The sequence below is a fragment of the Pieris napi genome, chromosome 12, assembly GCF_905475465.1.
Source record: "Pieris napi chromosome 12, ilPieNapi1.2, whole genome shotgun sequence".
Taxonomy (NCBI): Eukaryota; Metazoa; Arthropoda; class Insecta; order Lepidoptera; family Pieridae; genus Pieris; species Pieris napi.
In genome coordinates this window covers 5918860-5990948 of record NC_062245.1, presented here as the reverse complement: position 1 = coordinate 5990948, position 72089 = coordinate 5918860, and the positions used below count along the sequence as shown (strand labels likewise).

General features: G+C 35.0%; 3 protein-coding genes and 1 long non-coding RNA gene across 4 annotated transcripts; 2 read left to right on the top strand and 2 right to left on the bottom strand.

Moving 5' to 3' along the window:
* Positions 1-17100: 17100 nt before the first annotated feature.
* Positions 17101-22194, bottom strand: LOC125054375 (protein C12orf4 homolog). Its single transcript, XM_047656226.1, has 8 exons — positions 21944-22194; positions 21269-21596; positions 20872-21093; positions 20263-20436; positions 19734-19920; positions 18989-19154; positions 18261-18379; positions 17101-17600 (listed from the first exon to the last, which is right to left on the bottom strand). Exons 1-8 carry the CDS (start codon positions 22125-22127, stop codon positions 17382-17384), a joined length of 1599 nt encoding a protein of 532 aa, XP_047512182.1. The 5' UTR covers positions 22128-22194; the 3' UTR covers positions 17101-17381.
* Positions 22195-23073: 879 nt separating this feature from the next.
* LOC125054376 (myosin regulatory light chain 2) lies at positions 23074-24955 on the bottom strand. Its single transcript, XM_047656228.1, has 3 exons — positions 24820-24955; positions 23989-24159; positions 23074-23771 (listed from the first exon to the last, which is right to left on the bottom strand). Exons 1-3 carry the CDS (start codon positions 24820-24822, stop codon positions 23352-23354), a joined length of 594 nt encoding a protein of 197 aa, XP_047512184.1. The 5' UTR covers positions 24823-24955; the 3' UTR covers positions 23074-23351.
* Positions 24956-27520: 2565 nt separating this feature from the next.
* LOC125054437 lies at positions 27521-54606 on the top strand. Its single transcript, XM_047656330.1, has 24 exons — positions 27521-27653; positions 28218-29103; positions 29747-29896; positions 30511-30626; positions 32270-32456; positions 33684-33861; positions 34761-34978; positions 36065-36238; positions 37043-37217; positions 37588-37693; positions 38424-38575; positions 39266-39478; positions 40163-40297; positions 40867-40951; positions 41637-41826; positions 42355-42516; positions 42808-42928; positions 44643-44909; positions 45598-45703; positions 46553-46708; positions 47368-47540; positions 53329-53538; positions 53790-53866; positions 54248-54606. The coding sequence occupies exons 1-24, from the start codon at positions 27596-27598 to the stop codon at positions 54378-54380; spliced, it is 4428 nt and encodes a 1475-aa protein (XP_047512286.1). The 5' UTR covers positions 27521-27595; the 3' UTR covers positions 54381-54606.
* A 12781-nt stretch (positions 54607-67387) lies between these two features.
* Positions 67388-68352, top strand: LOC125054566. The gene is made up of 3 exons (XR_007117726.1): positions 67388-67500; positions 67751-67827; positions 68201-68352. It is a non-coding gene; the product is annotated as an uncharacterized LOC125054566 (long non-coding RNA).
* The last annotated feature ends 3737 nt before the right edge of the window (positions 68353-72089 follow it).

Genomic DNA, 72089 nt, shown 5'->3' with positions numbered 1-72089 from the left:
GAAACTGCAAGCGGCGGTGTTTAGCTCCTCCAACGTAAACGGTGGATCGTGGGTTTCATTATGTTCCACTTTGTTTACCCTACTTGCTGTTTCTCTGACTCGCCTGTGTTCTTCAGTATCATTTTCCTGATCATCGTCCGGAAAGAAGGTTTTGACAAGTAATTCCGCGGATTCTTTGGGACTCTTGTATTCACCGTCCTTGAGTAATAGTTGATCTTCGTATCTTTTGGATGTTCTAGTGATGACTCTGTATATTCCTTGCCACATATTTTCTTTGTCTTGTTTGCTACAGAAGTTTTTCCAACTGTTTGTTTGCGCCTCCCTAGCTTGGGTTTCGTATTTTTCTTTCGCGTCTAGATAGTCTCGTATTACTTTTTCTTTTCGAACAGCAGCTGCACAACGAATGCGACGTCTTTTTGTTGCGACTGCTTTTTTGAGCGTGTCCAAATCTTTATTCCACCATGGCACTTTTGTTTCATTTTTTGTTTTTATTTTGGGTAATATACAGTGACTGGCTTCTATTATTATAGCTGTATATTTTTCCACGACTTGTTCAATATCTTTAGTATCTATGCTTTCCGTTACATTTTCTCTATTTATTTTGTGTTCTGTTAGTAAGTGTGTGATTTTCTCTTTAAATAACGACCAATTCGCTTTTTTAGTGTTGTATATCCTAGTTGTTCTCTTGAATGGTGCGCCTTCAGATTTTGTTAATTTTATCCTGAAGGTTATTGCGTTGTGATCAGAGGATATTAGATCTGGTTCGACTTTCCAGTCATCTATTCTGCCAAGGATGTCTTCTGTACATGCAGTTACATCGATGAAGCTCGTGAACCTTTTTCCGTTTCTTATGGTGTCGAAGGTAGGGACTTCACCATCGTTTAAGACATGCATTCCAAGTTGATTCAGTTTGGTTTCTACCTCCTCACCTCTTGGATCGGTTTTTTGGCTGCACCACCAGATATTTTTAGCGTTCGCGTCTCCTGCTATGATAATATTTTGCTGTAAGGTCTCATGTATTCGCATCAGATGACTCATGTACGGAGTTAGGTTATGGGTAACGGGTTCGTAGTAATACGACACCAGAACGATTTCCAAGTCACGTGTTCGAAGCCCTACCACCACGACATTGGGGGTCGTCAATTCAGGAAATTGAGTTATATCGATGCCGCTATCAAAGACAACCACCGCCGCCTTAGTTGTCTCTCCCTCATTACGTAAACATTGGAAAATCCTTGCCCCCTTGTAACCCTCTACTTTTTTATCCGGTCCCACGTACGGCTCCTGGATCAATGCTACAGCGATCCTTTTCCGTTTTGCCTCCATTAATAATTCACTCGTCGCCAACCTCTTCCTTTGTAGGTTAATCTGACACACTAGACACCTATCATCTACTTTCAATATCGCTTCAGCCTGTGCGGGAACCTTAACAATACGCAACCGATAATCGAGCCAACGCATCCCACTTATCTCTGGTTGGGCACTGAGCATCGAACGCATTGTGGTTAGTTTTTTCTGCATTTGCTTTTTTGCAGTTAATGCATATTGGTGCGCTACCCTCTATGTGTTTTGTGCGTTCATTTTTCTTATGGTCTCCACCACAGTGTGAGCAAACGTCTTTTTCAATTTCGCAGAATCTTTTCCCATGTCCAAAGGCAAGACATCTAGAGCACTGTATGAGTGGGGACTGGTCCTGGGCTACAACCCTTTGCAACTCAATATGAAGCTTCCCAGCCTCCGTAATAACTTTCCAAACTTGTGGTGAAACCTGGAGCACTATATTATTTAAAAGTGGATTCCGAGCTTTCCTTCTAAATTTTAATTCAATTCTCTTTTCCGATTCGTCTATTTTATCGAGAAGATGGCCGTTTTGGGCTTTGATGTAATGCATTATGTCTTCATCTGAGTGCGCCTGTAGGACTCCTCGTAAGATTATTAGCGGATCCTTATCCTTTGTCGGTTTTACTGTAAGGGTATTGTCCCTTTTTATTCGTTCTGTTACCTCGTTTAGACGTTGTTTTGTGTCACAACTGATAACAACTTTTTGGTCTTTTGCTTTCCTTAATTTATCGATTCTTAGACCAGTGTTCTTTGGGTCTACAGTGACTTTAATTCGTTCGAAAGATGTGTTGAAAGAACACAAATCAGGCGCAGTCCCTGACACAGCCTTAGTGCTGGAGCTCTTTTGAGAGTGTTACGGGTGCTGACCTAAAAGAACACAAATCAGGCGCAGTCCCTGACACAGCCATAGTGCTGGAGCTCTTTTGAGAGTGTTACGGGTGCTGACCTGAAAGAACACAAATCAGGTGCAGGCCCTGACACAGCCTTAGTGCTGGAGCTCTTTTAAGAGTGTTATGGATGCTGACCTGAAAGAACACAAATCAGGCGCAGTCCCTGACACAGCCTTAGTGCTGCAGCTCTTTTGAGAGTGTTACGGGTGCTGACCTGAAAGAACACATAACAGGCATAGTTCTGACAGCCTTAGTGCTGGTGCTCTTTTATGAGTACAACGGGCGCTGTCCCGAAAGATGTGTTTTTTTAACACATATCAGGCATATTCCTGACAGCCTTAGTGCTGGTGCTCTTTTATGAGTACAATGGACGCTGTCCCGAAAGATGTGTTTTTTAACACATATCAGGCATAGTCCTGACAGCCTTAGTGCTGGTGCTCTTTTATGAGTACAATGGGCGCTGTCCCGAAAGATGTGTTTTTTAACACATATCAGGCATAGTCCTGACAGCCTTAGTGCTGGAGCTCTTTTGAGAGTGTTATGGGTGCTGACCTGAAAGAACACAAATCAGGTGCAGTCCCTGACACAGCCTTAGTGCTGCAGCTCTTTTGAGAGTGTTACGGGTGCTGACCTAAAACAACACAAATCAGGCGCAGTCCCTGACACAGCCATAGTGCTGGAGCTCTTTTGAGAGTGTTATGGGTGCAAACCTGAAAGATGTGTTGAAAGAACACAAATCAGGCGCAGTCCCTAACACAGCCTAAGTGCTGGAGCTCTTTTGAGAGTGTTACGGGTGCTGACCTGAAAGAACACAAATCAGGTGCAGTCCCTGACACAGCCTTAGTGCTGGAGCTTTTTTGAGAGTGTTACGGGTGCTGACCTAAAAGAACACAAATCAGGCGCAGTCCCTGACACAGCCATAGTGCTGGAGCTCTTTTGAGAGTGTTACGGGTGCTGACCTGAAAGAACACAAATCAGGTGCAGTCCCTGACACAGCCTTAGTGCTGGAGCTCTTTTGAGAGTGTTACGGGTGCTGACCTGAAAGAACACAAATCAGGTGCAGTCCCTGACACAGCCTTAGTGCTGCAGCTCTTTTGAGAGTGTTACGGGTGCTGACCTGAAAGAACACATAACAGGCATAGTTCTGACAGCCTTAGTGCTGGTGCTCTTTTATGAGTACAACGGGCGCTGTCCCGAAAGATGTGTTTTTTTAACACATATCAGGCATAGTCCTGACAGCCTTAGTGCTGGTGCTCTTTTATGAGTACAACGGGCGCTGTCCCGAAAGATGTGTTTTTTTAACACATATCAGGCATAGTCCTGACAGCCTTAGTGCTGGTGCTCTTTTATGAGTACAACGGGCGCTGTCCCGAAAGATGTGTTTTTTTTAACACATATCAGGCATAGTTCTGACAGCCTTAGTGCTGGTGCTCTTTTATGAGTATTAAGGTGTCTGCTCACTATCCCGTAGCATACCATGACCGTACTAGGACCTTTGCAGACAAAAAACTATTCTTTGTATTGAGAAGTATGAGACTATGCCCACTAGACATAGTTACACTTATTTATTAATGACATATCTAAATGTTTTTTACACTGCAATTACTTGCTGTATGCAGACGATTTAAAGTTATATAGAACGGTAGTTACACTTTCCGACGTGGAACTTATTCAGGAAGATCTCGATAGGCTAGATGATTACTGCAAGATAAACAAATTATTCTTAAAATATAGTAAATGTCAGTGTGCACGATGAAATTGTAGTTTTGTTTAGTTTGTTAATAAATAGTGTGATGCAACTGCGGGGGGCGGGGGCCGGGCGAGCGTGTGGTGTGCTATCGTCTCGTTCATTCGCCTGAGGTCACTGACCACACTACACGCCGCTCGACACTGCTTCCGCAGCTGCACACTTTTTTCGAAAATAGTCTTTTAATTCTTCGCCTCGTCACCAACATTTTGGTCTTCGGCCGGATCTTTGAACATTTATAGACAATTAGTGAAGTGTGTAATCGTATAAAAGTGATTTGAATCGTGAAGTTTTGTGTGCAAGTGAATATTATAGTGAATCACGCGCACGCCCTTTGTTTCCTTTGTTCTCGGTTCTTATACGTTAGGTAATTTTATTGCGGAGTGCACAGTGATTTATTTTATAGGTAAATTACGTATTTCGTGAAAACTAAAAAACTATTTAAAATTATTGTTCGTTTCGTTTTATTATTTAAATAGTTAATTAGTTATTTGTTTCGTTTCATCGAAGTACGTAATAAATATACCTGTTTAAGTGTTAGTGAGGTGAAAATAGTTGCTATTATGGAATAAATAGCTATTAAATTATTGTTCGTTCGATTCGTTTTTAGTATTTAAATAAAATACTTGTTGAAATAGTTATTTGTTTCATACTGGTATTCATTATTTTTTTGTGATAGTGAACCTACCTACGTTTAAAGTGAATGTTAGTAAGTAATTAATAGTTGTTCGGTTCGTTATATATTTTGTGAAACTATATTTATATAATATTAAAGTGTGTGTTTATGAAATATCAGTGTGAATAATTTCGTGATTTAATTTTTACGTTGCGTATTGAAATAAAATAAAATAATAGTGCTCGAGTGCGGTATTACAATTATAAATAATAGTATTTTGCTGTTGTGTTCGTACGTAATACGTAAATTATTTTCGTGTTCGTTTCGTAGAAACGAGTTCTTTTCAATAACTTTTTATGTGTAGTGAATAAAGTTATATTTTTTTGTGCGTTTGGGCGTGGCGTGTGTGTTGAGTGTTGAGATTTCTTTTAAATTTATTAATTACTTTTTTTCTCCCAAACATGCCAATTACTAGGTCGCTCAGACGTCAGGCCGTAAAATGTGAATCGGCCCCAGTACATCCTACACATGAAGACGATAACTTAGAAAATCCGCAAGCGCCAGCTCCTGCATCAATGGCAGCCGTTCATCATCAATCAGAGAAGTCATTACACGAATACCCTAAGGCTCCTTCGGAGAAGCGATCGGTGGTTAGCAAGAAGAGTGTGCAGCGGGCAGAAGCTTTAAAAAGATTAGCAGCTGCAAGAATAGAAGAGGCTTGCGCTAAGGCCGCTTTCGCTGAAGCTGAATTAGCGGCTATTGAAGCGCAGGGTAGTGAGCTGGATAGCTTGGCGGAAAATAAAGGCTTCAGAGAGAGAGATAGTTTAGTTAGAGATTGGTTGGATTCAAACGATCATGATGCTCAAACAACTTCGAATCAGCAGCTCGATATTAAGACACTCGTATCTGCGCTTACTGAAGCCGCACGAGCGATGCATAGCCCAAAAACGCTATTCGAATTACCTATTTTTAGCGGGGCAAGTAGTGAGTGGTTAGCGTTTAGAGCAGCATATAATGAAACTAGCAGTAATTTCTCTAAATTGGAAAATTTGGTTCGACTAAGAAGAAGCCTGAAAGGGGCAGCCAAGGAAGCTGCCATTTCTTTGTTTATAGCAGATGTGGAGCCTGGAGAGATTTTGTCACTCTTGGAAGCAAGATTTGGACGACCTGATGCATTAGTTATTATGGAGATGGACAAGATTAAGCACCTTTCGAAACTTTCTGATAATCCTCGTGATATTTGTATTTTTTCAAGCAAGATAGTCAACATTGTAACAGTCATAAAGGCTTTAAAAAAGGAGTGCTACTTATTTAACCCGGAATCTGTTAGAGCTGTTGTGGAGAAGATGACACCGACTTTGAGGTACCGTTGGTATGACTACGCTGCGGGTCGACCTGAGGAAGAGGCGGACTTAGTTAAATTATCTTCATTCTTTTCCCGCGAGGCGGACCTTTGCAGTCGGTATGCTCAAGTTGAAAATGTTAATCACTCGTCATCACAAAGAAGACCGTTTGTAACAAATGTGGCATCTACTACTGTAACATCTAGAACGTCCATAACGCCAAAGAAACAGAGCTATGAATGTACTGTCTGTCATCATTTACATCACATAAAAGACTGTAAACAGTTCATGGATTTGGAGAGTAAATGTAGATGGGAGAAGGCTAAAGATTTGAACCTGTGTTTTAGATGTTTAGGACGTCGCAATCATCGTCATAGGTGTTCCTATAAGCCATGTGGGATCGAAGGCTGCAAGGCGTCTCATCATTCACTTCTGCATTTTTCAGCGTCTCCCTCAGAGATGCCAGTAGAACCAGCAGGAAAGTCAGCTGTTGTAGCTGCGACTCGACAGAAAGTTGCCAGAGCTTTGTTGAAGATTGTGCCAGTAAGATTGAGAGGTCCCAAGGGGACCATGACTACATTTGCATTGCTTGATGAGGGGTCATCGGTCACTCTTATAGAGAAAGAAGTTGCTTCTGAGATTGGACTTACAGGTCCAGAAGAGTCTTTTATAATTGAAGGGGTAGCAGGAGCACGTACGGAGGCTTCCAGTTCAAGGAGAGTGAGTCTCTATATTAATGGTGTTCACACGGATAAGGAGCATAAAATAGAAGCACGAACAATAGATAGTTTGAATCTTCATCACCAATCGGTGGATGCAGATATGATAGAAGGTTGTGATCACCTTCTGGAAATAACCGAGGATCTTACATATGATCGAGGTACACCTACTCTTCTTATTGGCCAGGACAACTGGCATTTGATTATTTCGAGGAAGATAAGAAGTGGTGGGTGCAGAGATCCAGTTGCATCATTAACAGAATTAGGTTGGGTATTGCATGGGCCTACTAAGGGTCCTGGAAAAGTTAGTGTATTAAAGCTGGTAAATCATAATGAAGAAGAAGATGAAAGGAATGAAAATAAATTAGAAGATTTGTTCAAACAGTTTTTAAGTATAGATTCACTAGGAATCGAACCAAAACGTCAAAAAAATGATCCTGAGGAACGCGCGTTGTCATTATTAAAGAGCTACAGCCACCGTCTTCCTGATGGACGTTTTGAATCGGGGTTGTTGTGGCGCAAAGAAGAACTGGAGTTACCAGAAAATAGAGAGAATGCTTTAAAAAGATTGATAGCGATTGAGAAGAAATTAGATAAAAACCCTAAGCAGAAGATGGAGTATAATGCTCAAATTGAGTATCTTTTAGAATGTGGCTATGCTGAGGAGGCCCTACCTTCGTCTCGTTCTGGCCGCACTTGGTACCTACCACATTTTGCTGTGATTAATCCATCAAAACCGAAACCGCGAATTGTTCTGGACGCTGCTGCTAAAACGAATGGGATATCTTTGAATGACATGTTACTTACTGGACCAGATCTATTACAATCACTACCTGGAGTTTTGATGCGCTTTCGACAAAGACCAGTTGCTGTGTCAGGAGATATTCGTGAAATGTTTCTTCAAATCAAAATTAGGACTGAGGACAGGGATGCATTGCGCTTTTTATGGCGCGGTGATAGACGAGAGAATGAACCTCAGGAGTATCGTATGACAAGAGTGATTTTTGGTGCGGCGTCTTCACCTTGTACTGCCATTTATATTAAAAATTTAAATGCTGAAGAATATCGACGGGAGTATCCTGAAGCTGCGGATGCAATTTGTCGCAATCACTACATGGATGATTATCTCCAAAGTTTTGATTCTGTGGAAGAAGCTAAGCGTATAGCAAAAGAAGTCAGTTTTGTGCACCGTCAAGGAAAATTTCATTTACAAAAATGGGCGAGTAACAAACCTGAAGTTATAGCCGAGATGGAGCCGCAACTCCAGAATAGAAGTAAGGAAGTCGAGCTTCAAGATAGCCCATTAGCTCCGTTGGAAAAGACTTTGGGTCTGGTTTGGAGAACCACTGATGATCACCTTACTTTTAATCTGGATATTAAAAGGGCTAGTCTGGGAGTACTTGAAGGGACCAAGCGACCCACTAAACGAGAATTCCTAAAAGTTATTATGTCTCTTTTTGACCCCTTGGGTCTTATTACACCGATAACTTTGCCCGCAAGAGGTATATTACAAGAATCGTGGCGTCTCGGTCTTCTATGGGACAGCCTCCTTTCAGATGATTTGAATGAAAAATGGCTCGATTGGCTAGGTCATATGAAACAGTTAAAGAACCTTTACGTTCCTCGTTGTTATCCAGGTTGTTCGGTGGCCAATGATCTAGAGATGCACATTTTCGTGGATGCAAGCCAGACGGCGTATGTGGCTGCTGTATACTGGCGTGCTGTTTTAAGAAATGAAGACGTGAAGGTCTCACTAGTTATGGCAAAGGGTAGAGTGGCACCAATAAAATTAGTTTCTATTCCAAGATTGGAATTGCAAGCTGCCGTGCTTGGATGCCGTCTAGCCCGAAATGTGGAAACGGAACATGATCTAAAACCAAGACGTAGAATATTTTGGACAGATTCTCGTACGGTACTCGCGTGGTTGCGCTCAGGTCCTCGGGTGTTTAAGCCATTTGTTGCACATAGAGTAGCTGAAATAGAGGAAGAGACAAGAGTCAGTGAATGGCGCTGGATTCCCACTGGAGAAAATGTGGCCGATGATGCAGCTAGAAATGTACGTCGAAATTTCAATACGAATCATCGATGGTTTCGGGGATCCAATTTCCTATATTCTCCAGAAGCGGCGTGGCCTAAGGAGAAAATAGAAGAGGCGGTAACTGAAGAAACTACAGGAGAAGAGCGAGTGTCAGTTGTCGATAGTTGTGCAAGAAATCGCCTAATCACTTGCTTGCCTGACGCATCCAGATTTTCATCCTGGATGCGCCTAATAAGAATGACGGGGGGAGTTTTAAAGTTCATTATCTTATCCCACAGAACTCAAATTATTGCTTCGGTTCACGGGCGAATTTGGCGGCGTGGCAACGGCTGGCTGGTTGAGGGAAGATTCCAGAGCTGGGAGATCTGGTGCTCGTGGTGGACGGAACCCTGCCCAGAAATTCGTGGCCTAGGGGAAGGGTCGTGGCGACTTTCCCGGGCAAAGATGGCGTCACTCGCGTGGTCGAGGTGCAGACTAAGGCTGGAGTACTAAAGAGGCCAACCAAGAAAATCATCGTGCTGCTGACGGAGAGTGCGCAGGACGCACTGGGGGGAGAATGTGCACGATGAAATTGTAGTTTTGTTTAGTTTGTTAATAAATAGTGTGATGCAACTGCGGGGGGCGGGGGCCGGGCGAGCGTGTGGTGTGCTATCGTCTCGTTCATTCACCTGAGGTCACTGACCACACTACACGCCGCTCGACACTGCTTCCGCAGCTGCACACTTTTTCGAAAATAGTCTTTTAATTCTTCGCCTCGTCACCAACAGTCAGCATATCGTGTTTACAAGGAAAACACATAACGCAATCACGGCCAATTTCACCCTTGGAAACCATGCCCTTGAACGTGTGTGCTCTGTAAGGGATCTTGGTGTCCTTCTTGACTCCAAATTAATCCTAGATAAGCACATAGGCTCAATTATTGATAAAGCCTACCGTATGTTAGGCTTCATAACGCGTGTCACCAGACATTTTAAAGAAAAAACCACGTACATTCACCTCTATAAGGCGCTTGTGCAGTCCCAGTTGGAGTACGCCTGTCCAATCTGGAATCCCCATTACGCTATATATGTCGCACAACTGGAGGCTGTACAAAAGAAATTCTTACGTATTCTAAATTATCGTATGAATGGTGGTAGGGCTAGTTATAAGGAACTTTTAAAAAAATATAAATTACTTTCCTTGAGTACTAGGCGTAATTTGACAGACTGTGTCACTGTTAGAAAAATATGTGTAAATGAAATAACTTGTTCCCATCTTCTCGAACTGATACCATTTAATGTTCCTGCCAGATCTCTGCGCTCGCACAAAACTTTTAGCCTTCCGACTCCCAGAACCAACATTGGGTTCCGTGAGCCTCTTCACAGGATGTGTTCCACCTTGGATTCCATCACTAACATCGACCCTTTTTCGCACTCCTCTACTGCTTCATTTAAGAATAAGTTAAAACTCTTATTATCTTAAGCTTTGTGTCGTCCTTGTTTTTTTTTTATTTTTGTTTGTTTTTGTAGCTGCTAGTTTAGTGTCAAATTTTGCTGTCATGTTTTGTATTGTCTTACTTTGTATTGTATTTTTTATTAGTGAAACTTTTTTCGAGGATATGTCCAATATGTCTATTTATTTTATGTTTACATTTATTTTTATTTTTTCTATATAGTGATGTATCTGTTTAGTTTCCAATAAATAAATAAAATAAAAATAAAATAGACCGTTCCGTCACCGGCCGACACCGTAGCGTGCCATGCACGGGCCGTCAACTATTCGTCGAAGGGAATATTTTGCCGGCCACGCTACGTGCATGGCACGCGACGTTGCCAGACCACTGCGCGCAGGCGGCTAAACGGTGACTGAGCGGGGAGTATGACCGTTACAAACCCGTTTTAACTAACTAATTGCCTGAATAATGTCCAATATTCTCCTTCTGTGTTGCGTTTTTTTATAGAATTGTGAATCCAGTAGCGTCGAGTGTTTTTTAGGCATTCCTCTTCCTCTTCATCCAAAATGATAGCAATCATTATAATCTACCGAATAATAATACGTTAAATTGTGAGCAGTACTTTGAGTTCACAATCTTTCGACAGTTTATAATCTCGCGAGATAGATTACAATCTAACGGTATTTACAATTTTACGTTAACATATCGAAGGCCCACAACTAGTATTTGTCTTATTTTTTGCTTAGTCATTTACGAGGTTCCACATTTTTTTCGGATTAATTTTGAATTTTATGAATTTTTGAAAGTAATAAGCATCTTTGGTATCCCTAATGCGTTTACACTTTACAAACATAGATATTATAGTCTTCGAATTCTTGCTTTGTAGTTTCACAGACACGCATGTTTTTATTAATTTTATCCATAGTTTATTTCTTTGGTTTATTTCATCAATCATTATTAATCCAATCCTTTTGAGGTTCATTAAGTATTTTCTTTTTGATTATTTTACAGTTGTTTACGTGATCCATAATAGAATTTTCCAGTATCTTGTAGTCATCATTATCTTCAAGTCCAAGAGTTGTTGTTAATTTTCCCAATTTTTCGTAATCGATTGCTTGGTACTTGATAATTTCTTTCTTCGGAATCTTGCCAGTTTTTAACTCTACCTAATATTATGTTTATGGTCTGACATAGGAGATTCTAATAAAGCCATGTGAAAGTAATCTTTTATTTAGTTGTAGCGTGATCTAATATAGATTTTCGTATTCAAAGTCAAAGTCAAATCATTTATTTCAATTAGACCATCTAAAATAGCACTTTTGAACGTCAAAAAAAATATATAAAGAAGATTCTAGTTGCCCCTTCCAAAAGGTAGTTTCGTGTGGAGAAGAATTCGCAACGACGTAGATTATAAATGGCTCTGACCGCTCTCTTTTGCAAAATAAAAATGGATTCTATGCCAGCAGCCCGACCCCACAGTAAAATGCCGTAAGACATTATGCTGTGAAAGTAGCTGAAATAGACCAAACGCGCAGTTTCTACATTGGTAAAATATCTTATCTTCTATCCGCATAAACGGCTGAGCTCAGCCGCCCCGCAAGAGATGTGATATGAGGTCCCCATTGTAACTTCTCGCCTAGCGTGATGCCTAGGAAAACCGTTTGATTAATAAATTCCTTCATTCAACATTATGTCACATTCCCTACTTTTAACGTTTGGTAACGTAAATCTAATATATTTAGTTTTTTTATCATTCATTTTAGAGTTATTCACGTCGTCACGATTTTGTGACCGTCGATCTACTTTAAAAATCAATGATGTGTCATCTGCAAATAACACCATCTTCGGTTTGTTCTGAACTAATTGGGGTAAATCATTTATCGATACCTCCTAAGTACTGAGTCAACTGACATTTTAGTAATTTTATAGGAGAGCCATTTTAAGGCAAATTGTTTATATTTTAATGAAATCAAACTAATTCGGAATAAGTTAAATGTTTTTTTAATAAAGATTGAAAGCTCTTCCTTTGGTATAACATGATTTTGCTGAATTTTGTTTTTAAATGATATTTTATGTACATGACTCATTATACACGGGCGGGACTCAATAGTAAAATGGTTTAACTACCAGTTATATTCATGTACGTTGTACATGAAAATCCATCGAAATTATTTAGAAATATGATAATCATTTTATTAATATCATACTACTTTTGGTTATTTTTGATTTTTTTTTGTCCCACTTAATAATAAAATGTTGAAATTACATCACTTGACTTATTATACTAGGAAAGTACTTACCTATGTTAGTAGTTAAAACCTCAACGTATACTGGACTAATATAATTAATCGAGGCTTTTTAATTACTCATTTCAGGTATTTCGAATACCTCACGAAATTAATAAAGGTTAGGAAGAAGTAGTCTCATTAACAAAACAACACATTTAAAGAATCACGATGTATTTTTCGTTTATACTAAGTAGGACCCTTTTTTGTAGCATGTAGTATCATTAAAGTTTCCTGAAAAGTAACAAACATCAATAAAAATAATAGAAACTAAAAATAGTAACTTGCGTTAAACAATATTAATAAAAATAATAGATATGAATAATATAAATATCTAAAAATCTAGGAAATTCTAACGCTCAAAAAATTGCTATAAGGTTAAACAAAATAAATAAAAATATTAAAGGTTGAACGAATCAAAAATCAGTCTGAATCACTATCTTCTGCTCCATTAGAGTTATTTAGATAGATAGATAGATCCATCATTAGTAGTTGTCCAGTTGTTTATAAGTTTTGACTTTGATTTGAAGTCCTTTATTAAATCCTGAGACACTTCAATAACTGTGTATGTATCTTAAAGCTGTATATCATTGATCAGGCATATAAAGCTTTTTATCTTTGTCTGTCTTTCAATTAAAGCGTGCATACTGTCGCCTTCACTTTGTGAATGACCCACTATTAGAAAGCGATGGCTAATAGCTATACTACACTTTAAACTACCTAACATATACATTAAGAAATAAATCCTATTTCTATTTTGGCCTCCACAGTTGTCTGACTAAAACCGGTAATCATTGACACCTTCACCACCCGTATCTTCTATAAACTTAAAATGATATCTGGAAAGTTCAATTGCACCTCTCTTTGCTGTCTGTTGATACCATCAAAAGCAATCACCTTGGCGAGATCCCAGAATTAATATCGTGAAATTATACAAATAATGTTTCCGTTTATAATAAAAAGTACTCACGCTTCAGTGAGGTACATACATTAAGACACTTTTGAAGATCAGATGCTGATGTAAGGATTTCATTATTTTGTAACGCTGATTTTTTATCTTTTGTTTTCATTTTTCTAGCTTTCTCTTTTTTTTAAATGCTCTTCATGCTTTTCTTTATCTGCCTGTAGAACTTGCTTGTTATTTTCATAAATGTGGCATTGTTCACAAATATCTTTTTTGGGTTTATAAAACCTATATATAGATATTGTCTCACGGTAGTCCATAAACCATTCGATTCATGAACAGTTTTGGGTAGGATAAAAAGCCTTCCAGATAATTTTTACTTGATTTTTGGCGAGTGTAATGTGACTCTAGAGGAGAAAATGCTTCAACGTGATCTATAACGTTATCGGATGGATTATATGTTCATCCAAAGACCACGCTGATCTGATTTAATAAATCCATTACCTTTATCGGACTTTTCTAAATCTGTATAAGCAAAATCAAAACTAATAGAAAGGGTTCTCAAAAACATAGTTTTGCAAACCGATATTTTTGTGGTCTCAATATTATCTCCTTCACTCCTTTTTTTTATCGACAATATTTTTTTCTCTTTTTTTCCAGCTTTTACAACATATCTTGCCAAAAAACCCATTGTCTTCGGTGGTCCAATAATCCAAAACGTTCTGTTAATTTCTCACTGCATTTTTTCCGACAAGTTGAGGGGCAAGAAGTTTTCATAATTCTCGTAGCATGTACGTCTGTCTTCCGTTTCTACTGACATATTCCAATCCTCTATTAAGCTTATATCTTCTCCTTATCCTTACATTTTTTATGAAAACCTTAGCCTTTCTTTATCTTTTTTCGCAATGGAAATGCGCTATTGGCGTTATTGGACGATGAGTATGTGATATCGTTAATGTCAGAAATTAACAGGAGATGAGTCAAAAGAATTATACGGCGATGGTACTGGAGTAATATCACAATAATTTTCTATAATGCAATTCTGGATGGGCGAATTACCTGGAGTATTCTCTATGACTGATGGTGATCGATCTCCTATTTGAGTTCAGTTATAAACATTCGATACCCAAGGCGAAGAGCAAAGAATATAATCTAGGAATAATATGTAAGCATTAGAAGAGATATTCTGCGATAATTCCTTGCTATCATTCTAATCAATATCATCAAGTATTGATAAGCTCCTCTTCCATAAAATTTGCATCCGGTGGCAATGGAGACTCTAAAACAAACAACAATTAAAAACACAAGAATTCATATTTTTATATTTAACATGCCAATATCAAGTTATAAAATTTATAACACATAAAAAAATATATTATACCACAATTAAAACAAATATATCAAAAATTTAATTAGTACATTATTATAGCCAGATAAATCAAGTGTCTTCTTTATAAAGTTTGTTCGTTGTAAACAGGTGTAAATATAGTTGTATCAGTATACGGCGTACTAAGCAACGTGTAACAATTATCAAACAAAAATGGCAAAATCACACTATATGTAACATAAATAAAGTATATGAATGTAACTTACCATATTCATCCCTGTTTTGCATTATATCACCGATTCCTGAGATATTGCTAATTGTGTCGTTAATATTATTCACCTTATTATTGAGAAAATTAAAAAAAATTCGCGCCCTCGTCGTCATTTATCGTATACTGAGCCATAATAAACTTGTATCAATGCGTCCCTCCTCACGCCCCGCGAACAATGTTATTTGGATCAGTATACAATGTACGATTTTAACTGATATTGAAATTGATTTAGTATACTTACGTGAAATTATCACGGTAATTATAGGTCTTTTTAAAAAAAAAATAACACTAACATTATGATCATGGTTTATTATGTACTTTTGTATAAAAAAAACAAAATACCTAAATTTGTTAGATGACTCAGTATACTTAGGAGGTATCGTTATGTATACTAAAAAGAGGAATGGACTCAATATTGAACCTTGAGGAACGCCCATTGTAATTTCAGACCCTAATGAGTTTATGCCGTTAACCTGAACTTTATCCTGTCTGTTTTTCAAGTAAGATCTTAGTAAGTCCAGAGCTTTGTTCTTAATCCCGTAGTGATTAAGTTTCAGCAGAAGAGTCTCATGGTTTACGCAATCGAACGCCTTCGAAAGGTCGCAAAAGATTCCAATGGCATCTTGTGCTTCCTCCCAGGCGTTAAAAATGTTCTTGATTAGGGAGACACCGGCGTCAGTTGAACAACGCCCTTTGGTGAAACGGTTGTTCATGAAAGATGGAGTTTTTATTAAAGTGCATTAACTTTTCAAACACCTTAATGATAGCTGGCAGAATTGACACAGGTCTATAATTATTGGGTTCTTTACTATCACCGGATTTGAACAACGGAACTACTTTACTGTGTTTTATGAGATCCGGAAAGACTCCTTGGTCTATGCTGGTGTTAAATATGAAAGTTAAATAAGGCGCAATAGTTTCGATGATAGAATTATTGATTATTGAATCCCTTATATTGTATATTGTATCCCTTATATTGTTGAATCCCTTGTGGAATACTTTACGTCTCTGATTCAAAATTGTTAAACTCTTTTTCGTCACGCAACGTATTAAGATAAGCAATGTCTCATAAAGAGTAACAACGTCAGATAAATCAACAGAACTTGCTTGTAGCCGTCTTGTAGCAGTGTATTAACGATTTTAAACTATACGAGCACAGAGTTCCAAAGGCACAATAATTTTTTTTAATACATTAAAGAAAACAAATGAAATAATTTATCAACAATTTATTATTCAAACATTTATATACAATATAGGAATCTTATTCAATAATAATGTGATAGAACGATATCATTATAATATATATTTACACAAAAGCTAGATAATAATCTAATTTACGTAAAGAGCATAGGATATTTTTCCGCTTATTGATTGAAAAATTATATATGTATCCATATTTTTACTTACGTTTTAGGTATCGTAAAAGAAAAAAAACTTAAATCAGTCTGTATTTCTTTAATAGCTTAGTTTATGAGAAAATATAATCAAGACTAGGGAAATAGTCTATTAACCTTGAATTAATAACATTTTATTTTTAAACAGTTACTACTAAAACTACACTCAAATCTTTTTGAAGATGAGAGTAGTATTTAAAGTTCAAATCAATTTAGATTTATTGGTTTATTTAATTTCGAAACAAGATTTGATATCTATATATATAAAAGAAAGTCGTGTTTGTTACAACACTTATAACTCGAGAACGGCTGGACCGATTGCCATGGTTTTTGATTTGTTGGATTTGTTTCCGTCCCGAATAGCAGAATAATATAGCAGAATAAAATAAAATATCGGATAAGCTATCGAATAACAATAAATTAATTAATTAATTTTACGAATACAAACACCATATGGTGCCATCTGTTGACAAAACTACGCATCATTTTACGTCGAATTCGTGTCAGTTCAAGAAATTCCGATCTTGAGGTGAATGAGGAGATGCATAACCATGCTTTGATCCTGATCAAAAGATGTTGGATATCAGAAAGTGCTTAACATGCAGTATCGCCATATTGACGCTAGAGAGAAGATGCCTTATGTGTAAAACTGCCATTCTTCTTTCGCAATGGCAAGCAATAAAACATTTCTGTATTTGCAAAAGAGTTGTATTAATGTAATACTTAACATTAATGAAATCCTAAAATAAGTTAAATTAAAGTAACAACGATATTATAAGGTTGTAGGGCGGAACGAAGTTAGCCAGGTCAGCTAGTATTATATAAATTACAGTAATATTTTTTATCTACAGTACTTAATGTATATCCGATTCAGGAGCAGTTAAAAATTCTAATCAGTATATATATCTACTGATTCCGATTTCAATATTTAATTTTTGTACGTAATTTATAGTCCGCAATATATCCGATAAAGGTATTGAACGAACTTATCAAATGTACGTCGTTTGGTGAAACTATTGTGGGGTTTTTTTAGGAAGTAGTAACTTAACTAATGTAATCAGATCAATCTTATTCTTATTCTAATTTATTTTGGCGCACCGGTCCGGCCAATCTAAATATATTAGTCAATAAATCTGCCAGAGCACTAAATAACGTTTGGTTAGTGGTAGAAGGCAACGCCACGGTGAGAGTTCGTAGTTCTGCCCCGCCCCCTCCACTCCCCTCTAACATAAAGCCCTTTACACATTTGAGAACTAATTCCGCTCGTCTGATGCACCACGACATTGTCATATCCTGTAAAAATTAAAGTTTTTAAACACCAACTTTCTTTACCCAACAAAAAATACTATAAGTGAATATGATTTATTTTTCGACTTAGTCGGTAATTGTAAAGATTAAAATCCAATTTGTAAAATATATTTGCCACTTTAGTAAAATTAGTAAAAGTAAAAAAATAACATACCACTAAACCGAATTTCATAGATTTGTATAATTAAAACAAGTTTTTTTTTAGTTTTTTTTTATTGGACAATTTACACCAATTTACCTACTCCCATGCTAAGCTGGTGAAGCTTGTGTTATGGGTACTAGGCAACGGATATACATACATGTTATAGATAGATAGACATATAAATACATATTTAAACACCCAAGACCTAAGAACAACACCAAATGCTCATCACATCGATGTTTGTCTCAGCCGGGGGTCAAACCCGGGACCCATGGATTCGCAGTCAGGGGTACTAACCACTAGACCAATGAGCCGTTAATTACAAATTATTATTAAAACAGTGTTGGCCTAGTAGCTTCAGCGTGCGACCCCTAAGGTCATAGGTTCGATTCTCGGCAAAGAGGATACCGGCATGTGTCAAATCCATGAATCAACGACATGGCTGATCGCCTACTTGTACGCCATTGGATGATTATTACGTTTGTATGAAGTAAAATTCATACCTCAGTTAGGTCGTGTCTAAGCAGCAATGGCAATGCAATAGAAGTGACGTCATTACACGATGCCGATTTCAAGATATTGCGTAGCGCGAGAATTGCTGGATGACGAGACGTGATATCTCCTGAAATACAAAAAATAACGTAGAAAATAATATTAACATATAGATAGTGTTCATGTTATAAATAGAGAAAAGTTGGCCTAGTTCCTCATAGTCGTGCGTTTGATTTCTTCATTGTTACACGCTTTATATTAGCTTCACCTGTATGTATGTATGTAACCAACTCCTTCGGACTCGATTTTGACCCACTTTAAACGGACAGATTTTATTAATATTTTGCGCACCTGTCAAAGATTGATGACAATGCAATAATCCGAAAAAGAAAAAAAAAGTTAAAAAAAACTAAAAAACACGCTTGTAAAGCACATCAAACTAAAAAGTGAAAAATAATTCCTAATTTAGGCTGAAAATGGTAATGAACAAAAAATACTGGTATTATTATGAAAAAGCGTGGGGCGCTCTGTGCCATATTTTTCGTCTATAGAGCAACCCACGCTTTTTCACAATAATACCAGTATTTTTTGTTTAGCTTTATTACAAGAAGTAATTTCGGAGATTGACTGTCGACCTTCAGTAACTGAGGAAGCATCGCAAGAAGATCACTAATGTAAGGTGGAAGATAAATAAACAAAACAGAAATTTTGGCCTTTAGGTAATTAGATCATTACTAACCAGCTTTCATCTGCTCATCATCAATAACCAGATGATAGACTAAATGAGCATCCGCCAAATTGCTGTGTCTACTTAGATACACGTCCCCGGGCTGCAGCGAGCGTTTGATCCGGGCGCTTCGAACTCGCCCGTCACTTGCTACACGTTCTAAATTACGCTTTTCTGCCTGAAATTTAAGACATTGTGGGACTAAGCCAAATAACATTATCGTTACAACCTCTAGGCCTATTCCTTATCTGTTATGAAAAATTGATGAGAGTGAAATTTTACGATGCGCGCGCACCGTGACACAAAATTAACAGAATGAAGTTGCCCACGGAAGATGCTTCGGCATTGGACATAATTTCAAAACAACATTCGAATAATAATAGAATTTATGTTACACTTAATGTAAGAGAATAATGATAAATATTTATTTATTTAATTTTTCAAATTTAAACTGAACTTTATTGACTATAATGACTCCTTTACCAGTCTTTGATTATTTAATTGTAATTAATTATTTGCATGCAATCAAAAACTATTTTTAATAATACCAAAGAAGTATAACTTCTTACGCGCGTACTTAGGTACACGCATCCTTTTTTTTTAAATAGGCGGTTCCTGTGCCACAGTAGATAAAAATCGAGGGTATTTATATTTGTTTCTATTAAACCCGTTTCTTACGAGTATTAAATGCGCAAAAAAAAATTTCATTGTCGGGTTGAACTTACGGTAGGCTAGGAAGGAAGAATCTAACACTTACCGGTTCTTTAACTTTTTCAGCGATATCTCGTAATTGTATCTCAACGTCATCGAAGTGATGTTCCGTGGCCTGCCTCGCGAGGGCAACGAGAGGAGAACGTGACGGCTCGTGCTCGGCCAATAGTACTACAGCTGATAGGTCGTTTGAGTATAAGCCTAGAGCTGGTTGGGCGCGGTTCCATGTACCGCTGTGGGTAATAAAATATTTATTTTTATTTCCATAGTAAATATCTTTGTCGTTGTTTTTTTAATGTTTCTATTGAATTGAATAAATTCATCAAATTTACTAGTAACACTAATATTTGATCAAAGATAATATCCTCTTCATTAAAAACAGTTTATATTACCTACATAGTACCTATATAAAATTATAAACTTATTTATCTATTAGTATATTTTAATCAAACAAACAAGTGGCTTATTGTTGGATAGCAGATTGCCATGAAGCAGATACAAAAAAAAATTAGTATATTTTAAATGGAGATTATCTCTTATATAATCCAACATTACCATATAGTTTTTAGACTTACCTATCTCCCCGATTCACAGAACACAGATCTAAAACATCAACAGCGACAAGTCGTATATTGTGTGTTTGTTTGAGCTGTGACCCTAGATGTATGGTGAAACTCTCTTCTAGCCTTGGTGGAGCCGGTTGAATGGGCCCGGGTAAATCTGGAGGGAAAGTGCATAGTGGAGAGTTACTGGAAAAAAAATTACAACTTTTCTTTATTAATTGGTTTAAGTATCTTTATACGTTAAGAATATATCCATGAACTATATTTAAAGTAAACCTGGTAGTCTTCAATATGTTTAGGTTTATCAATGTGTGACTTGAGTAAAAAAACTAAAATTAAATAAATTGCCGGAGTCAGTTAAGGTACAAGATATTACATGGTGCTACAACATACATACAATATTTCTGCATCTAATTCAACATGTTTCCCTTCAATTTGTGAGCCAGTATTAATTGCCTAAATAATATCAATATTCTATTGCTGGGATTTGAATGTACAACTCCAGAATTTATAATTCTACACTTAACCACTATGCTCACACTGCTCTTTAACATGTTAACTGTAAATTACATAAAAAAATGATATACAAATTGTAAAACCTAAATTTTTGTTATAAAATACCTGGGCGTAGCATTTTCATTAAGCTGATAGTCATCTAACGCAGTCATCAGCCAAGCTCTATGAGCTGCTCTCTGAGCATGTCTTAAAGCATCCAGTTGGGACTCCCAATGGCCAGCTGCTACACTTTGCTCTTCAAAATGCTTTCCAGCTAAAGCATTAATTTCCTCTTCTGTTGTTGAGATATTAAGTAGCCTGATTTTATCTTCCATTTCTTGTGTTTGCCTGTAGTTTTAAAATGAAACTGAATAAATAAAATGTAAATATTATATATACAATGTTTTTGCTAAAAATTTGGCATAAACATTAAACAATAAATACAGGGTATGTTAGATGAGATTTTTATTTTTATTTATTGAAGTATCATAGATATATAAAATAGCATGCAAAATTTAAATACCTTTCAGTAAGCTTTCTGATATCCTTATCACGATTTTGAATCATATTCATAACTGTCTTAGCATAGGAGCTTTCCACTTGCAATATTGTTTCTAATGCTGGAGAATGGACTAATTTGTGATAGGCTGTTGCAAATACTTCTTCATCGGAAGAGCCCTTCTGTTCAGCAAATTCTAATACATTCTCCTTGAAATTTTTCTCCCATCCTTTGATAATTCCCTCAATATTTAGCTCTCCATTTTTCAATTGGTTTAGTAATTTTTCATCTCTTTCATTGTGATAGTTTTTAGTTTCCTCAGCAATAAATTCTGCTAACTTTTCATTTAACTCTGAAAATTGTTAATAATATTTACCCTTAATTTATTATGAAAGCAAGTTTTGTGGTAAAACCTAAAAACCAATTACTTAATTTATACATTTTCATGTCTTACTGAATGCATCAGCTCTCTCTCTCTGATCGTTAATTTATCAAAGATTTTTTTGTCAAACCTGCGTGGAAGATTTTTGTATACTAGTAGAGTGATATATTTAACCATTTATAAAACATTTATTAATACAGTCTATAGAGCTTTATAAGTTTCTACTATAAATAGGAAATATAAAAACAGCATAGCATGACATTCTAAAGTGATTTTAAGTTTCCATAATGAATTAATACGAAGATTGTTATACATACCGTCTTCCAAGTATACAGGAATATGAAACATTTTTAACACTCGTTGGACCAGCTCACGTGAGGATCCTTCGTAAGGAATATCCACAGGCACCTCCAATTTAAAAAGAACCTCTTCATTTGTACACGTAGGAAATGAAAATTTAAATGTTTTTGTTACGTTTTCAGCTGCCTCAGTCGTCATCATAAGATAATTAAAAGTATCTACTTTTACGAATTAGAAATTTTTTACTAAAATCATAATTTAGAAACACCCATAAGTTGTGGGCAATAACAATCAATCAGCTGTTTTTTTATATATATTTAGAGGTATTTGGAGTTTCACTATTATATGATTTATTATTTGACGATTAAAATCATAGATGACAAGTGACAACTGACATTGCTGCAAAGAAATCTATCAATTGTCGTACTGCGCTCATTTTGAAATATCCTTTGCCTTTCCCATTAGGGATAAATTAATATCATTATCATCATTTTGAAATAGTGGAATTGTTTAATGAAAAGCCTTAACGGTCCATTACAAATTCATCTACATATTTGAAAATCAAAGAATACTTTTTGTTTTTTTGAATAAATTAATCGTTATCGTTGTTTGGTAGTGTTTTTAGACAATTAACGTATTTCGTATCTCACACCTATTGAATATGAAAACGGGCCTTTGTAGCTCAATAAAATAAAATTTACATGTGCCCACATCCTACCACAGGTGCAATTTGTTTGTAATATGGTGAGATGTTAGGTCGTAGTAAGTGAAGTCTTTGTTGGATGGAAAGCACTATCTCTCTTTGGTAGTCAATGTACCTACTTGGAGGAGGTGGCAATTCCTCGTTTTGCGTTAGGTACGCTTGTCTGTTTTTACTGCTGCTAACATATTGCTTGAGAGTTAAATATATTTTAAAGATATACTTTACACTGCTATATTGGTTTGTCATTGTAAGAATGTATATTTAGACGTAAAAATGTGTTATTTCCGTGACCCATTGGGAAGTTAAGGGAGATCAGTCAGTCATATTATTAACTCCGAACTTTAAAATTATTTAGCTATCTTATGTATTGTATCCTAATTTTTTGTGTTATGTGGGTGTGTGGTGAATAAAGACAAGGTTGCTATCAATTTGGCTATACCTTAATTTAGTCAGACTTGATACTTTATTTGAAACAAAACATTAATGAATACATAGTATTCCGTTCCCTCGTCTCCCGTCGTTTGCTTTCACAAACCCGTGATAGGGACAGTTGTAACTTGTACACGCCATTCGTATAGTAGAACTATATTTTCATTATATATAAATTATAAAATGGAAACAATGTAACATAGAGTAATAAATAAAAAATAATTCGGTTCGCAACGCGTTTAATCCGTGCGGACCTGCGGTCGGGTGGTCAACCTCTTCGTAGTGGAATCAATTTACGCGGCTTCACCGCCTTCCTCCTCCTCTGCGCTAGCGGTCAGCATGGTGATAAGCTTCTGGGTGTCAATGAAACCTTTGTCGTCGATTTCCATCTGGTCGTACGCCTCATCGACTTCGTCACCGGAGAACTTGTCGCCCCAGGTCATGAGTGCGTGCCTGAGTTTCTCTGAGTCGATTCTGCCGTCCTTGTCGAAGGTTTTGAAGGCGTTGATGACAACGTCGTCATCGTCTGATCCTCCGGACATGCGATTCGCGAAGAGTGTGAGGAGCTGGGTGAAGTTGATGGGGCCGGAAGCCTCACCGACCATCTCATCCAATTCCTTCTCGGAGGCCAGTCTGCCGAGGGAGTCGAAGGTGGCGCGGAGATCGCTCTTACCGATGATACCGTCCTTGTCGTGGTCCATTAGCTGGAAGGCCTGTGGAAGAGAAATAGATATACAGTCACATTATTTTATTTTGCAAAACAGCATAGATTTGTTGACAAAACAAGACACTCGCATCAAATAATCATTTTGATTATAATTCAGATGACGTATGTTCAATTGTTAAGTTTCCACGAAAATCTTTATAGTTATTATATGATTTAACATGTTGGACATGAAATACCCTAATCATATCATCAATAATAGTTACCTCTTTGAACTCAGCGACCTGCTTCTGTGTGAACATAGAGAAGACATTGGATCCAGTGCGCTTAGCCTTACGGCTGCCACGGGAAGATTGTCTTTCAGCGGGGGCTGCTGCCTCCTCAGCGGGTGCTTCTTCTTTCGCCTTCTTCTTCTTGATCTTCTTTTCCTTATCCGCCTGAAACATTAAAGCAAAGCAACGTCTGAATTATTGAAACATTAAAGTTTATTAAAGAAATTTCGTCACAGGTTGGTAAAGTCACCCAAAAACAATTAAATTTACCATTTAAATTCTTTTTGATTCTTATTTAAGTTTTAATTCGTTCTAATTCGAAAAATATTAGATGTACTAGTTGCTTCCCGTTTTGGCAGGCGCCTTTATTTTTAGGACAGCTCAGCTTACGCGCCCATCTCATTTCGTTACGTAAATTATACGGAAATAGAATCCTCTTAGAAGACCAGATTTATCTTGAAATACACGAGATACAAGATCACTTTCATTTACTTTTTCAACTTTTATAATTATTTACACTATTTCAGAACAATTGTAGCTAAGTATTTAAAATCTCTAAAAAAATATGTTTATTCATTGTGATTCCTTAGTATTTAAAAATAAATAAATTATATTTTGTAATTTATTTTTAACTATCAATATTTTTTATACTTTAGAAAAAAAAATTAAAAAGCTTAGTTTCAAGTTTAGAAGTTGAATAATTGTTGTTGTTTTATTTAAATTTAACTTAGATCGATCCGTTATCTCATTGAACTCCAAGTATTGGTGTAATAAAAATATTGTCAAACGTCACTTCACTATCACTTCACAATTCACTAAACTTACCATTGTGTTGAGTTTGTTGATCGACGGAAGAGAGACTGTACCGTTCGGTAGTCCCACCCTGACTCCGAGATGTTGCTCCCGTTTCAACTACCTAGCTTTTCCCTCCCCACTTCCCCCCGAGAATCCGTTCCCGGCCAATACTCCATTCCATATATAGTTCGCCAAATCAGAGGTATAGGAGTATCAGAAAGCGTCCGTGAGCTGATCCAGGCAGCCGCGACTACGAAAATAATTATCGAAATTCGATTGTATTTGTAATAGATCTTTTTAGCACAGCTGTGCTAATTACCTGTTATTTGTGCGTTAAAGCAATTAAAAGTTTATTTTTATCATTTACATGCGTGAAAACAATTGTAATATTTTAAACAGTTTTTATATTTATTTTATTTTACATAACTATATTTCTTTTAATTTTTGGAAGGATTTTTTTTCTTAAATTTAAATAAAATAAGTGCCGCTGCAACCTTTTTAGGTCTGGGGTTCAGATTTCTGTTTCATTATCATTGGTGATCAGTCTCCTGTATCTGACACACGCCGTCGACTTTTTGGGTCTAAGGCAAGCCGGTTTCCTCACGATGTTTTGCTTCACCGTTCGATCGAATGTTGAAAGCGCGCATAGAAAGGAAGCACTGCCGGGTTCGAACCTACGACCTCAAGGATGAGAGTCGCAAGCTGTAGCCACTAGACCAACACTGCTCTGCTTTTTTCTTAAATTAGGAGTAAAAAGTCGAATTAAGGACGTTCTTAACGTTTTTGTTTTTATTGTTAATTTAATGAATACTTACTCTTCAAGAAGTCATTTATTGATACATATCATAATGAAGTAGAAGTCATTTATTGATACATATCATATGATACATATCATAATCCTTTTAGAGCAAGATTCTGCATCTATAATATCTTTGATTAGGTTTTTTTATAGATTACTATTGCACCTGGTGTAAAAATAATTTTAAATAAATATTATTCATAAATTTTATCGACTTAAAAAAAGGTATCATACTGACCAGATGATATATTTAAGCTTACAAGCATCATGTCTTAAATTTCTGTATATACCATAATTTTTGTATATACCAAACATACATTTTTTACACAAATTTATCGGATATTATAAGTATACCTATAACGTCTTTAAAAAATGTCGAAGTTTTTTCAAAGTGGATTCAGTCTTCAGCCTTCCACTGATTTCTGGAGGTGACATATGATCGGATGTATGGTAAACTTATTGAAAAACCTGTGTTTCACCCCCCTTTGGGGGCTTCATATCCATAATACTGTGACCAACCTTCATCGTTTCAGACTTTTTGCGTGACCACGTTCGAAATCTTTTAATATAGCCATATAATGGGTATTGGAGATTTTATGTGAGTGTAGATTACAAGTATGTATAATACGCACCTTGGTGACTAATACTCGAGTTAAAATTAACACAGTCCGCCCAGCATATCGTGATAAAAATAGTACGCTCCATTTGTTCTCTATTTATGTCTCTCAGACTCTACTTCTTTATAATTAAATGATTTATTTATTTATTTCGAACTACAGCGAACGAAAAATATATATAACAAAAAGTACATATAGCCAAAGATAGAGTACATAACATTTACAAAAAGGTTCAAACATTTATAAAAGGAAAAAATCTATAAACATTATCAGCCGATATTTAGTCCCTATACATACAATTACACCTGAATTAGCAAGAATTATTTACGAAACATGGTTTCACGAGTCGTTCCCGATATTGTCATGACTTACCAAAGAATTTGAATCATATCTACGACACTAATGAAAATAATGGAAATTCAAAAACGAAGCTGGTTATGCCATCCTCAATGTAACGGATCAATAGGACGAGTGATTCTCAGTAAAACAAGGTCTTTGCAAGGCTTTGAGGAAGTAGTACATGGGACAAGGAAATAACAGCAGTGTCATTAGGGCTTGGAGAAGACCATAATAAGCGCCTCTGAAATAGTTTGCAGCTATAACCCACTTCTACCCGACGGTTTCTTCACCATCTAAGGCCAACCATTGGACTATTCTTTCGATGACAAAATTGACAACCTGAGAAGATCTTTAACGTTTTTTAATATTTGTAATTAGTTTAGTTTAGTTTTAGTTTTACTTCTAGAGTTTTATGTAATTTTATGATTTCTTTGTAATTCTTTATGCACTTCTTGTACTACACCCTTTTTTATTGTAAGCGGTGATAAGGCCGCCCCATTGCCTACATATGTAAGGTATTTTTTGAATTGATGATAAAATATCGCATCAAAAAGGACCATTGGTTTTCTGCTGGGGTCATAATCAAGATCAGATGGTTGAGAATGAAACATCACAGAACACGCTCCTAATATATTTAAACTAGTTATGATAAATCTACTTATTTAATGTTTCAAAGCTCAGTAGTGTGAAACTAAATTCTTGCAATTTTGGCCATCATTCTTCAATTGGCCGATTTGTATATTGAGACTTAATAAAAGTTTTATTGTCTAATAGCAACAATGAGAATTTATTGTCAAGTTGATTTTAGATCTTATACTTCGGTAATATAATGAAAATAGATTTCCAAGTAGCCTGCGCATACGCATTTTTCGCGTTCCATTCTAACAAACATTAACATGCGTACTACGTTTACTACTATGACGTCACATTCGTCATCTCTCTCTGACTACACCTCTCACTTATTAAGTTACAACTGGTAATACTGCCTTTCACTTAGTGTTGAAGAGACAGTGAAAATGCTTAGAGTTATAAGATGTTGACTTGAATTAAAATGTCCAATTTTAGTCATTTCATACCAAAGTTTTTGTGTGTTTGTTTATGTTTAAATGGTAAGTTTCTAGGAAGTTTTAAGTTATTTGGGAAAATTTTACAAGGATTTTACTAAGTATGCGGAAGCTAAGATTTCTTTCGAGTTCCGTTTTTAGTACTTTAACTGAGTTTTATTATATTAATAATCGAATAAATCGAATTAGCCGATGTCGTTGATATAGGAGGTAAAAGTAATAGTTATAAATTATGTGTTACTTTTAGATCCGACCCTACGAAATTTTATTATTTTGTTTAGCAAGTTTTGAATGAATCAGCGGCGTAATTTTTCACTTTTTAAATTATAATAAGAAATAAGTTTCATAATAAGTATAGTTAGTTTTATAATGAAAATATACTTAATAATAAAATATATAATACAAATGTAAATTTGTCGGGTTCTAACAATAATCGGGTACAAAATTACCGAATACATTTTACGGGAAACTACTAAATACTTGTCAATTTGTATTACATTTATCATTTTGTCGACCAGAAACATTCCAAATAATATTTTATTTGTCAATATCGGACTTATACAACTACCAGGCTACTAAATTAAGTTCATAACCATGATCATGTTTTAGGAATAAACGCTTTTGTACTTCGTGCATATATTTCACAACATGGCCTTCACGGAGAAATCGAATTCTCTCAGAAAAACGAAACACTTGTCAGTATTAGAACCAACTTGAAACCAACCCTACAGTATCCTGATGGAGTGTGGCGATGGACAATACACGAATTTCCAGTTGATTACAGAGATATTTCCAATGACAGATGTTCCGAGGAGAATTTAGGAAGAGAATTAATAGATTTGACTGACGAACTTGGCTACCTAGTAATTCCTGGTAAAGATCACGCGGAATTCGAGAGCAAAAACTCTCTCATAGGTCCCAACGGCTTATGGGGAAAGAGTATCATCTTAGAAACAGCGGAAAGAGACAGAGTAATTTGTGCATCAATCTTCTCGACAGAATATCAGCATGAGCAGCACGCTTTCGCAAAGTTCGCAGCACCAATCGCTGGCACGCTGCACTTTAGATGGATCTCTTCTAAGGAGTACGATGAAGCGGATTCCTATATACAAGCCGATTTGTATCATACAAAGGCTGTACAAGAAAAAGACTTTACTCAGCATAAGTGGAAGTTATTCGTGACGGATATCTTTGATGCAGATAAGGGTAATCATGAAGACAATTGTAATGTTCTTCAAGCTGTTTTTGACCCGGAGAACAATGGGGACGGTATGACTGTAGGAGATTTAGACAGTCGTTTAGGCTTGATTAAGGTGGCATCCGATCCCAACGTACAGAAAACCAGAAAGCTTTATAAGGACGAAGTTTTGAATATATTGAGAAATGATATGGAAGTTACGAAAAGGAGTTTGTATGTGGTGATTTATGATAGTAAGCATTCGGATAGTTTTTTGGCATGCGCAAAGCTACGGCTGATGTTACCGAAGACCACGAAGTAAGTATTTGTAATTACAGCACTTACTATTCAATTAATAGGTAATTTTGTAAACACTAGTTAAATCTAAGAGGGAGAGAAGTAATGAGTAGTAAAATAATTACATATTATATACATTATACGTTAATAAACAATTAGATTGGTAAGTAAACAACCTAGTAATCCTAATTAAAAAGGGTTAATTGCTTCTATGAAGCGTATACTAGTTATTATAATTATCATACTGTAATGACAAGTACTCAAATTTCTCAATTGAAGAAAAACCAGTGGCGCTGCAACCTTTAAAAGCCTGGTTCTTTTCATCTGAGATTTCATCATCATCTGTTTATGTTCTAATAGGCAAGTAGATGATCAGCCTTCTTTCTGTGCCTGACACACACAGTCGATTTTTTGGGTTTAAGGCATGCCTTATGATGTTTTCCTTCACCGTACGAGTTTTAAGGCACATAGGTGGGAAGTCCACAGCCTGGGGTCGAACCTACGACCTCCTTTGAGAATTAAGGTCCCCGAAATTTTCGGGTGAAATTGTGATGTAATAGATTGGACGGAATTGGGATGATTTTTAGGCGTGGCAACAACGTTGAATATTTTCGTTATGTAATTTTTCAAATGTGATCGCATTTTTATAATATACCATTTTCAGATCTCTAATCAATATGGATGGAATCCGGGGTTCAATTGAATTCACCCAACGTTCACCATATGATCCAACATGGGCTAATTTTCAACTTGGTGCTTCGGACTTGGACTATGAAGGAAATCTTCGATTTGTTGGTTCTATTACACAATACAGGTAAATGTTAAAGGTTATCGCATCAGTATTTAATAATTTTATTTGTACCATATGTGAATTTAAAATTTCACACCAAGTTGAGATGTCAAGACGTATTAGACACACAAAATTTTACATTGACTTGTAGGGACACTTTCGATGGCTATAAATCACTGCGGTGACGTCATATCCTGAAGTTATCTCAGCCTATATATAGAACTTCTCGACCTAAGCCACTGACTTCAGGCCAGTCAATGGTTAGACTGGAAGACCCTCCCTTTAGGTTAGAGGAAGCACACATCGTCCTTCCTCCACAGACTCAAACTGACGTATTTGTTTATGCTATTTTTAAATAATTCACGTTTTATTTTCATTTTTATTAGCTTCGTGCTATATTTCCCTTAATGACATAACATATTACAATTTAATTAAGAATAAGTACGGCAATATAGCGAGGAAATGCTGACAGCATTAAAGGTATACTGCCAGAGAGACCAAACCTTTTCATTTATTTTTATATGTTTTCGTTTTTGATCATTATTACTGTATTAAGAATATTCTAAATACTGTATAATTGTGTGTTCACTGACAAGAATGAAAAACATAATATAATTTTAATAAACATTAATTTGCAGTATAAGAGAGCTGCCTCCGCGGCTTTATGAGGCCAAATATTGGGAGACAATGTGTAATACCACGGGTGGAATGTACAACCCAAATGATGTTGATTTGAAGAATACCCCCCCTCCAGGTAATAAAGGGTATTTTTTTATTTAAATACAGTAATTTAATGCTACCACCCTTTCTATATACAACATTCACTTGATGCGTTAGCTAATATCGCCCTTAAATCATCAATTAATCAATAAAGAAAACATTGTCATGTCATCGTGGTGTCATGAGAATTTTAAGAAACACTATTGTTACTGGCTGAATATATTGCTACTTACTACTATTAAGTTCTATCTAGATATAGTAGTATCTTAATAATGTAGTTAAGGAATGTTTGCAACAACATCCAAATACCAAAGTGTTCGATTGTATTTGTGACGTGTTCTGGCGAGCGACCAGAGTGACCGACATTCATTGTAAATATAGATCTGTTGCCGCGTTGTAGGTAGGTATATTAATTACGCGTACCATGAATTTCAGTATAATACACGCTAACGTAAAAATAGTTTTAATATGCAGCAGTTTTTAGTTTTGATGATCCTTGTTTTTTTTAAATGTGATTGTAAGAAGGATTGAGTGAATGAGATTGAAGACTATTTTGAATATGCTGACAAAATATTGGATGTTGTTATTGAGGATCGCTATGACTAAAAAAACTGATGTAATCTGTTTATAATAGGATCTCTCTCTCTTTAATCGGAAGCTCATGTCTGAGCGTCGTGGTTAGCAAGAAAGCGTCTGGACCTATCTGTTTCCACCGGTTTCGGTCCAGCACGTCTCTCTTGACAGGGTACAGTTTTGAGGACGATGAGTCTTTCACTTGAACGGTCCATCTGGTTGGTGAACGGCCACGTGATCTTTTGCCTTCTGTTTTACCAACGACGATTAGTTTCTCCAAGTTCTCATCGCCTTTGCGCATTGTTTGGCCGAAATTAATTATAATAATAGGATAGATATAGATAAATAATAGAGTTGTATAGTTAAATCGAATACAAGGGATTTTATCATTGCAAGTTAAGCGGTTGTTTTATCGATAGTTTGAGAATTAAAAAGTTAACGAAAAATACCTCTTGCCAACTATTTATAAAAAATATTCATACAAATATTATTTACGCCAAAACTTTATAGTTGCAGCCGTGAATCCCTTCATTTAGTGTTAATAGAGTTATAATATCACTCTTAACAAGAAAAAAAGAAACAACTTACATATACTAGAACTGATGTGTGGTCTCGATATGTGTGGATGACATGCACAAACATAATGCTTATGTTATAACTTATATAAATGAAAAATAACAAAAAATATATAATGTACATAGTTATATAATGACATTTTTATCTTAAAATTTAGTATTCTTCCTTTCTATATATAAAAATATAATCTATTATATTATGTCGGTTTTAAAAATGAACAAGTATTCGAATCGACGCATCGTAGTAAGGATTAAATCAATTGTGATAATAAGAATGAATATTATGTGAAATAGAAATATGTCAATATTTCAATGGTAGCGAAACTCCGTCCTCCGCAAATGTCATGTTGTATAGCTCATGGTTCATTCTCACCAAAAATGTTTCTCTCAGAAAGCTGATAACTTTCTTGTCTTAAAAATAATACAGAGGCAGAAAATGACTTCCCGAAGCCCCTATAGAGGGTCAAGGGGGTTTTGAATAATTTCGTAACGAAATTTACTTTGGTAAACTATAATATGATATACCTAGGTATGAGCACACAGGACCACTACGCAATAGGAGATCTCCTCGGCAAGTACAAAGACAGAACGGAGTATTTGAACCATAAATATTTACTCCCGGGCCTGGCCAATGAACTGAGTGGCTCGTACTGGGATGTCTTTTTGCCCTTAAGTGGAAAATACAGTGTTATGCATAGATCTGTAGTCATTACAAGGTTAGTATTGAATAAAATTCTTAGCACCATTGATTTTTTTCAAGTTAAAGGCTGCTTGGAAGATTTTTATAGTAATCTTTATATATATAATTCTTCTGTGAGTGTGTATGTCACTGAACTTCTCTCAAACGACTGGACCGATTTTGATGAAATTTTTGTGTGTGTTCAAGGGGATCTGGGAATGGTTTAGATTCACAAATCAGCCCGGCAGATGGCACTGCAGTCGGTACTTTCATACTTTGTTTAATATCCTAATCGCTTGAAATATCATGCAGGACAACGTCTGTGGGGTCCACTAGTTCAATATAATATGTAGAAAGGCAAGATTCGTTTACTCACTGCTTTAATGTATTAATACTGTCTTACATTGTATATTCGATTAGAACTATAAAGATGATTTTATTAATACATAAATGTGTTGTCGTGTCCCAGTAATTGGGTGATGGTACCTAAATCGAGTTTTTTACAACTATGTATCTATGACCCGTATATAATAATGTAGATTAAGTTTTTCGTTACCTTTATTGAATAAGAATAGACATTTTATGTTAGAGATTTTTTTCAAACAATATAGTAATAATTATAATTAGGAAACTTAAGAGGTGTCAAGGGACACCCGGATGGAACGAAATTCCTTTCGATTAATTTATATGTTAATTGGTATCATAACAGTATGATCGATTTTCTCGACACCAATCTTACGACGAAAAAAAAAGCCAACATCACGAGGTGTTCCCAGGCGGTCACCCATCCAAGTACTGACCTCGCCCGACGTTGCTTAACTTCGGTGATCGGACGAGAACCGGTGTATTACAATAGCAAATAGCGAAAAAGTGTCGTGACAACTTTTCGTAAGAATTTATTCCGTTTAGCCCCCTTTCACAACGCGCGATAAGGAACTTCGTTCCAATAACATCAGGTGTGAGGTGACCTTGCAAGGGATCTCCTTCAGGAAAGAAAGAAATCAGAAAGTACTATATTGTCTTGGTTGACGTCAGTACTACACATTTATATAAAACTTAACTTCTATCGCATACAAACTTTAGTTTATTACGTAATTAGGACACGGATATAAACACGAATTATTTAAATAAAAAATACGAACTATGTGGCAAATTCAAAATAAAGCGTATAAATATGTATAATAATATATAAAATAAAAATAATTTATACAATTCCGTGATATATTACAAAATACAAGTTGTTATAGTCTGTAAACCATTACAGGCGACCACCCAAACGAGAGCTCTGTGGGACAATCCATTCGTATGAATACGGTACTGACTACCAGACTCAGATGAGTTCTGCTGAAGCGGTTTATCGGTATCCTGTAGTCAGCAGAGTTATCTTCAGACAGCCACTTGAAAGGCCATGGGAAGACACCACTATTATCATTGAGAATATGGTAAGTAATTTATATTTTAGTTTTTAAAATCTATTTGAACAAGTTGTAGTACAAATACATGTAGTTCGATAATTTCAAAGCTACATTAATTTTCATCCACAAGTCTACCCTCATTTTCTGCGTTGTATCGCTGCACCGCATTTTGCCTTAGGCAGTCATTGAAGAAGGTCGTCATTTAACTGTTACAAAGTTAGTTAGTTAGTTTTACAATATGTAACGCTAAATTACTAAAATACTAATTAATTCGTCACTTTCTTTCATTTTGTAATGCTAATGCGAAAGAGATGTCGTGTTATATTTAAAACGGTATTTTGGAACTAATATAGGTTGTACGGGTTATTCAAAGGAAAAAGTACACTTAAACTTAATCCTTTTTTTTACATTTTGGCACTTTGTTTAGGAAAATCTACCTTTCGTCGCAATTTTGGCTTGTAACTTTGAATCTAATCTTTTTTCTTTAAGGTGATATGTGGATCATGTACTGGTCGCTCATTAAAAACATTTTGTGAAAAACCTTGATGATTAATAAGAGAGTGGCGCGGATTTGATTGCCAGTTCAGAACTGGCAGTCAATGTAAATTTTGAAGTATTTAATATCTTATTCACGTTCAAAGGTCTACACTGTGTTTCGTATATAGTACAGTGTATATTTAGATTATTTGAGTGAGTGCTTGATTACTGATTCTGTTTACAAGCTGATATATTATAAAGTCTAATACTTGATATACAGTTTTTATAGTATTTGCAATAAGCAATTAATATACACAGAAGATGAATAACCTTCAAGATAGAATTTTGTACCTCTAGGCCAATTTCCAACATCATTATAAGTACGAATCTCTAATGTACCTATTCCCGACCTTTAAATACATTAAGTTATAAATAACCATTATCTACAGATCCATTCAGACGGTTCTAACGTAAATAACACCCACGAACACCGATGGGCTATACACCAGTTTCCCCCGGGAGCTGATTATTATAACTGGACCGCACGGTGCCTGAGTGCTGGTAAAATGTATGACCCTCATGGAGTGGACACAGACTCACGACATCCAGAGCAATACTGCAAAGTGGGGATGGAAGGATTGTGCAGAATTGGAGACTTCAATACCAGGTGAATAAGGGCGCGCTTGTAAAAAGATTTTCGTTAAGTAGAATGCGAGACCGACCCCGGAGCTTCTATCCCGACGAGTATTACTAACCCCCTCTCTAAATAGTAGAGATTCTGGTGTGGGTCGAGTCCCACATGCCCCTGTTGCCTTCGGGGATATGTATGGGATATCTAAGGGGGTAAGTGACTCATAAACGAAGGGGATACGTCAAAGGCCCATGCCTTATTGACCCCAACCCTGTCCTTATCCTCGATAGATCTCCCTAGTGTAACTTATTGTTTTTAATTGTGACACTAGTAGAACGAGTGTAAACTAATAAAACAATTTAGACCTTATACAGATTGATTTATAAATATTTTAAAGCTAATCGTTTAAAATTTAATACTAGATGCGACATGCAGCCAACTAGCTTAATCAGCCTAGCCGTCTAACTAGCGGCCTGAATGATGTTCAGCCAGTTGATCAAACAGTAAGGCAAATGACTTGGATCCATGACGTTTCATTACTTGCCTAGCCTGTTGACTGTTATTTTAAATTTAATTCCACTTTCTACCACGCTCAAACTAGAAAACGAAACTCTTCAAACCTTCAATATGGCGTCGACAAACCACAACTTTGATGGTGTTTTCCAAAGACCAAAGTTACATGAAAAACGTCAAGTACAATGGAAGAGTGTAGTGACGATAATAATATGAATATGACTCAAGCAATTGTGTTTTATCTTTTTTATTTCTGCCAAATAATGACTCTGTGTGACATTAGCCAGCCAGTTTCTTAAATTTTGTAACAAACGCTACGGCTGAATATCTTTCAGGCCGCTAGTTAAACGGCGCCGTTTAGTTAAAAGGCTAGGCTGTTAATTGAACAGCTAATTAAGCTAGTGTAATGTGTCATCACGCAATATGAACCCAACAACCTCAATACCCTTCCTTCCCCAGTCCATGTCAGACTTTTTGACGACCTTCCTCAGCGTATAACATACTATTTGGATGGGGTTCTAGTGTGCCAGGGCCTTTAATATAGGCCATTTTACACAAATAAAACGAAGCAATAAGATTTTTTACGATAGGTTACTTTGTACCTTACAGACACGGCATGTTATCCGTGGCTGGTAGAAAGAGAGACAGTGAGAAGTTAACGCGGAGACTCTTCACGGATACCGTGGTAGGTCTGGCGGGGAAGTACTCCATCATGAAGAAGTCATTGGTGATATATGACGATCACGGACCGGTTGCTCGGGGGGAGAGGATGGCCTGTTCTCCGTAAGTATATACATTAATTATTGATTTATCGAATATTTATTTACTTATAATTAACCGACTTATAAAACTTAAAGGAGGTTCATAATTATATGGTCTTAATAACTGTTTCACGAATGTTATTTTTGTTGAGTGAGCTAGGAGTGAGAGATTGAATCTAATTTTAACTGATAAAATTGCGGGTATCTTAGAATATTTGTAAAGTATAACTATAAACCTTTTGTACAGTGACTGTTTGATTCCAAATTTGAAATGCTGTACAGTGTATTTATAACAAGTTATATAAGCTTTAATATAAATTAGAAACTTTAGAATTATTTGTGATAGGTTCCAATTTTACGTTACAGCCATCATAGTGTAGGTAGAAAGCTAAAACTCTCTCTCTATTGGATACAGAGTACCAGTGCTGAATGCGTTATTAAACGTATCGTAAACGAAGCAAACAACATTTATTTATCCATATATACCTATTATTTCAGCGTAAGCCTCTACGATGTGGTTATAGTTACAATTCCTTAAAACTAAAAAGAACAGTAATAATAATAAAAAATGTAATAAATAGAAAATTAAAACAAATTTTAAAAGTTTGTTCCCTGTGGCAGTGTTCCTTTAATGCTGGCAGCATTTCCTCGCTGTATTGTGATACTAATTCGTTGAGCGAGTGAGCTATGGTCACCTATACTAATTACCATGGCGCCAACATAAATCTATATTAAACCCCACGGCCCAAGAAAAGCGTAAACATAAACAAACATAGTCCTTAAAAGTTAATATGTGAGGTACTATGATTTTTGATTATATTTTCAGTTTAAACGGCCTTCACCGACGAAAGGCAGTGGTCCGCGATTGGTTCGGTAATGGTGACGAAATTTCACTCGTCGGAAAGATGGAGATGATACAACAGTCTGAGTATGACGTCACCAATGTGCAAATAAATCTGGACAATTTGGCCCACGACGCACACAACTATAAAATTCATATTGTACGTAATATAATGATGCCATTTTGAATTTTTGTTAAATATTACATATCGTAACCATATACATACATTACTGTTTCACCATTATTGTTTCACCGGGAATCGAACCCAGGTCCTTACATTATTTGATTTAACTACGAAGCCATGGAGGCAAACATGCAATATCCGTTTTTATAATGGAATAAAAGCGATTTTTAGTAATAAAAAAACTACTATTGTTTTACCGGGAATCGAACTCAGGTGCTTACGTTATTTGCTTTAACCACTAACAAACATTTTTATTCAGCGATTGAATTGAATTTTTTTCATAAGGAAAATAAATATATTTTACTAAATAAAATAAGTTTACTATTCTGATTATACATTTTTATAGACTCCTGTTGAAAAAGAACTGGAGTTCCCTTGCGAGAAAACAACATTATATGACACTTATAATCCATTTAACATCAGCAAAGCGGGTGAACCACCGCCTACTAAAGGTAAATATTAATTAATTAAAATGCATTTTATTAATTAATTAGTCTATACGTTCAACCTCATTGACTGAAGTTAGTAGTATAAAGTAACAGCAATATAAGCAACTAAATCGCTTTTTAGAATATATAGTTTATATCTAGTTATATACAGTTTTTTTTTCTTTATCTTGTGAAATCTAAATCTAGTCTAATAAATAAGCATCAATTATGATTTCGTTATTTTATATTAAAAGAAACGTTCCAACCAATTCGTAATTCAAATAAATATTACGATACGAGGTTTGAATAACATTATATTTTCTAAATGGAAACAATTGAAAGCGAAACAATCGAATATACAATTTTAAATTTAGAATGTCTCTCTGGAAATCTTCTTAGGAATGTCACTGTTTTAAATTGAGAGTATTTAGTAGGTTTCTTTTTTAAATTAAGAACGTTTAGTAATTTCTTGGTTTCTTTTTTACCATTAGAGAATTAACGATAAAACAGTATTTATTAAACATTTAGTTTTATTGTGGTTTTATTTTAAAATAAGAAAGTTTAATAATTTGATGGCTTATTTTTTAACTTTAGAACGTTTAACATTCTTATGGTATTTTTTAAAAATAGAACGTTTATTTTTATTGCGATTTCCTTTTAAATTTAGAATGTCTAGTTATGTGGTGATTTCACTTCGAAATCGCACATAACCAAATTTATTTTAGCAATACTAAGTTGGCGTAATGGATTTTAGGTACAGCGGACCAATATCAACTAGGAGACTTAGGAAGTAAATACGGGTTACTGGATGACATGAAGAAGTTTTCCACAGCGTATAATGAAACACAGCTGACATTACACGGACCGTATAGCATAATTGGAAGATCGGTTGCAATTCATAAAGATGTAAGTTAAAAGTTTTGAGTCTAAATTACACATTGTATTTTTTCTACATTAGGGCAAGACCAGAAGTTTTTCAACTATGTTATATAATATGTTGAAAAATTAATAAAACCTCTAATAAAGTAGATATCAGATGATATGATATGATGGTATGATACCTCAGAATACTTGAAGTACTACTTTTATCTAATATATAAAATTCTCGTGTCGCGGTGTTTGTGGTTAAACTCCTCCGCAACGGCTCGACCGATTCTCATGAAATTTTCTGAGAATCGGACAACATCTATTTTTCATCCCCCTAAATGTTAAGGGTAGTTCACCCCTAAATATTTTTATTTTATTTTTAGATATTTTTTTGTTTTTATTTTTTTATGATACAGCATTAAAAAATACATACAACCCCTAACTTTCACCCCTCTACGATCAACCCCTATTTTTTTATCATAAATGATATACATGGCAAAACGACGTTTGCCCGGTCAGCTAGTAATCTGTTATATTAATTAGTAATTATTATAATAACGTATACACTATTTGACAATACATACGAATTATAAAAATATTATACTATATCCTCATTGATAAAAGCTAGTCTCTTTCAAATGAATTGTGTATATGCTTTGATAAAACTATAAATAAAAATTTGTCAAAGGAGGGTAGTCTCATTTTAATGGATAACATAAATAATTTTAGCAACGCGATCGTCGCTGGGCCTGTTCAACTATAGAACGCGGGTACAGTCCTTCTGAAGCGCGTGAAATTCGCGGGATCGCCTCCTTCCACCATCCGGGTGGGTTTGCATACGGGTATATCCGGATGACACAGTTAATACACAACGATGGAAGTACGAGTGATACGATTATTGAAGTGAAGTTGCGGCATCCGGGACAGTATGACCGGAATTTGGTATGTAATAACTGGCCTTACAGTGTTTAAATTTGTGGAGCTTTGAGGTCTTTTTAAATAGGCAAGAGGTTTTTTTAATAGGCAAGTAGGTGATCAGCCGTCTGTTACTGCCACACGCTGTTGGCTTTTTAGGTCTAAGGAATTTCGGTTTCTCGTGACGTTTTCCTATTAATTTATAATTTAGTAAGTTTTTTTGTAACTACAGTGGAATCTCGATAACTCGAATGTCAAGGGAAATGCAAAAAAACAAGAACTTCGAGATACATATGATTGAACTGTTGAAATTTCGACTGACTCACTACGATTTCTATGTGTATTTTTCAATTTGTAGAGTCGAATTTGAATAAAAATTCAACTTCAGATTTGTAGTATATATTTTTACATATTATAACGAATTACACATTAATTTAGTAAACTGAACACTAAAAAAATATATTTAAGGCTGATCACCGACTTGTCTATGAATTAAAAATGATCATAGAAACAGATGCAATCTGTGGTCAAGACCCATATAGTCTCACCTGTGAACATCATAGACAGTAGAGTTACACGATCGCGCATTTTATCTATTAGAATTTTTTATATCATTAATTTGGTACAAGGTCAAAGAGTCAAAAGAAAGGTCAAAGAATCAATTTTACACAGAATCTGGAATAAAATATCTTTTCTTTTTAAACATTCCAGACTCGCAACCATCGTTGGGAGATATTTGTGAATCCCGTTGGAGTGGATGCGGCAGTAAAGGTGACAAACACGCGTTGTGTGGCGGGCGGATACAGATGGAATCCATATTTCACACAACTCGCTGATCCATTAAATGTAAGTATTCGTATATTTTTTATAGGACGAGGTCAAACGGACTGGAATTATGGACAACAATGCCCATTGCGTTGTTGGCTTTTTGTGAACGGGTACTTTTGTTACTTTTCTGTAGATTTAAATAAGCCAAATTTATAAAAGCAATAATATTAACACACACACTAAACAGGGGAAAATATGGGCACAGAGGATATAAATGGGCGGTCCTAGTAGTTCTTTCGGTCAACCCAAACGAAATTATACAAAACATAACTACGAAATATAAAATTACATGTAGAAATAATAATCGGGTTTATTGATACAATACAAAAAATCTTATCTGTAAAACGATTCAAGGAGACATGTATAATAATAACTTGTATTCCATTTTTTACATATGTTCTATTTATAAAGAAAAAAAATGTAATTGTTGCTCTACGTGTTTTTTAACAATGGGTACAAACATTAGTAAAGTAAAGGAATTACATACTATGTCAATAGTACATTTATTGAAGAAATATAGATAATAGTCTTAATTTTGTGTGTTCATAAATAATGAAGTCATAATTTTGCTAATGTTATTTTTACAGCATGACCTGTACAATCAAGAGTGTGGAGCTGACAATCCATTGCGGTGTGATGTAGGAGATCTGACTGCGAGACTTGGGACTATAAGTAAGAATAAATCTAAATTGAGAAATTAGCCCCAAAAAGAACTAAGTGATGATGATTATTTATAGGAAAATAGTTACTTTTTTCATATAATTGAAACTACCCTCGTGACTTTTCGTATGCCGTTTTTCTAGAGTCCGCGCCTCCAGTCACGCGGCAAAATAAATAACTAAACTTGGCGAGTTGGCCATGTTGTTTACTTTACGTACGTACTTTATTTAAGATTTTTTTACGCACGTTTCTTTATAGTTGATATGAAGTCTCGAACTACACCAACAAACTAAACTAAATATATATACCTTCCAAGCGTGGCTATAACTGAAATATGAAAATACTCTATGCTTAATACTCAGATAATACTCCAAAATCAAAATAATAGACATTTTATACTGCTTGAATATTCCTATTATTCATTTATTAAATGACATGTACATGAGAGAATGATTATGTATCACGCTGGCTCTACTCGAGAACGCAAATTTTAATTCGTTGTAAATCTTATATTAATCGAAAATAAATTAGGGGTAGCTAATTGAAGAGAGTTAGTTATACGCTGACAGCGCCGCGTCTACGGGACTTCTTTGGTGGCGCGGACTCTATATACGTCGTTTGGTATAGCTTATAGGTACCATTCGAAATTTAAATTTTCTGAGTAATTTATTAAAAAGTGTATTCTACCCTCACTTAGGTATTGGAAGTGACCGTCAAATGTTTATCGATAGCAACTTCCCCTTGGAAGGCAAGGTGACCGCAATGGGCCGGTCTATAGTTATCATGGGCCCCGAAAGAAGTAGCGAGAAATTCGCCTGTGCGAACCTCCAACCGGACAAGGATATTATAAAATTTGTTAATATTATGAAGCCACCGAGATTTGTATTGTGAGTATTGACTGCATGTGGTAAAGTTCAATAACCCCCAGAAGTTAGGGTGCGTACAGACTATGTAACATATTATATAACTTGTGTTTTATAACACGTCCACATTATGTAACCTTGTTATTTAACATTATAACATAAAACAATACCGTTCACATTAGAATAACAATGCAATATAATAATGTTATATAACCATTTTAAATAACAAAAGAAAAACAAAAAAACGTAAATGCTGGGTTCGTCCTAGCATACATATCAATAACATGTTATTATAACATTCAGTGTCCACATTATCTGAAACATGTTGTATAGCAATGTTGTATAACAAGTTATGTTATATAGTCTGTACGCACCTTTAGGTAGGTACATAAATGGGCTTGATCCAAAATTTTATAGCCTTCTAATGAGACTTCTACAAGATGTAAAAAAAACTCCACGCTGTTTCTGTCATTAACATTTTTTCATAGATTATATTTGAATAATCATGAAAAGATGTAGCTAATCGTAATGTTAAAAAATATAACTTTTTAGGGGTCAATTCTTACGTGAAATACGCAAAGTGATGGGCGTACCGGAGTGGATGGTGGGGGTCGATTCTCGTCGTACGCGTATACTACACTTCGGTGCGTGTATACAAGTGTTACTACACTTCCAGGGGCCAGAAGCTAACCGGCTCGAACTGGATTTCACCAAGTAAATTTCAATTATTTGACTTTATATTTCTTTCAAAATGTGTGTTTGTTGTGTGTGTCAGCATTATTTGTGTTTAACGTGTAAACAAAGCAATATATTGTAGTTTTTATAAATGATTAATAGATTATGCATTGCGTCCAAGCTTACAAAATGGTTACAAGCAAATGACAGATCGCACCATATTTGCACAGATCATAAACATGTCAATGTCAAATGTCTGACGTTATAACAATAAAAAATTCTTGTTACATAATATGTAAGACCAGCGTTAATATTTTTTCCTTTTTTTAGATTACTTGCATCAGGTAGATTAGATTCGCCAAGTATATTAATTCCCGGATTTATTGATACGAAGAGAAAGCGAACAGTTTTATACAAACTATGTGGTGTCACGGATCCGAATGAGAAAAAAAGTGAGTATAACCAGTGATAATAATATCTACGAATAAATTAATAAATAAAATAATGTTAGATTTGGTATGATACTTGGTACAATTTTGATACGAAAAATTTCACTCGTAACTCAGTCTTAGGAACAATGTATTTTCCTCGGTATGAGGTTTGATTCTTGGCGATTAATTGTTTCGTATAAAAGGCTGATTTCCTTGTCTATAAATATATTATGGAAGTTACAAGTCCTTCAAATATTTTTGCCGTTTTTCATTACATCATTCTCTAATAGTCATCGAAGTTATTATACGAGTAGATCTAATATAAAATAAAATTAAAAGTATGTCCCGGTAATTTATAGTTCCAACACACAAATAAGCAGAATTTACAATATTCTTAACATACATAGTAATGATATTATTATTAAAAATGGATAAATAGAAAATTAAACAAATTTAAAAAGTTTAATACCTGTTGCAGTGTACGAGTACCTTTAATTGGTAGCATATTTTATTTGTATACTGTTCACTTGAACCTCGCTGCCCAAGGGTCTCTACTAAAACAAAGTTATTAATTAATATTTGGTGTTTATTGTGATATTTAATTGATATTTTTCCTTTACAGAAAGCACATTTTTCTTCTCCAGGCCGTCTTCAGCTTCGCGATTATGGAGCAATTTTTCAGTCATAATAATATCCATTTGGTTATTACTATAAATTGTATATATAAATAAAATTTTGACCTTTATTTGTTATCTTATATATTCCACAGACTACAGTGCGGTTTGCAGTTGCAGTTAGTTTAACTAGAGATCTTGTATCCAATATTACGATTTATTTTCTCACCTAAACATATTTACAAAGTCAAAAACATACAACAAAAAATATTTAGATACTAAACTTAACTATGCTATTGACCTTCTAAGCCTAAGCTTCTGAAAGGAGCTAGGCTGGCTTAATTAGACAGCACTTAACGCACAACGTCACCAATTGGGCGTCTAAGTGCAGAAACTAAGTCCACACTACTAACTAAGACCACCTAAAATTAATAGAATGTTACGCGGGACGAGAAAATTTGTTTTGAGTATCCTATATTCAAATTACTAATAGTGAGTATACCGTCAAATATATGGTTTCAATATTAAAAAGCAACATTATCAAATACAAAAAAAAAATAAGCTAAACATATGTACACAATAGCTGTACGCAGTTCTAATTAGACTGTGATTGTGTGTAGCGTGTTGCATGCCTATAAAGTGTAGAACTCGACAGAGTAAAAACGTTGAGTAGGTTAGTTAAATTATCCAATCTTAAATTCTTAAAAGGCCGGCAACGCACTTGCGAGCCTTCTGTCAATGTCCATAGGCAGCGGTATCACGTAACATTAGGTGAGTCTGTTGCCCGTTTGCCTCCAATTACATAAAAAAATCTAATCATACGACTCATACATAGCGCTAAATCTCGATTCTGTATCTTACTGTAATGCTGAGATTCAGAAACAAAACACAACGCTATGACTATGGTTTCCGTATGTCAAAATTTAATATGTATTTGACAGAAGAGAGTGACAGCGCTATGTCTCGTTTCCGATTCTAACCCTAGGCGCCTCGCCTTGTTTTCTAACGCCTGACCATTTTTACAACGCATGCGCGCCCCGCGATCAATACGCCTAGTGGGAACTAAAGCACGAAAATGTTTGCACAAATAATTCTTTTAATATCATTTCGTTATGTTTACGCCAATTTGGAGGGGCCATTTTTGTTTTTTGGCCCAAAGTCTTTGGACAAATTCAAGAAGCCGGCCTTAAAATTCCTTGACCAAGATGACCTGATGAAGATATATGCTGAGCCATCCGCGATTGTGGTGTTTAATAACCAGGATTCGTTGACCCTTTCAAGTGGCAATTTTCCAAGGCTACGGAAGATGCTAGAGGGTCAGTCTCTGTTGGTTTTACCTCAAGACTTTTTGGATGTGCACCCGGATTACATCAGTAATGAGACCCAGGTCAGCAATTGAGCATTAAATTATTTTCATTTAAGAATTTATGATTCTAAAATAATTGTTATTATGTTATGTATATTTTCAAACAATAATTATGTTTTATACTGCACAAAAAGTTAGTTTATTTTTATTTTTTTTTATTTATTCTATACAAGATCCTAAATAGAAAGAAGTTGGCGTGGTGGAAACACAAACTGGACACAGTTTTTCCGTCCACCAGGTCGTCGAACATATTTAAATAATTAACCTATTAACACACTCAGGCCAGTGATATACTATACAATATAACACCCCCACCAATAAACCATAAAAATTGCACGAACAACATAAACCAATTGAAACAATGACGCTCCACAGCCGATGCAAGAAACCTGTTCTTGACGAGAAATTCTCATTCGAATACAGGATGTGTATTCGTATTTACATATTCGAACAAGAACTAAATGACGACGTCCTACTTTTAGTTATGCATAATTTGTAATTGTTTGACTTATAAAGTAATTTTTTAATTTAAATTTGATTTTGTTTCCTGTTACATTAGCAAATAGCGTTTTAATCATTAATGCTTTAATGTCATTTTTATTTTGGGAGCACATACTAGTAACCTATCTATTATGGTAGAGATAAACTAAACATTTATTAGATTTCGATTAAATATAATCGCTCTAACTGGTTTTGTAATAATTTGCAGGTGCTTACCCTGCAAGGACCTTGGTCAGAACGAGATGCTCAAATGACTGAGACCTTTGATAGACTTCAAGATATCTATGGAGAGGGAAGAGTATTAGGAGTTTTAGGTAAGATTTATTACAGTATGAGTTAATCACACCACGGCACGATGATTGTTTAGCGCCTGATAAAAATATTATCGCAAATGTAAAGTCGAACAACAATAATTCTATGGTTTAATAATGTCTTTGCCAGAGCCAATAAAGGCTAATCAATCAATCAATAATCCCAGATCGACGCCAAAGCGTTATACTGTATTGTTATTGAAATTAAAAAAGAACCTACGTGATATTACTTCAATAAATTTTATGTACATATACGAAAAAAATGTCAACGAGTCATAGTCACGTTCCTACTTTTAAGCACAAGTAAAAAAAATATTGTATGTATATTTTAATTTTAAATTAGATCTGTGGCGCATGCGCACTTATGAGTATTGTTAAATTTTGGCGTACTTCATAGGTATGTTGTACTCAGTTTTGTAAGTGTTTTAAAATTGAATATGATGTAAAGTGATTTTGATGCAGAAATCTATATTAAAAATATAATTAATATTTTCAGGCATACATATATATGAATTATAAATAAACAAATGTATAAAAACTACTCAGTAGATCACTACTTAGGAGATTGCAATTTAAAAAAATGTTTATACTTTACGAAACCGCAAAAACATTGAAAACAAAAATTTCACAAAGTACGTAATCTTGTCTTTGACATAAGTTTCAAGATCTAATTAATCAATATATGTTTAATACCGATAAATATAATTCGTAATACAGTAAAAGTGAGTAATTACATTTATATTTTTTGCTCTGGCTTTTTTTCTCCTAATATGAATAATTGCACAGAAGCTGATCTTGACCTGCTTTATAATAGTAAAAAAACGTATTTTTATAGTTTTATATGAATTACAGGTAACTCAGTATCTCAGTCTCAACCTATTGATTACGACAGTGAGTGGTCTCGGGTTCGGCGCCAGGCAGAAGACGGCACTACAACAATCACTTCTACTACAGAAGAAGAAAAACCAGCTCGGAATTTACCCAAATACGCCCTGTATAATGCCACTGGTAAGTAGTATTTCAATTAAGACGTTCGTGGCTTTACACGCATTTTTATTTGTATATTTTATGTTTGTGTACTAAACTATATTATAACGTATCAAAATGAGTGGAATAAGTTTTATATATAAAAACGTGTGGCACTCGGGGACTGCCGCGGTAAAGCTATTGCATAGCATTTTTATCAACTTATGCAGTTATAATTATTTATTTATTTTTATTTATGCAGTATTTGTTTTTATTTGATATTATTTCAATCTACTACTCTACCAGACTCAGACTAAAACGCCTATATAGTCTGTCTCACTCTAACGCGTACCGGCTGCACCAGTCCCGCTCACGCTACGTCACCGATCTCGTCAGGGAGATGGGAATGCGCAGTTTGCGTTCTATCCCACTCTAACGCGTAAGGTTTTTTCGTTACGGAATTTCTTGATTCGGTCGCCGCGCTAAAAGCCCGCGATTAAATCGATGCAATAACTTAAAAAAGCTAATAGTTGCATCAGATTTTAATATTTTCCAAAATATATGTAGTACTTTAAAACAGCTTGTTTAATTTTTGTACTATCAATTTAAAACATTTATTGATTGTCTAGAAGAAGTGGCACTTCATTTCACTGCGGATCATTTTATGTTGTCCTGTTTTAATAAATAATCATTAATTCCAGGTCCGCCAGGCAAAGCAGCTTTACTATACTCCACAGGATGGCCAGAGCTCAAGTGGGAGGATGGTACCACCACAGTCCTTGACACTCCAGTGGGGGAACCAACTGTGAAACCAACTAGACTATATACAATACTCGTTGTGAGATTTGCTGACGGCGGTAATACTCGAGACAAGGTATTTTATTTGAACCGCTAGAGAGAAAAATTGGTCACTATTTTAGTTATTCAAAACATTTCTCATCTATAAAACCTACTCATATTTTTAAGAATATTATTCCAAAAAACATTGGGATTGTGCAGTAACCGGCCTACCCTACTCTCATCCCTGAGTAGGTTCAAAATTCGTCTGCGCGCCCATGGACTTTTCTATGTGCTCATATAACATTCGCTTGTAGGATGAAGAAAAGGAGGAAACCAACCCAAAAATTGATCAAAAAATTCGAGGACTTGTATCAGTCCCAGAAAGTTGATGACCTACTCGCCTATTAGAAAAAAAATATCACTAAACAGATATATAGGACAAGAACAGATATATAGGGCAAGAACAGATATATAGGACAAGAACAGATACCTTGGACAAGAACAGATATATAGGGCAAGAACAGATAGATATCTAGGGCAAGAATAGATATCTAGAGCAAGAACAGATATCTAGAGCAAGAACAGATATCTAGGGCAAGTACAGATACCTTGGTCAAGAACAGATATCTAGAGCAAGAACAGATAGATATATAAAGGGCAAGAACAGATATCTTGGACAAGAACAGATAGATATCTAGGTCAAGAATATATATCTTGGACAAGAACAGATAGATATCTAGGGCAAGAACAGATATCTTGGACAAGAACATATATCTAGGGCAAGAACAAGTATATATTGCAAGAACAGATATCTAGGGAAAGAACAGATATATAGGGCAAGAACAAATATATAGGGCAAGAACAGATATCTAGAGCAAGAACAGATATCTTGGACAAGAACAGATATCTAGAGCAAGAACAGATATCTAGGGCAAGAACAGATATCTTGGACAAGAACAGATATCTAGGGCAAGAATAGATAGATATATAGGGCAAGAAAAGATAGATATATAGGGCAAGTACAGATATCTTGGACAAGAACAGATAGATATATAAGGCAAGAACAGATATCTAGGGCAAGAACAGATATCTAGAACAAGAACAGATATCTAGGGCAAGAACAGATATCTTGGACAAGAACAGATATATAGGGCAAGAACAGATAGATATATATATATAGGGCAAGAACAGATATCTTGGACAAGAACAGATATATAGGGCAAGAACAGATAGATATATATAGATATATATATATATATATAGGGCAAGAATAGATATCTAGGGCAAGAACAGATAGATATCTAGGGCAAGAACAGATATCTAGGGCAAGAACAGATAGATATATAAAGGGCAAGAACAGATATCTTGGACAAGAACAGATAGATATCTAGGTCAAGAATATATATCTTGGACAAGAACAGATAGATATCTAGGGCAAGAACAGATATCTTGGACAAGAACATATATCTAGGGCAAGAACAAGTATATATTGCAAGAACAGATATCTAGGGCAAGAACAGATATCTTGGACAAGAACAGATATATAGGGCAAGAACAAATATATAGGGCAAGAACAGATATCTAGAGCAAGAACAGATATCTTGGACAAGAACAGATATCTAGAGCAAGAACAGATATCTAGGGCAAGAATAGATAGATATATAGGGCAAGAAAAGATAGATATATAGGGCAAGTACAGATATCTTGGACAAGAACAGATAGATATATAAGGCAAGAACAGATATCTAGGGCAAGAACAGATATCTAGAACAAAAACAGATATCTAGGGTAAGAACAGGTATCTTGGACAAGAACAGATATCTTGGACAAGAACAGATATCTAGGGCAAGAACAGATATCTTGGACAAGAACAGATATCTAGGGCAAGAATAGATAGATATATAGGGCAAGAAAAGATAGATATATAGGGCAAGTACAGATATCTTGGACAAGAACAGATAGATATATAAGGCAAGAACAGATATCTAGGGCAAGAACAGATATCTAGAACAAGAACAGATATCTAGGGCAAGAACAGATATCTTGGACAAGAACAGATATCTAGAGCAAGAACAGATATCTAGGGCAAGAACAGATATCTTGGACAAGAACAGATATCTAGAGCAAGAACAGATATATAGGGCAAGAACAGATATCTAGGGCAAGTACAGATACCTTGGTCAAGAACAGATATCTAGAGCAAGAACAGATATCTAGGGCAAGAACAAATATATAGGGAAAGAACATATATCTTGGACAAGAACAGATAGATATATAGGGCAAGAACAGATAGATATATATATATAGGGCAAGAACAGATAGATATATATAGATATATATATATATATAGGGCAAGAATAGATATCTAGGGCAAGAACAGATAGATATCTAGGGCAAGGACAGATATCTAGGGCAAGAACAGATAGATATATAGGGCAAGGACAGATATCTAGGGCAAGAACAGATAGATATATAGGGCAAGAACAAATATCTAGGGCAAGAACAAATATATAGGGAAAGAACAGATATCTTGGACAAGAACAGATATATAGGACAAGAACAGATAGATATATATATATAGGGCAAGAACAAATATCTTGGACAAGAACAGATAGATATATAGGGCAAGAACAGATATCTAGGGCAAGAACAAATATATAGGGAAAGAACATATATCTTGGACAAGAACAGATAGATATATAGGGCAAGAACAGATAGATATATATATATAGGGCAAGAACAGATAGATATATATAGATATATATATATATAGGGCAAGAATAGATATCTAGGGCAAGAACAGATAGATATCTAGGGCAAGGACAGATATCTAGGGCAAGAACAGATAGATATATAGGGCAAGGACAGATATCTAGGGCAAGAACAGATAGATATATAGGGCAAGAACAAATATCTAGGGCAAGAACAAATATATAGGGAAAGAACAGATATCTTGGACAAGAACAGATATATAGGACAAGAACAGATAGATATATATATATAGGGCAAGAACAAATATCTTGGACAAGAACAGATAGATATATAGGGCAAGAACAGATATCTAGGGCAAGAACAAATATATAGGTCAAGAATATATATCTTGGACAAGAACAGATAGATATATAGGGCAAGAACAGATATCTTGGACAAGAACAGATAGATATATAGGGCAAGAACATATATCTTGGACAAGAACAGATAGATATATAGGTCAAGAATATATATCTTGGACAAGAACAGATAGATATCTAGGGCAAGAACAGATATCTTGGACAAGAACATATATCTAAGGCAAGAACAAGTATCTATTGCAAGAACAGATATCTAGGGCAAGAATAGATAGATATATAGGGCAAGAAAAGATAGATATATAGGGCAAGTACAGATATCTTGGACAAGAACAGATAGATATATAAGGCAAGAACAGATATCTAGGGCAAGAACAGATATCTAGAACAAAAACAGATATCTAGGGTAAGAACAGGTATCTTGGACAAGAACAGATATCTTGGACAAGAACAGATATCTAGGGCAAGAATAGATAGATATATAGGGCAAGAAAAGATAGATATATAGGGCAAGTACAGATATCTTGGACAAGAACAGATATATAGGGCAAGAACAGATATCTAGGGCAAGTACAGATACCTTGGTCAAGAACAGATATCTAGAGCAAGAACAGATATCTAGGGCAAGAACAAATATATAGGGAAAGAACATATATCTTGGACAAGAACAGATAGATATATAGGGCAAGAACAGATAGATATATATATATAGGGCAAGAACAGATAGATATATATAGATATATATATATATAGGGCAAGAATAGATATCTAGGGCAAGGACAGATATCTAGGGCAAGAACAGATAGATATATAGGGCAAGGACAGATATCTAGGGCAAGAACAGATAGATATATAGGGCAAGAACAAATATCTAGGGCAAGAACAAATATATAGGGAAAGAACAGATATCTTGGACAAGAACAGATATATAGGACAAGAACAGATAGATATATATATATAGGGCAAGAACAAATATCTTGGACAAGGACAGATAGATATATAGGGCAAGAACAGATATCTAGGGCAAGAACAAATATATAGGTCAAGAATATATATCTTGGACAAGAACAGATATCTAGGGCAAGAACAAATATATAGGGCAAGAACAGATATCTAGGGAAAGAATAGATATATAGGTCAAGAATATATATCTTGGACAAGAACAGATAGATATATAGGGCAAGAACAGATATCTAGGGCAAGAACAAATATATAGGGCAAGAATAGATATATAGGTCAAGAATATATATCTTGGACAAGAACAGATAGATATATAGGGCAAGAACAGATATATAGGGCAAGAACAGATATCTTGGAGAAGAACAGATATCTAGGGCAAGGACAGATATCTAGGGCAAGAACAGATAGATATATAGGGCAAGAACAAATATATAGGGAAAGAACAGATATCTTGGACAAGAACAGATATATAGGACAAGAACAGATAGATATATATATATAGGGCAAGAACAAATATCTTGGACAAGGACAGATAGATATATAGGGCAAGAACAGATATCTAGGGCAAGAACAAATATATAGGTCAAGAATATATATCTTGGACAAGAACAGATATCTAGGGCAAGAACAAATATATAGGGCAAGAACAGATATCTAGGGAAAGAATAGATATATAGGTCAAGAATATATATCTTGGACAAGAACAGATAGATATATAGGGCAAGAACAGATATCTTGGACAAGAACAGATAGATATATAGGGCAAGAACATATATCTTGGACAAGAACAGATAGATATATAGGTCAAGAATATATATCTTGGACAAGAACAGATAGATATCTAGGGCAAGAACAGATATCTTGGACAAGAACATATATCTAAGGCAAGAACAAGTATATATTGCAAGAACAGATATCTAGGGAAATAACAGATATATAGGGCAAGAACAGATATCTAGGGCAAGAACAGATATCTTGGACAAGAACAGATATATAGGGCAAGGACAGATAGATATATAGGGAAAGAACAGATATATAGGACAAGAACAGATATCTAGGGCAAGAACAGATATATAGGTCAAGAATATATATCTTGGACAAGAACAGATAGATATCTAGGGCAAGAACAGATATCTTGGACAAGAACATATATCTAGGGCAAGAACAAGTATATATTGCAAGAACAGATATCTAGGGAAAGAACAGATATATAGGGCAAGAACAGATATCTAGGGCAAGAACAGATATCTTGGACAAGAACAGATATATAGGGCAAGAACAAATATATAGGGCAAGAACAGATATCTAGAGCAAGAACAGATATCTTGGACAAGAACAGATATCTAGAGCAAGAACAGATATCTAGGGCAAGAACAGATTCTAGAGCAAGAACAGATATCTTGGACAAGAACAGCTATCTAGAGCAAGAACAGATATCTTGGACAAGAACAGATATATAGGCCAAGAACAGATAGATATATAGGGAAAGAACAGATATATAGGACAAGAACAGATATCTAGGGCAAGAACAGATATATAGGACAAGAACAGATATCTAGGGCAAGAACAGATATCTAGGACAAGAACAGATAGGGCAAGTGAGAGAACACAAGCAAACGGTAAAAACTAAAACTAAACAGAAACTTAAATCTCATTAAGAGCGTAATACACTTGTACACAAAATTACAGGTAGTAGGAAATTGTTATGAAATATAATAATATATCAATATTCTCATCAATGTTAGTAATTAAATTGTAAGAGTGAGATAGCCTATTCACAAGTTATAAGTATTATATTTGACATTCCTAAAATTAATATTTTATCAAATTTAAATAGAACATACATGGTTTTAGATAACCCTGGAGTTCAGCTTCAAGCAATCAGCTGGTTGGTGGACAGCAGTGGGTGTTGAAGTGAAGCGAGGGTTAGCCACAAGTGGCCTCAACTTACAGGCCCCAGCCCCACCAGATGCTCCTTCAGCTGTTCTGGGAAAGGCTTATCACTGTTCCCTACCGTTGGTCTACGCGTCTGAGGATGCTTCTCTTACATTTCGGAATATCCAGGTACAAGCGCATTTTTTTATGGGACGCTCGCTGAATGAAGTTCAGCCCTGCCCATGGACACAAGCAACCTCGGCTTACGGTTGTGTTGTCGGCCTATGAGGGAATTGCCTGGGGTAATAGTTGAATGTTTAAAAAACTGTTTAAAATGTTTTCTACTCGCTGAACAATAATTAATGGTATTAGAATCATTTTATACAATGTGAACAAGAGAAAACATTTTTTTATTTATTTAAAAGAAATTCGTGTTTTAGATGCAGCCATTTATGGACAGTACTGAGAAATTCTCGGATGCATTCGACTGCATTGGATTTACTAGTGTGCCCATATGGTAAGTTAAGTACAGGCAAATCTAATGAGCAATTTTAATAGGTACTATTCCTATGAATTGAAATACTGCAGTATCAACGTATTTGTGTCTTTGACTGTTTTTGAAAGTCGTATTTTTATAACATTCTTATAATATTATATGGAGAAAGGCTTAAGGCTGATGCGTTTGTTTGTGCGTTCGAACCTTGGTTGTGCATCAATTGATTGTTTGAAATACCATGAAAGAAAACATGGTCAAAAAATGTCTTTAACAAAATGTCGAATTATGTCATAGTAGGCTGATCACCTACTTGACTATAAGAATTACCATGAATTGAAACGTAGAAATGTTTCTTCATTGAGGGTCATGGAGCATACATACTAAATATTAAAACATTTTCAGGTCTGGTCTAATGGTAACATTTATAATGCTTATTGGTCTATCTGTGTCCATAACTATGATATTGGATATAAAAACCATGGACAAATTCGAAAATAGTCGCAGCAAACAACTGACTATAACTGTTTCTGAATAAATGTGATTTAAAGCGAATTACAGTAAATTTGTTTGGGAATGTATTTCTAATTAAACAAGCTATTGAAGTTGCTAGTTGGTAATGTTGGTAAAAATTAAATAGTACAATTCAATTTACTTGCTAAAGTATTACCTAGTATAGATTGTTTGATAAATGGTTATCAATTTATGCATATCTAATTGAGATGAAAATGTAAATGTTAATATTAATAAAAGGTTTTTATTTATGGCTTTTATTTTAGTGATAAATTCTATTTTTAAATTAAATTTAAAAATACATTTAAAATTTATAATGTTTTTATTTATTTTAAATTTATTTTAAAATTTATAATGTTATTTATGAGAGTTTGGATAGTTAATATTGTTTGACATTATTTTGATTCAAGGAAAAAGTTGTAGTTTAAAAATGCAAATTAAATTGTGTTTTAAAAAGGAAACCTTCTAAAGAAAGAAGAAAGAAGCTTCTTAAAAAAAGAAAGGGTGTTTTTTGATGTTTTTTTTACTAGTAGGTACCTTTAATACAAAAAGGCTAGAAAAGCGCACAATACTCGCCGAGATGTTTACAGTGGAAATCAATATGAAGCGAATACAAAAAATAAGTTGTAAAAAAAATGAGTATGAGGAAATTACTCGTTCAACCTGCTTATGTATCCGACATTGTTCTTTTTTTATTATATAGGGTCAAACGGGCAGGAGGCTCATCTGATTTTAAGTAATACAACCGGCGATGGAAACTCAATGCGGCCTATGTCGATTTGGTTCGGAAATAGTTCAGTTGGCAGCTGGTTCCACGTAGTAGTGGCGTGGCAAATATTGCCTGAAATAACGCTCATTTGTAGAACGACGGACATCGAGAGGTGGGAATTCGTATTCTGTCTCGAGGTCCGACGATGAAACTCAGCGGCGGGTATTAATCCGAATAACTCTTCTTTGTTTTGGGTATCAGGTATGGTTGGATACACCCAGCTTGATGTAAGGAGGGATCTGTTACTCGGTACCTATTTGAGAACATAATGTAGGTTAGAGAGGTTGGGGCTGCGAGCACCGATTAACCACACTTGGCATGGGAAACTGCAACTATTGCTGGCTGTGTAGTGGGCACTCACTTGCTCAGAGATTCTCCACTTACCACCACATTGCGCACACTTAATATTGTTACGGTAAAAACTGACTTATTCAGCTTAAAACTAACAGTATTGGCGAGCGATTCTTATCCCTGAAGTCGTAGGTTCGATCCCCCGCTGTGCATTTAACACTCGATCGTACGGTGAACGAAAACATCGTGAGGAAACCGAATACTTTAGACCCAAATAGTCGACGGCGTTTGTCAGGCACAGGCTGATCACCTACTTGCGTAATAGAAATACACACGACACAGATACAAAATCTGTGGCCCAGACCTAGAAGGTTGTAGCCATTGTTTTTTTATTGGAATCATAAGAGTGTACAATGTGTACATTGTTATGGGCTAGTTTAGGTTATTTTTTAAATAAATAATCATATTATTTGTACCACTTCGATAGTATCGTTTTAAAATTCATCAAAAATGTTGTTAATTCTATAAATCTTAAGTTCTAGTTTAAGCTAATTGAGATCACCTTTATTGGGTACTTAAGTTTTTTAGCTAAGCGTGAGTTGACTTGGAGAGTTACACAATAATGAAATTACGTTTAAATAAATAATATTTTTTCTCTGTCATTGTGTATTTGTTACGCAACATGCTTTGACATTACGTATTGAAAAGCTTGCGCCCACGCATGCAGAAGACGTGCAAATAGTTCTCATGACATGGTACAAGAATTGTATGGTGTTAATATTACGTAATTAGAAATAAATAAATGTTCTCCACGTTCGGTGGCTTTTAGAGGCTTATCGTATACTATTGAATACGGTCGGTATTAACGGTATTGTTATACGGTCTTACCGTATGACATTTTATCGCAATTATTGTTAGTAGACCTCTGACAACTCCTGACCATGCTTGTGGCAGCACAAAATGTGAGAAACGAATTATACCGCAAATAGATGTTTTTTACATATTTGTTTTTGGTAAGTAAACTGTAAATATGGCTATTGAACAATGTCTCTATATGTTATCACAATTACTGTTATATATTATAAAGCTTACAACTACTGACCATGCTATACCACTAAACGTTGTAAACGATTCAATCCGCATTTAGATGATTTTTTATGATTGTTTTTTTGAAATGAACTCTAAGCATTTATATAGAATAAGGTCACTTATCTCTGTTTTCACACACATATTACCATCATAAATATTGGTTATTTTAAGTTATAAAACCGCTGATAACTCTTGACCATGCTCGCTATAGCTACCGTCGCCAACATTTTAATTTGTAAATAGATTATTAAAAAATTTATTTATTTAAATGAGCTTATTGTCTTCCCCAAAAAATTATCTTAACTCAATCTCTACATTACTTGCCTAAAATTTGATAATGATAATGTTTTAGATGGAACGAATACAAAATTAAATTGTCAAAATGTGCCGTACTCACTAAAACTTGATACCGTATTATTCTTCTAGCGTGAGTATCTCTATTTCAAGAATGCGTTTGGGAATCTTCGAAAGCGGACATGCAATTATAGTCTGTATGTATTTGACTTAAGAATGTTAAAATAAGTTTAGTGATTGCCGTATGGCGGAAGTTAAAAGCGAAGTGCTGTTTCCTAGTGTTGTTATGTACAAGCCAAAAACAAGTACCTGTAGTCTATGATCCTATTAGTATCGTTTGGTTATTAGTGTAGGTATTATTATATTTAAGATCAATACGTTAATTCGCGTTAACTAAATACAACTTTAACTAAGAGCGAACCAATTCTTAAAAGGCCGGCAACGCACTCGCGAGCCCGAAAAACTGGCATTTGCATAACTCTAACATAAAAAGCCGATATTTGAGCTTGACATTATTTGAATTTAATAAACCTATACCAAACATTTCAAAAACCACATAGGTACATATCTTACTTTTGTAATATTGAGCTACACTTTATATACATAATATATATTATTATTAAATACAAATGTTAAGTATTTCAGAAGCGCTACATCCAATAATAGGCAATATAATCTATAGACTTTAGATAGATGCCTGGACCGCAACGCCAATTGTTTAAAATCAAATACTGTCAAACAAAAATAGTTACTAGCTATTTAGTAAAGATATAAATACATTTACAATAGATCAATGTTCAAAGTGTTGTTCCCCATTTGTGTTCCATTTTTAAAGTCATTTCCGTTGCACTCTGTCCTAGATTTATAATATTCAGTCTCGTGAAGCGTGTCTTGTCCTGTCGGGGTAATTCTTAGAATGGCTTAAATAATAAAACTAATTATTGAGCAAGCTTATTCCCGCTTACTTTACACATGTCTCCGAACGCTTATGCCTTGTAGCACACAATCAGTAAGAGTGTAGCTTTCACTGATTAGCGCTACCGACGGCGATACAACTAATTTTATCACCACCATTTACCATGATTCACTTGTTGCCCATCTCCGTAGAGTATTCTTTATATTTTAGTGAAAAACGCATTGTTATATTTTAGTAAAATGGTGTGGCGTTACAACCTATTTTAGGTCTGGGCCTCAGATGTCTGTTTCATGATAATTTGTCAAAAGGCAAATAGGTAAACAGCCTCTAGTGATTGAATCACGCCATCGACTTTCTGGTTGTAAGGCAAGCCGGTTTCCTCTCAATGCTTTCCTTCACCTTTCGAGCGAATGTTAAATGTGCACATAGAAAGAAAGTCCATTGGTGCACAGCCGGGGATCGAAGCTACTAACACTACATTGCTCTATTGTATATGTTTTATTTAAAATAAAATAAAGTTGATAAAAACACACTAAAGCATTACAATTATTGTTAAAAAGTTGTAATACTGCTGTCAAAAAGCTCCATGTTCAGGTATATATATATATTTCAGAAGAGTCAGGAATGAATCGCGTTTATACGGCAAATTGAGGTTTGATATTTGTTTATTTAAACATTTTCGATAAAAAAACACAATATACTTGGCCCATTTCCGTAAAAATAAATTGTTTAGCGCCTGTTAAAAATATTATCGCAAATGTAAAGTCGAACAACAATAATTCGATCATTTAATAATATCTGGGTTTAAGATTATCTCAGATTGACGCCAAAGCGTTATACTGTATTGTTATTGAAATTAAAAAAGAACCTACGTGATATTACTTCAATAAATTTTATGTACATATACGAAAAAAATGTCAACGAGTCATAGTCACGTTCCTACTTTTAAGCACAAGTAAAAAAAATATTGTATGTATATTTTAATTTTAAATTAGATCTGTGTCGCATGCGCACTTATGAGTATTGTTATAAATTTATGCAAACTTCAATAGGAATGTTGTACTCAGTTTTGTAAGCGTTCTAAAATTGAATATGATGTAAAGTGATTTTGATGCAGAAATCTATATTAAAAAAAATATAATTAATATTGTCAGTCATACATAGTATGAATTATAATTAAACAAATGTAAAAAACTACTCAGCAGATTACTTATAAGGTTGCAATTTAAAAAAATATTTATACTTTTCGAAACCGCAAATAAATTGTAAACAAAAATTTCACAAAATACGAAATCTTGTCTGAATTAGGTTTTCATGATCTTATTCATAAATTTATAATTAATACCGATAAATATAATTCGAAATACAGTAAAAGTGAGTAATAACATTTATATTTTTTTGCTCTGGCTTTTTTTCTCCTAATATGAATATGTACACAGAAGCTGATCTTGACCTGCTTTATAATAGTAAAAAAAAATATTTTTATAGTTTTATATGAATTACAGGTAACTCAATATCTCAGTCCCAACCTATTGATTACGACAGTGAGTGGTCTCGGGTTCGGCGCCAAGCAGAAGACGGCACTACAACAATCACTTCTACTACAGAAGAAGAAAAGCCAGCTCGGAATTTACCCAAATACGCCCTGTATAATGCCACTGGCAAGTAGTTTTTCAATTCAGACGTTCGTGGCTTTACACGCATTTTTATTTGTATATTTTATTTATAAACTATATTATAACGTATCAAAATGAGTGGAATAAGTTTTATATATAAAAAAGCTAATAGTTGCATCAGATTTAAATATTTTCCAAAATATATGTAGTAGGTATGTACTATGTACTTTAAAACAGCTTGTTTAATTTTTGTACTATCAATTTAAAACATTTATTGATTGTATTTTAGAAGAAGTGGCACTTCATTTCACTGCGGATCATTTTATGTTGTCCTGTTTTAATAAATAATCATTAATTCCAGGTCCGCCAGGCAAAGCAGCTTTACTATACTCCACAGGATGGCCAGAGCTCAAGTGGGAGGATGGTACCACCACAGTCCTTGACACTCCAGTGGGGGAACCAACTGTGAAACCAACTAGACTATATACAATACTCGTTGTGAGATTTGCTGACGGCGGTAATACTCGAGACAAGGTATTTTATTTGAACCACTAGAGAGAAAGATTGGTCACTATTTTAGTTATTCAAAACATTTCTCATCTATAAAACCTAATCATATTTTTAAGAATATTATTCCAAAAAACATTGGGATTGTGCAGTAACCGGCCTATGAGCCCTACTCTCATCCCTGAATAGGTTCAAACTTCGTCTGCGCGCCCATGGACTTTTCTATGTGCTCATTTAACATTCACTCGTAGGATGAAGAAAAGGAGGAAACCAACCCAAAAATAGATCCAAAAATTCGAGGGCTTGTATCAGTCCCAGAAGGTTGATGACCTACTCGCCTATTAGAAAAAAAAAATCACTAGGATTAGGACAAGAACATAAATCTTGGACAAGAACAAATATAAAGGACAAGAACAGGTATCTTGGACAAGAACAGATATCTAGGGCAAGAACAGATATCTAGGACAAGAACAGATATCTAGGACAAGAACAGATATCTAGGGCAAGAACATATATCTTGGACAAGAACAGATATCTTGGACAAGCACTAATATACAATACAAGAACAGATATCTAGGGCAAGAACAGATATCTAGGACAAGAACAGATATCTAGGACAAGAACAGATATCTAGGGCAAGAACAGATGTATAGGACAAGAACAGATGTATAGGACAAGAATTGATATCTAGGATAAGAACAGATATCTAGGGCAAGAACAGATATCTAGGGCAAGAACAGACATCTTGGACAAGAACAGATATATAGGACAAGCACTGATATATAATACAAGAACAGATGTATAGGACAAGAACAGATATCTAGGACAAGAACAGATATCTAGGACAAGAACAGATATCTTGGACAGGAACAGATATCTTGGACAAGAACAGATATCTAGGATAAGAACAGATATCCAGGGCAAGAACAGATATCTAGGGCAAGAACATATATCTAGGGCAAGAACAGACATCTTGGACAAGAACAGATATCTAGGGCATGAACAGATATCTTGGACAAGCACTGATATATAACACAAGAACAGATATCTAGGGCAAGAACAGATATCTAGGGCAAGAACAGATATCTTGGACAAGCACTAATATATAATACAAGAACAGATATCTAGGGCAAGAACAGATATCTAGGGCAAGAACAGATATCTTGGACAAGCACTAATATATAATACAAGAACAGATATCTAGGGCAAGAACAGATATCTAGGACAAGCACTAATATATAATACAAGAACAGATATCTAGGGCAAGAACAGATATCTAGGGCAAGAACAGATATCTTGGACAAGCACTAATATATAATACAAGAACAGATATCTATGGCAAGAACAGATATCTAGGACAAGCACTAATATATAATACAAGAACAGATATCTAGGGCAAGAACAGATATCTAGGGCAAGAACAGATATCTTGGACAAGCACTAATATATAATACAAGAACAGATATCTAGGGCAAGAACAGATATATAGGGCAAGAACAGATATCTTGGACAAGCACTGATATATAATACAAGAACAGATATCTAGGACAAGAACAGATATCTAGGACAAGAACAGATATCTAGGACAAGAACAGATATCTTGGGCAAGAACAGATATCTAGGGCAAGAACAGATATCTTGGACAAGCACTGATATATAATACAAGAACATATATCTAGGGCAAGAACAGATATCTTGGACAAGCACTAATATATAATACAAGAACAGATATCTAGGGCAAGAACAGATATCTAGGGCAAGAACAGATATCTAGGGCAAGAACAGATATCTTGGACAAGCACTAATATATAATACAAGAACAGATATCTAGGGCAAGATCAGATATCTAGGGCAAGAACAGATATCTTGGACAAGCACTAATATATAATACAAGAACAGATATCTAGGGCAAGAACAGATATCTAGGACAAGCACTAATATATAATACAAGAACAGATATCTAGGGCAAGAACAGATATCTAGGGCAAGAACAGATATCTTGGACAAGCACTAATATATAATACAAGAACAGATATCTATGGCAAGAACAGATATCTAGGACAAGCACTAATATATAATACAAGAACAGATATCTAGGGCAAGAACAGATATCTAGGACAAGAACAGATATCTAGGGCAAGAACAGATATCTTGGACAAGCACTAATATATAATACAAGAACAGATATCTATGGCAAGAACAGATATCTAGGACAAGCACTAATATATAATACAAGAACAGATATCTAGGGCAAGAACAGATATCTAGGACAAGAACAGATATCTAGGGCAAGAACAGATATCTTGGACAAGCACTAATATATAATACAAGAACAGATATCTAGGGCAAGAACAGATATCTTGGACAAGCACTGATATATAATACAAGAACAGATATCTAGGACAAGAACAGATATCTAGGACAAGAACAGATATCTAGGACAAGAACAGATATCTTGGGCAAGAACAGATATCTAGGGCAAGAACAGATATCTTGGACAAGCACTGATATATAATACAAGAACATATATCTAGGGCAAGAACAGATATCTTGGACAAGCACTAATATATAATACAAGAACAGATATCTAGGGCAAGAACAGATATCTAGGGCAAGAACAGATATCTTGGACAAGCACTAATATATAATACAAGAACAGATATCTAGGGCAAGAACAGATATCTAGGGCAAGAACAGATATCTTGGACAAGCACTAATATATAATACAAGAACAGATATCTAGGGCAAGAACAGATATCTAGGACAAGCACTAATATATAATACAAGAACAGATATCTAGGGCAAGAACAGATATCTAGGGCAAGAACAGATATCTTGGACAAGCACTGATATATAATACAAGAACATATATCTAGGGCAAGAACAGATATCTTGGACAAGCACTAATATATAATACAAGAACAGATATCTAGGGCAAGAACAGATATCTAGGGCAAGAACAGATATCTTGGACAAGCACTAATATATAATACAAGAACAGATATCTAGGGCAAGAACAGATATCTAGGGCAAGAACAGATATCTTGGACAAGCACTAATATATAATACAAGAACAGATATCTAGGGCAAGAACAGATATCTTGGACAAGCACTAATATATAATACAAGAACAGATATCTAGGGCAAGAACAGATATCTAGGGCAAGAACAGATATCTAGGACAAGAACAGATATCTAGGGCAAGAACATATATCTTGGGCAAGAACAGATATCTAGGGCAAGAACAGATATCTTGGACAAGCACTGATATATAATACAAGAACATATATCTAGGGCAAGAACAGATATCTTGGACAAGCACTAATATATAATACAAGAACAGATATCTTGGACAAGCACTAATATATAATACAAGAACAGATATCTAGGGCAAGAACAGATATCTAGGACAAGCACTAATATATAATACAAGAACAGATATCTAGGGCAAGAACAGATATCTAGGACAAGCACTAATATATAATACAAGAACAGATATCTAGGGCAAGAACAGATATCTTGGACAAGCACTAATATATAATACAAGAACAGATATCTAGGACAAGAACAGATATATAGGGCAAGAACAGATATCTTGGACAAGCACTGATATATAATACAAGAACAGATATCTAGGGCAAGAACAGATATCTTGGACAAGCACTAATATATAATCCAAGCCAATACTCGCCTATTAGAAAAAAAAAATCACTAGGATTAGGACAAGAACATAAATCTTGGACAAGAACAAATATAAAGGACAAGAACAGGTATCTTAGACAAGAACAGATATCTAGGGCAAGAACAGATATCTAGGACAAGAACAGATATCTAGGACAAGAACAGATATCTAGATCAAGAACATATATCTTGGACAAGAACAGATATCTTGGACAAGCACTAATATACAATACAAGAACAGATATCTAGGGCAAGAACAGATATCTAGGACAAGAACAGATATCTTGGACAAGAACAGATATATAGGACAAGCACTGATATATAATACAAGAACAGATGTATAGGACAAGAACTGATATATAATACAAGAACATATATCTAGGGCAAGAACAGATATCTTGGACAAGCACTAATATATAATACAAGAACAGATATCTAGGGCAAGAACAGATATCTAGGGCAAGAACAGATATCTTGGACAAGCACTAATATATAATACAAGAACAGATATCTAGGGCAAGAACAGATATCTAGGGCATGAACAGATATCTTGGACAAGCACTGATATATAACACAAGAACAGATATCTAGGGCAAGAACAGATATCTAGGACAAGAACAGATATCTAGGGCAAGAACAGATGTATAGGACAAGAACAGATGTATAGGACAAGAACAGATATCTAGGGCAAGAACAGATATCTAGGACAAGAACAGATATCTAGGACAAGAACAGATATCTAGGGCAAGAACATATATCTTGGGCAAGAACAGATATCTAGGGCAAGAACAGATATCTTGGACAAGCACTGATATATAATACAAGAACATATATCTAGGGCAAGAACAGATATCTTGGACAAGCACTAATATATAATACAAGAACAGATATCTAGGGCAAGAACAGATATCTAGGGCAAGAACAGATATCTTGGACAAGCACTAATATATAATACAAGAACAGATATCTAGGGCAAGAACAGATATCTAGGACAAGCACTAATATATAATACAAGAACAGATATCTAGGGCAAGAACAGATATCTTGGACAAGCACTAATATATAATACAAGAACAGATATCTAGGGCAAGAACATATATCTTGGACAAGAACAGATATCTAGGGCAAGAACAGATATCTAGGACAAGAACAGATATCTTGGACAAGCACTAATATATAATACAAGAACAGATATCTAGGACAAGAACAGATATCTTGGACAAGCACTGATATATAATACAAGAACAGATATCTAGGGCAAGAACAGATATCTTGGACAAGCACTGATAAATAATACAAGAACAGATATCTAGGGCAAGAACAGATATCTTGGACAAGCACTAATATATAATACAAGAACAGATATCTAGGGCAAGAACAGATATCTAGGGCAAGAACAGACATCTAGGGCAAGAACAGTTATCTAGGACAAGAACAGATATCTTGGACAAGAACAGATATCTAGGGCAAGAACAGATATCTTGGACAAGCACTAATATATAATACAAGAATATATATCTAGGGCAAGAACAGATATCTAGGGCAAGAACAGATATCTTGGACAAGCACTAATATATAATACAAGAACAGATATCTAGGACAAGAACAGATATCTAGGACAAGAACAGATATCTTGGACAAGCACTAATATATAATACAAGAACATATATCTAGGGCAAGAACAGATATCTTGGACAAGCACTAATATATAATACAAGAATATATATCTAGGGCAAGAACAGATATCTAGGGCAAGAACAGATATCTAGGACAAGAACAGATGTATAGGACAAGCACTAATATATAATACAAGAACAGATATATAGGGCAAGAACAGATATCTAGGGCAAGAACAGATATCTAGGACAAGAACAGACATCTAGGGCAAGAACAGATATCTTGGACAAGAACAGATGTATAGGACAAGCACTAATATATAATACAAGAACAGATATCTAGGACAAGCACAGATATCTAGGACAAGAACAGATATCTTGGACAAGCACTAATATATAATACAAGAACATATATCTAGGGCAAGAACAGATATCTTGGACAAGCACTAATATCTTGGACAAGAACAGATATCTAGGGCAAGAACATATATCTTGGACAAGAACAGATATCTTGGACAAGAACAGATATCTAGGGCAAGAACAGATATCTAGGACAAGAAAAGATATCTTGGACAAGCACTGATATATAATACAAGAACAGATATCTAGGGCAAGAACAGATATCTAGGACAAGAATAGATATCTTGGACAAGCACTGATATCTTGGACAAGCACTGATATATCATACAAGAACAGATATCTAGGGCAAGAACATATATCTTGGACAAGAACAGATTTCTTGGACAAGCACTGATTTATAATACAAGAACAGATATCTAGGGCAAGAACAGATATCTTGGACAAGCACTGATATATAATACAAGAACAGATATCTAGGGCAAGAACAGATATCTTGGACAAGCACTGATAAATAATACAAGAACAGATATCTAGGGCAAGAACAGATATCTTGGACAAGCACTAATATATAATACAAGAACAGATATCTAGGGCAAGAACAGATATCTAGGACAAGAACAGACATCTAGGGCAAGAACAGATATCTTGGACAAGAACAGATGTATAGGACAAGCACTAATATATAATACAAGAACAGATATCTAGGACAAGAACAGATATCTAAGACAAGAACAGATATCTAGGGCAAGAACAGATATATAGGGCAAGAACAGATATCTAGGACAAGAACAGATGTATAGGACAAGCACTAATATATAATACAAGAACAGATATCTAGGACAAGAACAGATATCTAGGACAAGAACAGATATCTTGGACAAGCACTAATATATAATACAAGAACATATATCTAGGGCAAGAACAGATATCTTGGACAAGCACTAATATCTTGGACAAGAACAGATATCTAGGGCAAGAACATATATCTTGGACAAGAACAGATATCTTGGACAAGAACAGATATCTAGGGCAAGAACAGATATCTAGGACAAGAAAAGATATCTTGGACAAGCACTGATATATAATACAAGAACAGATATCTAGGGCAAGAACAGATATCTAGGACAAGAATAGATATCTTGGACAAGCACTGATATCTTGGACAAGCACTGATATATCATACAAGAACAGATATCTAGGGCAAGAACATATATCTTGGACAAGAACAGATTTCTTGGACAAGCACTGATTTATAATACAAGAACAGATATCTAGGGCAAGAACAGATATCTTGGACAAGAACAGATATCTAGGACAAAAACAGATGTTTAGGACAAGAACAGATGTATAGGGCAAGAACATATATCTTGGACAAGAACAGATATCTAGGGCAAGAACAGATATCTTGGACAAGAACAGATATCTTGAACAAGAACAGATATATAATACAAGAACAGATATCTTGGGCAAGAACAGATATCTTGGACAAGAATTGATATTTTGGACAAGAACAAATATCTAGGACTAGAACAGATAGGGCAAGTGAGAGAACACAAGCAAACGGTAAAAACTAAAACTAAACAGAAACTTAAATCTCATTAAGAGCGTAATACACTTATACACAAAATTACAGGTAGTAGGAAATTGTTATGGAATATAATATATCAATGTTCTCATCAATGTTAGTAATTAAATTGTAAAAGTGAGATAGCCTATTCACAAGTTAAAAGTATTATATTTGACATTCCTAAAATTAATATTTTATCAAATTTAAATAGCACATACATGGTTTTAGATAACCCTGGAGTTCAGCTTCAAGCAATCAGCTGGTTGGTGGACAGCAGTGGGTGTTGAAGTGAAGCGAGGGTTAGCCACAAGTGGCCTCAACTTACCAGGCCCCAGCCCCTCCAGATGCTCCTTCAGCTGTTCTGGGAAAGGCTTATCACTGTTCCCTACCGTTGGTCTACGCGTCTGAGGATGCTTCTCTTACATTTCGGAATATCCAGGTACACGCGCATTTTTTTATGGGACGCTCGCTGAATGAAGTTCAGCTCTGCCCATGGACACAAGCAACCTCGGCTTACAGTTGTGTTGTCGGCCTATGAGGGAATTGCCTGGGGTATTAGTTGAATGTTTAAAAAACTGTTTAAATGTTTTCTACTCACTGAACAATAATTAATGGTATTAGAATCATTTTATACAATGGGAACAAGAGAAAACATTTTTTTATTTATTTAAAAGAAATTCGTGTTTTAGATGCAGCCATTTATGGACAGTACTGAGAAATTCTCGGATGCATTTGACTGCATTGGATTTACTAGTGTGCCCATATGGTAAGTTAAGTACAGGCAAATCTAATGAGCAATTTTAATAGGTACTATTCCTATGAATTGAAATACTGCAGTATCAACATATTTGTGTCTTTGACTGTTTTTGAAAATCGTATTTTTATAACATTCTTATAATATATGGAGAAATATATTATAAGAATGTTTGTGCGTTCGAACCTTGGCTGTGCATCAATTGATTGTTTGAAATACCATGAAAGAAAACATGGTCAAAATATGTCTTGAACAACATGTCGAATTAAGTCATAGTAAGCTGATCACCTACTTGACTATAAAGAATTACCATGAATTGAAACGTAGAAATGTTTTTTCATTGAGGGTTATGGAGCATACATACTAAATATTAAAACATTTTCAGGTCTGGTCTAATGGTAACATTTATAATGCTTATTGGTCTATCTGTGTCCATAACTATGATATTGGATATAAAAACCATGGACAAATTCGAAAATAGTCGCAGCAAACAACTGACTATAACTGTTTCTGAATAAATGTTTTAAAGCGAATTACAGTAAATTTGTTAGCGAATGTATTTCTAATTAAATAAACTATATTGTATTGAATTAGCTAGTTGGTAATGTTGGTAAATGCCAGTTATAAAAATTAAATAGTACAATTCAATTTACTTGCTAAAGTATTTCCTAGTATAGATTGTTTGATAAATGGTTATCAATTTATGCATATCTAATTGAGATGAAAATGTAAATGTTAATATTAATAAAAGGTTTTTATTTATGGCTTTTATTTTAGTGATAAATTCTATTTTTAAATGAAATTTAAAAATACATTTAAAATTTATAATGTTTTTATTTATTTAAAATTTATTTTAAAATTTATAATGTTATTTATGAGAGTTTGGATATTTAATATTGTTTGACATTATTTTGATTTAAGGAAAAAGTTGTAGTTTGAAAATGCAAATTAAATTGTGTTTTAAAAAGGAAACCTTCTAAAGAAAGAAGAAAGAAGCTTCTTAAAAAAAGGAAGGGTGTTTTTTGATGTTTTTTTTACTAGTACCTTTAATACAAAAAGGCTAGAAAAGCGCACAATACTCGCCGAGATGTTTACAGTGGAAATCAATATGAAGCGAATACAAAAAATAAGTTGTAATAAAAAATGAGGATGAGGAAATTACTCGTTCAACCTGCGTATGTATCCGACATTATTATTTTTTTATTATATAGAACAGGGTCAAACGGGCAAGAGGCTCATCTGATGTTAAGTAATACAACCGCCTATGGACACTCATTGCGGCCTATGTCGAATTGGTTCGGAAATAGTTTAAAGGGCAGCTGGTTCCACGTAGTGGCGTGGCAAATATTGCCTGAAATAACGCTCAGTTGTAGAACAAAGGACATCGAGAGGTGGGAATTCGTATTCTGTCCCGAGGTCCGATGATGAAACTCAGCTGCGGGTATTAATCCGAAAAACTCTTCTTTGTTTTGAGTATCAGGTATGGTTGGATACACCCAGCTTGACGTGAGGAGGGATCTGTTACTCGGTACCTATTTGAGAACATAATGTAGGTGTTTAGAGAGGTTTGGGCTGCGAGCACCGATTAACCACACTTGGCATGGGAAACTGTTAACTGCAACTATTGCTGGCTGTGTAGCGGGTACTCACTTGCTCAGAGATTTACCACTTACCACCACATTGCGCACACTTAATATTGTTACGGTAAAAAGTGACAGCTTTTACCGTAACAAAATTTATTCAGTGAAGTTATATAAGGTATACCGTTTATTCAGCTTAACACTAACAGTATTGGCGAGCGATTCTTATCCCAGTCGTAGGTGCGATCCCCCGCTGTGCATTTAACACTCGCTCGTACGGTGAACGATAACATCGTGAGGAAACCGAATACTTTAGACCCAAATAGTCGACGGCGTGTGTCAGGCACAGGCTGATCACCTACTTGCGTAATAGAAATACACACGTCACAGATACAAAATCTGTGGCCCAGACCTAGAAGGTTATAGCGCCATTGTTTTTCTTGGAATTCATTAGTGACTTTGTACATTGTTATGGGCTACTTTAGGTAATTTTTAAATAAATAATCAAATTATTTGTACCACTTCGATAGTATCGTTTTAAAATTCATCAAACATGTTGTTAATTCTATAAATCTTAAGTTCTAGGTTAAGCTAATTGAGATCACGTTTATTGGGTACTTAAGTTTTTAGCTAAGTGTGGGTTGGAGAGTTACACAATAATGAAATTACGCTTAAATGAATAATTTTTTTTCTCTGTCATTGTGTATTTGTTACGCAACATGTTTTGACATTACGTATTGAAAAGCTTGCGCCCACGCATGCAGAAGACGTGCAAATAGTTCTCATGACATGGTACAAGAATTGTATGGTGTTAATATTACGTAATTAGAAATAAATAAATGTTCTCCACGTTCGGTGGCTTTTAGAGGCTTATCGTATACTATTGAATAAGACCGTATGACATTTTATCGCAATTATTGTTAATAGACTATTGACCTCTGACAACTCCTGACCATGCTTGTTGCAGCACAAAATGTGAGAAACGAATTAATCCGCAAATAGATGTTTTTTACATATTTGTTTTTGGTAATTAAACTGTAAATATGGCTATTGAACAATGTCTCTATATGTTATCACAATTACTGTAATATATTATAAAGCTTTCAACTACTGACCATGCTATACCATTAAACGTTGTAAACGATTCGATCCACAATAGATGATTTTTTATGTGTTTGTTTTTTTGAAATGAACTCTCAGCATTGAATAAGGTCACTTGTCTTGTTGTGTTTTCACACACATATTACCATCATAAATATTGGTTATTTTAAGTTATAAAACCGCTGATAACTCTTGACCATGCTCGCTATAGCTACCGTCGCCAACATTTTAATTTGTAAATAGATTATTAAAAAAATTATTTATTTAAATGAGCTCATTGTCTTCCCCAAAAAATAAACTTAACTCAATCTCTACATTATTTGCCTAAAATTTGACAACGATAATGGAACGCATACAAAATTAAATTGTCAAAATGTGCCGTACTTACTAAAACTTGATACCATATTATTCTTCTAGCGTGAGTATCTCTATTTCAAGAATGTGTTTGGGAATCTTCGAAAGCGGACATGCAATTATAGTCTGTATGTATTTGACTTAAGAATGTTAAAATAAGTTTAGTGATTGCCGTATGGCGGAAGTTAAAAGCGAAGTGCTGTTTCCTAGTGTTGTTATGTACAAGCCAAAAACAAGTACCTGTAGTCTATGATCCTATTAGTATCGTTTAGTTATTAGTGTAGATATTATTATATTTAAGATCAATACGGTAATTCGTATTAATTAGTAACTTTAACTAAAAGCGAACCAATTCTTAAAAGGCCGGCAACGCACTCGCGAGCCCGAATAACTGGCATTTGCATAACTCCAACATAAAAAGCCGATATTTGAGCTACACTTTATATACATATATTATATTATTATTAAAAAAAAAATTGGTTGTTTGTAAAGTAGGTTTACGATCGAGATGTTTACGTGATAACGTCTTATTGGTGATATAAGTTTTTGGGAAGTAAGGAATTAATGAAGATAACAATTTTTTCAAATTTTAAATTACATCTATCGTTTTATTCACACTTTTGATGATAAATTTCGGGTGTAAAATGGCAAGTTTACTTATTCGACTATGATATACATTTTTCTTCATACATTCACGGAATGACTGGCAGCGCTCGAGATGAGACGGGAGATCGGTCCGTCTCTCTCTCGTTATACCTGCGATCGCGCTCGTGAGGTTTTGGTGTGACACAAGTTTCTGAACATGTCACCCGACTAAAACGATTTTAAAGACGTTATCACGTCAATACAAATGTTAAGTATTTCAGAAGCGCTACATCCAATAATAGCCAATATAATCTATAGACTTTAGATAGATGCCTGGACCGCAACGCCAATTGTTTAAAATCAAATACTGTCAAACAAAAATAGTTATAGCGATTTAGTAAAGATATAAATACATTTACAATAGATCAATGTTCAAAGTGTTGTTCCCCATTTGTGTTCCTTTTTTAAAGTCATTTCCGTTGCACTCTGTCCTAGATTTATACTATTCAGTCTCGTGAAGCGTGTCTTGTCCTGTCGGGGTAATTCTTAAAATGGCTTAAATAATAAAACTAATTATTGAGCAAGCTTATTCCCGCTTACTTTACACATGTCTCCGAACGCTTATGCCTTGTAGCACACAATCAGTAAGAGTGT

Bases quoted from the DNA above. Each gene is read 5' to 3' on its own strand.
- LOC125054375 (XM_047656226.1), bottom strand. From the start codon at position 22,127: ATGATGACGACTGAGGCAGCTGAAAACGTAACAAAAACATTTAAATTT. The intron at 21,094-21,268 runs GTATTTAAATTT...TTAAAACTACAG, and splicing joins ATCAGAAAGCTTACTGAAAG to GCAAACACAAGAAATGGAAG. The intron at 20,437-20,871 runs GTATTTTATAAC...TTTTTTTTCCAG, and splicing joins AATGAAAATGCTACGCCCAG to TAACTCTCCACTATGCACTT.
- LOC125054376 (XM_047656228.1), bottom strand. The intron at 23,772-23,988 runs GTAACTATTATT...TCTCTTCCACAG, and splicing joins AGGTCGCTGAGTTCAAAGAG to GCCTTCCAGCTAATGGACCA.
- LOC125054437 (XM_047656330.1), top strand. From the start codon at position 27,596: ATGTCCAATTTTAGTCATTTCATACCAAAGTTTTTGTGTGTTTGTTTA. The intron at 29,897-30,510 runs GTAAATGTTAAA...ATTAATTTGCAG, and splicing joins GGTTCTATTACACAATACAG to TATAAGAGAGCTGCCTCCGC. The intron at 45,704-46,552 runs GTAAGATTTATT...TATGAATTACAG, and splicing joins AAGAGTATTAGGAGTTTTAG to GTAACTCAGTATCTCAGTCT.